Source organism: Bos mutus, chromosome 19, assembly GCF_027580195.1.
Source record: "Bos mutus isolate GX-2022 chromosome 19, NWIPB_WYAK_1.1, whole genome shotgun sequence".
Taxonomy (NCBI): domain Eukaryota; kingdom Metazoa; phylum Chordata; class Mammalia; order Artiodactyla; family Bovidae; genus Bos; species Bos mutus.
The window spans coordinates 61,567,734-61,639,822 of record NC_091635.1 but is presented as its reverse complement, the minus strand read 5'-3'; the positions used below and the strand labels follow the sequence as shown (position 1 = coordinate 61,639,822).

Sequence of the window (72,089 nt, the reverse complement as noted above, 5' to 3'; positions counted from 1 at the left end):
ATACATCATGACCAAGTGGGATTTATCCCAGGGATACAAGGATTCTTCAATATCTGCAAATTAATCAATGTAATACAACACATCAACAAATTGAAAAATAAAAACCATATGATTATCTCAATAGATGCAGAGAAAGCCTTTGACAAAATTCAACATCCATTTATGATAAAAACCCTCCAGAAAGCAGGAATAGAAGGAAGATACCTCAACATAATAAAAGCTATCTATACATGATAAACCCACAACAAACATTACCCTCAATGTTGAAAAATTGAAAGCATTTCCCCTAAAGTCAGGAACAAGACAAGGGGGCCACTGCCACCACTACTATTCAACATAGTTTTGGAAGTTTTGGCCACAGCAATCAGAGCAGAAAAAGAAATAAAAGGAATCCAGATTGGAAAATAAGAAGTAAAAATCTCACTGTTTGCAGATGACATGATCTTCTACATAGAAAACCCTAGACTCCACCAGAAAGTCACTAGAGCTAATAAACGAATATAGTAAAGTGGCAGGATATAAAATTAATACACAGAAATCCCTTGCATTCCTATACATGAACAATGAGAAAATAGAAAGAGAAATTAAGGAAACAATCCCATTCGCCATTGCAATGAAAAGAATAAAATATTTAGTAATGTATCTACCTAAAGAAACAAAAGACCTATACATAGAAAACTATAAAACACTGGTGAAAGAAATCAAAGAGTACGCTAATAGATGGAGAAATATACCATATTCATGGATTGGAAGAATCAATATAGTGAAAATGAGTAAACTACCCAAAGCAATCTATAAGTTCAATGCAATCCTTATCAAGCTTCCAACACTATTTTTCACAGAACTAGAACAAATAATTTCACAATTTGTATGGAAATACAAAAAAACCTCGAATAGCCAAAACAATCTTGAGAAAGAAGAATGGAACTGGAGGAATCAACCTGCCTGACTTCAGGCTCTACTACAAAGCCACAGTCATCAAGACAGTATGGTACTGGCACAAAGACAGAAATACAGATCAATGGAACAAAATAGAAAGCCCAGAGATAAATCCATGCACATATGGACACCTTATCTTTGACAAAGGAGGCAAGAATATACAATGGAGAAAAGACAACCTCTTTAACAAGTGGTTCTGGGAAACTGGTCAAATACTTGTAAAATAATGAAACTAGAACACTTTCTAACACCAAACACAAAAATAAACTCAAAATTGATTAAAGATCTAAATGTAAGACCAGAAACTATAAAATTCCTAGAGGAAACATAGGCAAAACACTCTCCGACATATATCTCAGCAGGATCCTCTATGACCCACCTCCCAGAATATTGAAAATAAAAGCAAAAATAAACAAATGGGACCTCATTAGATTTGAAAGCTTTTGCACAACAAAGGAAATTATAAGCAAGGTGAAAAGACAGCCTTCAGAATGGGAGAAAATCATAGCAAACAAAGCAACTGACAACGAATTAATCTCAAAAATATACAGGCAACTCCTGCAGCTCAATTCCAGAAAAACAAATGGCCCAATCAAAAAAAAAAAAAAAAAAGGCCTAAGAACTAAACAAACATTTCTCCAAAGAAGACATACAGATTGCTAATAAACACATGAAAAGATGCTCAACATCACTCATTATCAGAGAAATGCACATCAAAACCACAATGAGGTATCATCTCACACAGGTCAGAATGGCTGGTGTCCAAAAGTCTACAAACAATAAATGCTGGAGAGGGTGTGGAGAAAAGGGAACCCTCTTACACTCTTGAGGGGAATGCAAACTAATACAACCACTATGAAGAACATGGTGGAGATTCCTTAAAAAGCTGGAAATAGAACTGCCATATGACCCAGCAATCCAACTACTGGGAATACACACCAAGAAAACCAGAATAGAAAGAGACACGTGTACCCCAATGTTCATCACAGCATTGTTTATAATAGCCAGGACATGGAAGCAACCTAGTCGTCCATCAGCAGACAAAAGGATAAGAAAATGTGGTACATATATATACACAATGGAATATTACTCAGCCATTAAAAAGAATGCATTTGAATCAGTTCTAATGAGGTGGATGAAACTGGAGCCTATTATACAGAGTGAAGTAAGCCAGAAAGAAAAACAGCAATACAGTATACTAATGCATATATATGGAATTTAGAAAGATGGTAACAATAACCCTGTATGTGAGACAGCAAATGAGACACAGATGTACAGAACAGTCTTGGACTCTGTGGGAAAGGGTGAGGGTGGGATGATTTGGGAGAATGGCATTGAAACATGTGTATTATCATATGAGAAATGAACCGCCAGTCCAGGTTCTATGCATGAGACAGGGTGCTCAGGGCTGGTGAACTGGGATGACCCAGAGGGATGGGATGGGGAGAGGTGGGAGGGAGGTTCAGGATGGGGAACACATGTACACCCATGGTGGGTTCATGTCAATGTATGGCAAAATCAGTACAATATTGTAAAGTAATTAGCCTCCAATTAAAATAAATAAATTTATATTTAAAAATAAAATAAAAAATAAAACTGTTAAAGGTAGTAAAATGGAAAAAGCCTACACATAAACTTGTTTTTTCCCCATCTCTGAGTGATCATTGTAAATTGTTTCTGATATCTAGTATCTTGAAAGTAGTTATTTCATATTTTTTCTGATTTGTTTTTTTAATAACTATACGTGTGTACTTGTTGAAAATTTATGCATAATTTCAAATTGCTAACAACAAATAAAACATCTCTTACTTAAGATAATGATAAATGAACTGGGATACATCCATAAAATGGGATAATATCTACCAATCAAATAAATGAACTATTGATAGTCCCATTCATACACATAAACCTCAAATGCATGATACTAAGAGCAAGAGATCATATTTAAAGACTACATGGTAGACATGATCTTACATATAGAAAATGCCAAAAAACTGCACCTAATAAAAGAAATTCAAGAAAATTGTACGATAAAAATCAACTGACATAACTTAGTTTGATTATATGTAGAAACAAACTATACAAAAGAAAAAAATACCTCAATGGCATCAAAAAGAATAAATTCTTAGGAATAAATTTAAAAAGAAAGTTAACAATTTGTACACTGAAAAATATGACATAAGTAAAAGAAATTGAAGGTGAAAATAAATGAAAAGACACCCCATGTTCATAAATTGGAAAAAAATATTATTAAAATGGACACAGCAGACAATTCAAATCACAGATTCAATACAATCCCTGTCAAAAGTTTAATGGCTTTTTGTTTGAAATTATTTAATTGAAGTATAATTGATACCAATGCAATATTTACTAGGAATACAAAAATAATCACAAAATTCATAAGAGCCTGGGCTTCCCTGGTGACTCAGTGGTAAAGAATCCACCTACCAATACAGAAGAGATGGTTCCATCCCTAAGCCTGGAAGATCCCACATGCCATGGAGCAACCAAGCCCATGTTCTACAGTATTGAGCTTGTGGTTATGAGCCTGGGAGCTGCAAATACTGAGCCCACGTGACACAGCTACTGAAGCCTGTATGCCCTAGAGCCCGTATCCTGCAACAGGAGATGTGACTGCAATGAGAAGCCAGCACTTCAACTAGAGAGTAGCCCCAACTCACCACAAAAGAAAAACCCGCACATCAATGAAGACCAAATACAGCAAAATTAAATAAGTAAATAAAATTATACTAAAAAAAAGAGAACAGAGATGCTAGACTTGTTTAGTTTCATCAAATGATTGCTAAATCTTAAAAAAAAAAAAAAAAAATCATAAGACCTCATTCAGGAGAAAGCAGAATGAAGCTAGAGACATCACACTTCCTAATCCCAAAACTTTACCAGTCAAAACAGTAAGGGCTGAGACAAAAACATACACATAAATCAATGAACAGAATAGAAATCTCAGAAATAAACCCATCCATATATAGCTAACTTATTTTAAAATATGGGTCCAAGAATACAGTATGGGAAAAGGAAATTCTCTTCAATGTGTTGGGAAAACTGAACATAAGCAGAAGAATAAAATCAGGAACTGTGATTTATCTACATACCCATATTATTTGAAGCATCATTCAAAAAGCAAGATAGAATACAACCTAAGTAGATGGACAAAGAAATAGAGTATAATACACAACGCAGAGATATTACTTTGCCAACAAATGTCCATCTAGTCAAGGTTAAGGTTTTCCAGTACTCATTTATGGATGTAAGAGTTGGACCATAAAGAAAGCTGAGCACTGAAGAACTGATGCTTTTGAACTGTGGTGTTGGAGAAAACTCTTGAGAGTCCCTTGGACTGCAAGGAGATCCAATCAGTCCATCCTAAACGAAATGAGTCTTGAATATTAAGGACTGATGCTTAAGCTGAAACTCCAATACTTTGGCCACCTTATCTGAAGAACTGACTCATTTGAAAAGACCCTGATGCTGGGGAAGATTGAAGGCGGGAGGAGAAGACAACTGAGGACGAGATGGTTGAATGGCATCACCAACTCAATGGACATAAGTTTGAATAAACTCTGGGAGTTGGTGATTAGCAGGGAAGCCTGGTGTGCTACAGTCCATGGGGTCGCAAAGACTGAGACATGACTGAGTGACTGATCTGACTGACTGAAACAATGGAATATTACTGACTCATGAAAAATAAAGAAATTCGGTCTTTGGAGGTATGAGTGAACCTGGAAGACATAAGAAAAATAACCCAGATTCAGAAAGACAAATATTGTATTATCTCACATGTGTAATCTAAAAAAGTCAAATAATGGAAGCAGAAAGTATGCCAGGACTGAAGAGTGGTATAAATATGAAGGTGTTTCTGAAAGTTTATAAAATTGCAGTTACAAGATGAATAAGACTTGGGATTAATATATAGCATATTGGCTATAGTTAATAATATAATAATGTATACTTGTGGCTTCCCAAGTGGCACGGAGGTAAAGGAATCTGCCAATACAGGAGACCCGAGACATCAATCGGATCCTTGGGTCAGGAAGATCTTCTGGAGTAGGAAATGGCAACCCACTCCAGTATTCTTGCCTGGAAAATCCTATCGATAGAGGATCCTGATGGTCTACAGTCCATAAGGTCTCAAAGAGTTGGACAGGACTGAGCAATTGAAGATAGTATATACTTGAAATTCACTGAGAGTAGGTTTTATGGGGTCTTAACAAAAGAAAAACAAAAATGGTGATTATGTGAGATGATAGTTGTGTTAAGTAAGGTTTATTGTGGTCATTTCACAATGTATATCAAATCATCAATTGTACATATTCTATATAATATTTTAATGTATCAATTATACCTCAATAAAGCAAGGAGGGAAATTAAAAATATATAATATGTGATTCTATTTATATAAAATTCTGAATGAGATAAAAATATAGATACAGAGATGGATCATTGTCTGCCAGAACCTAGAAGTGAAGGGAGGATGTGACTCCAAAGGTGGATGAGGAAACATTTACCATGATGAAACGTTCTGTTTATTAATTATGGTGATTACACAACTGTACATATTTTGTCACTTGCAAAACATAGGCTGAAAAGAATGAATGATGTATTGGGAAGATTATGCATACTATGTAAATTGGAAAACAAAACATTTCCTGTACTGAAGCAACAGAAACTTGAAAAACACAATTAATCAAAGAAAATTACTAGATTTATATGAATACAAAAACAAGTTAAGTGGGAAGACATATCTAGTTTCTGGATAAGACCTCTTAATTCTCTAAAGACACAAAAACCTTCTGGAGAAGTCTTATGTAAAACAGCAACTACAAATATGTTTTCCCAAACTAGCTTATTGAAATTTATTTTAAAACTTTAAGCAAATATAAACAGAGATCTGATATAGAATGTTAATGAAGGTGTCTTATGTTTATCAGGCATCGGAGTGTATTTTAAATCAAATGCCATTACATTTCATGTTAAATGGCATAGGATAAAGATATCAATAGAAGATAATAGAGGAGTGAATTGGATCTAAACATGTGCTATATGTAAGAATACAAAGTTGGAAAATCAAACCCCTTGGGAAAAATAATCATGCATCCATAAAAATAACAGTCTATGAAAGTAACTAAAATTTAGTCCCCAACTAAATTCTGACATCAAAATAATGTGTAAGGGGTTTAAAAATTTAAATGTAAAATATAAAACAGCAAAACATGTAAAAATTAGGTTGAAAAAAGTAGAACAACATTTTAGTAACATTGAATTAGGAAAATTCTAAGCAAGATATAAAATTGAAAGGAAATACTGATAGATTTATTTAGACAAATGTAAAAATATTTATGCATGGCCAAAAACATTCTGCACAGCATAAATACATCAAAAACAAATCAAAAACTGAAATACTAATATTGACAATTCCACATACATGGTGAATAGGATAATTTCCATCAGTTGAGATAAGTTCAGTCGCTCAGTTGTGTCCGACTCTTTTCCATCCCACTGACTGCAGCACCCCAGGCCTCCCATCTCGCAAGCTCCATCACCACTCTCGGAGCTTGCTCAAACTCATGTCCATTGAGGCAGTGATGCCATCGAACCATCTCATCCTCTGTCATCTCCTTCTCCTGCCTTCAATCTTTCCCAGCATCAGGGCCTTTTCAAATGAGTCAGTTATTTGCATCAGGTGGCCAAAGTATTGGAGTTTCAGCTTCAGCATCAGTCCTTCTCATGAATATTCAGGACTGATTTCCTTTAGAATGGACTGGCTGGGTCTCCTTTCAATCCAAGGGATTCTCATGAGTCTTCTCCAATGCCATAATTCAAAAGCATCAATTCTTTGGCACACAGCTTTCTTTATAGTCCAACTCTCACATCCATACATGACCACTGGAAAAATGATAGCTTTGACTAGACAGACCTTTGTTGGCAAAGTAATGTCTCTGTTTTTTAATATGCTGTCTAGGCTGGGCATAGCTTTTCTTCCAAGGAGCAAGTGTCTTCTAATTGCATGGCTGCAGTCACTATCTGCAGTGATTTTGGAGCCCTAGAAAATAAAGTCTCTCACTGTTTCCACTGTTTGCTCATTTATCTGCCACAAAGTGATGGGACCAGAAGCCGTGATCTTAGATTTTTAAATATTGAGTTTTAAGCCAACTTTTTCACTCTCCTCTTTCACTTTCATCAAGAGGCTCTTTTGTTTTTCTTCACTTTCTGCCATAAGGGTGGTGTCATCCCCATATCTGAGGTTATTGATATTTCTCCTGGTACCAGGGTCTAGCCCTGTTTGGATCCAGGGATTCCCTCAGGAGGACGGCATTAGCGAAAAAGGATAGCACAGCAGAGAGATCAGAGGCTTGATATGACTGGTTTACATGGGAAACTAATAAAGTTCGTGACACCAAACTTGCTCTGACCACGGAGGCCGCAGGTGGTCTCTTGAATCACTGAAGGTGTCCTACCCTGGGCACCTTCTCGTGTGGGTCTTAGAAGCCCAGGCAAGTAAGTGATCTCAGAGAGCCCCCACACTCCAATCATTAATCCTGAAGGAAGAACAGAGAAAAAAAGGAGAGAAAAGGAAGCAAGAACGACATGGGGAGACCAAGCCTGATGAGCATGGCCCGCAACTTTATTTTCCAAAGTAGCTTTTATACCTTAAGTTGTGCATAGAGCATAATAGGGGGTGTAGAGTCATGCAAGGTTAGCAGTCCTTGACTCTTATCGAAGCCAGGCTTTCTTTCTGCAAACTTATCATATGCAAAGGCTTTAGGTGATTTACATCATCTTCTGGCCAGGAGGCCTGATAACATTTTATGACCCTTTCTTCTGAATAATGGTTAGTCGATCATTAAACTTATTTTCTCTAAAGGTGATTATTCTAAAGTTAGGTGCCACGCACTGAAAGCATTAGATAAAGTTGCATTCCTATAGGGCAAAAGTGTGGTAGGTTATAACAAGAAAAGAATTAACTCAAGGGTCCAAGGTTACAAACATTAAAGCTACTACTTACATTTCTATATACCAACTATATTAATCAATACACTCCCAGGGACACAGTAGGTAAGGGATATGGAAACTTGGCAGCAAGCATTAACTCAACAAAGAAATCCTCTACTAGTTTTATTCTAATAATTTTAACTCTCTGAGAAGCTCTGCATTATTAGAATATGTTAAACTTCCCGTGCCTTTCATGGTTGGGAGGCTGTGAACAATTGCATGCGTAGCTGCAAGAGTCCAAACAAAACTGTCAGGCAAGCTAGAAAGTCACCAGAGGGGTTTGAATTGAAACACTCCTATTATGCCCAGGAGACTTATTAACTAGAGCTCTAAGTTGATTTTCTTCAGAGAAAGGTGGTCGGGGATAGCCCCCTGTTAATGTCAGAAGAGTTGGTGAAAGTTGTGAAATAGTAAAACAGATAGATTTTGGTTTTGGTGTAGATGCTCAGGCAGATCCAGGGGGCCTCTTGAGTTCTAATTTGCCTTTGCATGTCAGATCCTCTCCGCATGACCTTTGGCATAGGTGGGAACTCCTGTGCTGGCTCCTGGCATCCTGGCAATCTTGATTCCAGCTTGTGCTTCATCCAGCCCGGCACTTTGCATGATTTACTCTTCATATAATTTAAGTAAGCAGAGTGACAATATACACTCTTGATGTACCCCTTTCCTGATTTGGAACCAGTCTGTTGTTGCTAATTTCCTTAGTATATAATTAAATCATTAAGATAAATTTGGAAAATATCAGCAATGGAAATAAAATGTGATATTCATTAATAAGCAGTACATGAAAATGAATACAAACCACTTTAAACACGTGAATAGATGTCCAAATTCAGTTACATATATTTTTATAATTAAAGTATGTAAATGAAACACATTTTTTAAAATCTGATTTTCAAATACCACAAATGTTTCGCAAGCAGTGTTTTTTAAGAATGTGGTGAAACAATTTTTCAGAATTAGAGGAGTAGTGAGTGTGATAAAAGTTCATGGATAGCATTTTAACAATAACTACCAACATAAATGATGGCGCTAGTAGTAAAGAAGCTGCCTGCCAATGCTGGAGACATAAGAGACAATGGGTTCCACCCCTGGGTACAGGAGATCCCCTGGGGAAGCGAGTGGCCACCCACTCCTGTGTTCTTGCTTGTCTTGCTCCTCCAGGCCTATGCATAGAGGAGCCTGGGGGACTACAGTCCTTAGAGTATCAAAGAGTCAGACATGACTGAGCCAACAGCCTGCATGCACAAACATAAACGTTGTAGACATGTATACCAGTTAAATCAACAATTCCACGTGTAGGAATCTTACTTACAAAATATCAGAAAGCTTGTATTGCAAAACCTGAAAAGGACTTAATACTTAATTTTAGTGTATCTTTATAAAGAAGTTGGGCTTCCCTGGTGCCTCAGCTGGTAAGGAATTTACCTACAATGTGCGAGACCTGGGTTTGATCCCTGGGTTGGGAAGATCACCTGGAGAAGGGAATTTCTACCCGCTCCAGTGTTCTGGCTTGGAGAATTCCATGGGCTGTATAGTCCAGAGGGGCACAAACAGTCGTACACAATCCAGTATAAAGAAGTTAAACAGGGTCATGAAACTAGAATGACTTAGATCTATAAAGGTTGGCATGTCTATATTGAATATCTTCCAGAGGCTGAGAAGATAATACAAAATTTATGTAGAGCTAAGTGAACACATTCATATATGAAAATATGCATGTATGTGCAAAATTATTGTTTGAAGAATCTCAGAAACAGTGTACATTGACTGAAACTGGGGGAACTGAGAGACATTGGGTGTGGAGTTGGCAAAAAGTGTATTATACACTATTACAGTTTGCTTGGCTTCTATTTTAAATACTTTTTAAAATACTCATCATATTTAAATTATTTAAAAATTAAATTATATTTAGTTATATGTGTAAAGTAAATGAAACTGAATAGATGATGATCTATATGAAATTAAATTTTTAGCAAGTACAATAAAGATAATATACGGAATTCGGATGTGAAATAAAACTAACGATGAGAAAGCAATAAAAGCAAAATCGGATATAAATTTAAAATTAGTGTAACCACATAAAAATTTAATTAGCTCATTTGCTACATAATTTTCATTGCTCTCTATTGTAAATGCAAACACTTCTATTTTAAATGTCCCACCCATTTAGACACAGTGGTACACAAGATGTTATATAGTTTACATATGAGGAAAGAAATTATCAATGAAAGCAAGAATGTGTAGTTCACTCCTTATTTATAATTAACTAATTCCTTGAGAGAGGAGGAAAAATTTAATCATATTTATGAAGACTATACCTTTCTGGAAGATTGGCCCTCTTGCTAAGTTACTGAATTCATTATGGGTAATGAACTAATTTGATTTGATCTGCTGTTTTTCTCCAGAGTTTCTTCATAGCATTAGTCATCTCAGAATTTCTTAGACTGTAGATTAATGGGTTCAGCATGGGGGTTATGACTGTATAAAACACACCCAATGATTTGTCAATCAGGAAGGTTGTAGCTGGTCTTAAATATATGAAAATACAGGGAAAAAAGAATCAGACAACCACAGTGATGTGGGAACCACAGGTTGGAGGGCTTTCTGCCTCCCTTCCTGACTCAGGTTCTTCAGAGAGTGCAGGATGACTCCATAGAAGAAAAGTAAGAGCAGAAAGATGATAAAGCAGATCAGACCTCCATTGGCCAGCACTAGGATGCCAATGACATAGGTATCAGTACAGATGAGTTTCAATAAGGGGTACATATCACATGTAAAGTGATCCATGACATTGGCCCCACAGAATGGGAGCCCATAAACAGTGCTAAGTTGAATTATTGAGTGCAGAAAACCTCCAACCCAGGACACCAGCAGCACAATACACACCTTCTGCCTCATGATCACCAAATAATGCAAGGCTTGCAGATGGCCACATAACAGTCATAGGCCATGACCAGCAGAAGGAAGACCTCTGATCCACCAAAAAAAAAAAAAAAAAGATCTATAAACATCTGAGTCATACAAGATCAAAAAGTTATGATATTTTCCCCAAAGAGTAAGTCTGAAATCAGTCTGGGGGTTATAGAAGAGGAATAAGTGGCATCCATAAATGATAAGCTGGCAAGAAAAAAATACAACGGTGAGTTCAGGGTCTTACTGACAGTTATAGTCATAATAATGAGCAGGTTCCCCACCACTGTCAAAATGTAAAAAAGCAATAACATAACAAAAAGGATTTTCTGCTCCTTTGGATTCTGTGTGAGGCCCAGGAGGACAAAGTAAGTTACTTTATTTCTTTGTTCCATCTATTCTGGACAGGAGTTGACTTCACATATTAGAAGCAGTTTACCTACAAAACAAAGTTTTAAATGTACTAAAATTCTGTCTTCTATTTATCCTTTCAATTAAAATAATGTGCATACAGAATCTGCTTGTGTCCAGGGGGTCATAGACATTGTTATGTGCTGTTGAATTACTCATAGTTCCTTAGACTCAGTGATACGACACAAAATGAGGAATCAGAAAATTGCAGACACACATAATGGGTGTCATGATACAGACACTCTCACAATGCCAAATATCACAGAGGAGAAATATATCAATCAGACTAGAACAAGAGAAGTCTTCCCAGAAGAAGCAATGACTTAGCTGAGTTTTAAAGGAAAAGTGAAATAACAAAAAAAGATGGGGAAGGAATTCCAGGAAAAGTATATAATTTATACAGTCACAAAATTATAACACTAGAAACCCACTTAAGCTAGCATATTCCTTGTGAGTAGATCAAAATATGAATATAAAGCCACTGCCCAGAATTGTCTCAAAACTTCCTGAGACTTCTTTCTTAGAGTTTCTAGCTAGATATTCCTTCTAAACAATGAGTACTGAGGCAGTCCAATTTTGTGTCTCCAGTCCCTATCTCTATCCTCATTTTTACATAAGCAGCACTTCCAATTTTGAATAGTTAGATATCAATTTAGTACATATAATGCAAAATTTTCTACAGTATAAAAGATGTCCCCCATCTTGCTAAAAGACATCAGCTTTCAGTGTAATTGTTCAGACAAAGCTTTGCACAGTGTTATCATTCTCTTTTTGCTCTCATATTATTTACTGATAACTGTATCAAATATAGTTGACTATACTTTCAAAATATGTCACAAGTGTGATCACTCCCTTCCCTTCATTTTTCCTGGTCCAGAGCAGTAACCTCCTGCTACTTTTCTCCATTTTTTTTTTTGTGTGTGTGTGGGGGTTAGAAGGATTGTCCACCAATTTGTTCTCTTGAAGCAACTCAAATTATATTCTTTAAATCTTGTTCCAGTTATATAACTCAACTGCTCGAAATTCTTATTCTATCAAATGTAATGTATAACAGTTAATATTTACAGTAACAAACCCATAATCACATTTTTCCAGTTGATAAAGCTAAGGCTAAGAATACTCCTTTAATTTTCCTAAGGGTACACATTTCCACGTAATAAAACAGGAATTGGAAACTAAGTTTGATATCTTTCAAAACAGCTTAAATGCTTGCATAATAAAGTCCATAATTGTGAATCATGTTTCCCAACATTTACTGTTTGTCTCACCTTGTTGGAGTGTATTCAAAACCAGAAGGAAAAGTTTATAAATCATTCCTAAAGACCTTGATCTTTTTCTTTAATCCAATATGACAAAAGAGGACAAAAGGTTGGAATATACCTGAGGATATGTTTGATTTCATTCAGCTGTTTGTTCATTTCTTCCATGGGTTCTTCCATTTATTCAGAGGACTTTTTATTTGCACTTTAGATTGTTTAAAAGAAGTTCCATGGTACCCAAAAAATAAAAGTTTACCATGTTAAGATAATTTGTCAGAAAGCTATGCAAATTCTAGGTTTATCTTGGAAGAACAACAAGGTATTTCCAGGAAAATGTGTTTCTAGTAAATTTTTTTTTAACTTCAAGAGAGAAAAAATCAGTAAATTGCTTAACGTTTCTCATTCTGTCACATTGGTACAGCCAAACTAGTTGACTTAAGATTTTGAGAAAAATTATTCTGCTGTCCTTCACATATTTTAGTGCAATGTTTTAAGCCTAACAAATGACCTCCTGAAACTTTTGCATCAGTTTCTAAAAGAACATCATCTATTTTCCCAAAAGAGACAAAGATCACTTTTAAGCATAGAAATTACTTTGACAACAAAGGTCCGTCTAGTCAAGGCTATGGTTTTTCCTGTGGTCATGTATGGACGTGAGTGTTGGACTGTGAAGAAGGCTGAGCCCTGAAGAATTGATGCTTTTGAACTGTGGTGTTAGAGAAGACTCTTGAGAGTCCCTTGGACTGTAAGGAGATCCAACCAGTCCATTCTGAAGGAGATCAGCCCTGGGATTTCTTTGGAGGGAATGATGCTGAAGCTGAAACTGCAGTACTTTGGCCACCTCATGTGAAGAGTTGACTCATTGGAAAAGACTCTGATGATGGGAAGGATTGGGGGCAGGAGGAGAAGGGGACAACAGAGAATGAGATGGCTGGATGGCATCACTGACTCGATGGACATGGGTCTGAGTGAACTCCGGGAGTTGGTGATGGACAGGGAGGCCTGGCGTGCTGTGATTCATGGGGTAGCAAAGAGTCAGACATGACTGAGTGACTGAATTGAACTGAACTGAACTGAAACACATTTAACACTATGTCTTAGACGTGTAATGTATCCGATATTGATTATTTCTTAATTAAATTCACTGGGACTTTCCATTAAATTTAAAAAATACTTCTGTATGTAAAGATGTGTGCTGTGCCGTTGTGTCCATCTTCTTTGTGACCCAATGGGCTCCTCTGTACCTGGGAATTCTCTGGCAAGAATACTGGAGTGGGTTGGCATGCCCTCCTCCAGGGGATCTTCCCACACCAGGGATCGAAACCAGGTCTCCCGCATTGTAAACAGATTCTTTACCGTCTGAGCCACTGGGGAAGCCCCTATGCAAATATACTACTAACAACAGAGAGATATTTAGGGTGGAGTAGCAAAGGTGGCACAATACAAAGACCCTGGGTTCATGCCCTTCCATGGGAACATTGAATTCTGGCTATTTACTGAGTGATCATTTTTGAGAATGGCCTGATGAGTGGCAGAAAATTTCCACTATTAATAAAGATATAAAAAGGCCATTGAAGGTTAGGTAGGAGTGGCAAATATAGTGTATAGGCAGCTGCCATATCTTGGTTTCAGTTCAGTTCAGATCAGTTGCTCAGTCGTGTCCGACTCTTTGTGACCCCATGAACTGCAGGACGCCAGGCCTCCCTGTCCAACACCAACTCCCGGAGTTCACTCAGACCCATGTCCATCGAGTCAGTGATGCCATCCAGCCATCTCATTCTCTGTTGTCCCCTTCTCCTCCTGCCCCCAATCCCTCCCAGCATCAGAGTCATTTCCAATGAGTCAACTCTTCGCTTGAGGTGGCCAAAGTACTGGAGTTTCAGCTATAGCATCAGTCCTTCCAAAGAAATCCCAGGGCTGATCTCCTTCAGAATGGACTGGTTGGATCTCCTTGCAGTCCAAGGGACTCTCAAGAGTCTTCTCCAACACCACAGTTCAAAAGCATCAATTCTTCGGGGCTCAGCCTTCTTCACAGTCCAAATCTCACATCCATAAATAACTACTGAAAAAACCATAGACTTGAGTAGATAGACCTCTTTTGGCAAAGTGATGTCTGTGCTTTTGAATATGCTATCTAGGTTGGTCATAACTTTCCTTCCAAAGAGTAAGGGTCTTTTAATTTCATGGCTGCAGTCACCATCTGCAGTGATCTTGGAGCCCCCAAAAATAAAGTCTGACACTGTTTCCCCATCTATTTCCCATGAAGTGATGGGATCAGATGCCATGATCTTCATTTTCTGAATGTTAAGTTTTAAGCCATCTTTTTCACTGTCCTCTTTCACTTTCACCAACAGACTTTTTAGTTACTCTTCACTTTCTGCCATAAGGGTGGTGTCATCTGCATATCTAAGGTTATTCATATTTCTCCCAGCAATCTTGATTGCAGCTTCTGCTTCTTCCAGCCCAGCGTTTCTCATGATGTACTCTGCATATAAGTTAAATTAGCAGGATGACAGTATACAGTCTTGACGTACTACTTTTCCTATTTGGAACCAGTCTGTTGTTCCATGTCCAGTTCTAATTGTTGCTTTCTGACCTGCGTATATGTTTCTCAAGAGGCAAGTCAGGTAATACAAAAATGAGAGGATAATCCAGTTGAAGAGGCTCCCCAAAGGAGCAAAGGGGTCTGAGGCCCATACTAAACTACTCATACCAGAGGTCCTGCACTAAGAATATGAGCCCCCAAAACATTTGACATTGAAAGCCAGTGGGGTTAACTTTGGTGAGAAAGAGGTCTTGAGAAATAAAGACTCCAGATTTAAAGGTCACACACAGACAAGACCTCTTTCAGAAATAGCTATTTGAATGTAGACTGTAATACCAGACCAGAAGGCAATGGCACCCCACTCCAGTACTTCTGCCTAGAAAATCGCATGGATGGAGGAGCCTGGTAGGCTGTAGTCCATGGAGTCGCTGAGGGTAGGACACGACTGAGCGACTTCACTTTCAATTTTCACTTTCATGCATTGGAGAGGGAAATGGCAACCCACTCCAGTGTTCTTGCCTGGAGAATCCCAGGGACGGGGGAGCCTGGTGAGCTGCCGTCTTTGGAGTCACACAGAGTCAGACCCAACTGAAGTGACTTAGCAGCAGCACACTGGTGTGACTGCATTTACTAAGGTGTGCTTGAGCATCTCCAGTTCAGTTAAGTTCATTCGCTCAGTTCATTCCCAGAGTTCACTCAGACTCACATCCATTGAGTCAGTGATGCCATCCAGCCATCTCATCCTCTGTCGTCCCCTTCTCCTCCTGCCCCCAATCCCTCCCAGCATCAGAATCTTTTCCAATTAGTCAACACTTTGCATTAGGTAGCCAAAGTATTGGAGTTTCAGCTTTAGCATCAGTCTTTCCAATGAACACCCAGGACTGATCTCCTTTAGAATGGACCGGTTGGATCTCCATTCAGTCCAAAAGATTCTCAAGAATTTTCTCTGACACCACAGTCCAAAAGCATCAATTCTTCGGGGCTCAGCCTTCTTCACAGTCCAACTCTCACATCCATACATGACTACTGGAAAAACCATAGACTTGACTTGACAGACCTTTTTTGGCAAATTAGTGTCTCTGCTTTTGAATAAGCTATCTAGTTTAGTCATAACTTTCCTTCCAAGGAGTAAGCGTCTTTTAATTTCTTGACTGTAGTCACCATCTGCAGTGATCTTGGAGCCCCCCAAAAAATAAAGTCTAGCCCTGTTTCCACTGTTTCCCATGAAGTGATGGAACCAGATTCCGTGATTTTAGTTTCCTGAATGTTGAGCTTTAAGCCAACTTTTTCACTCTCCTATTTAACTTTCACCAAGAAGCTTTTTAGTTCCTCTTCACTTATAGCCATAAGGGTGGTGTCATCTGCATATCTAAGGTTATCATATTTCTCCCAGCAATCTTGATTCCACCTTGTGTTTCATCCAGCCCAGCGTTTCTCATGATGTACTCTGCATAAAAGTTAAATAAGCAGGGTGACAATGTAAAGCCTTGACGTACTCCGTTTTCTATTTGGAACCAGTCTATTTTTCCATGTCAATTTCTAACTGTTGCTTCCTGACCTGCATATAGGTTTCTCAAGAGGCAGGTCAGGTGGTCTGGTATTCCCATCTCTTTCAAATTTTCCACAGTTTATTGTGATCCACACAGTCAAAAGCTTTGGCATAGTCAATAAAGCAGAAATAAATATTTTTCTGAAACACTCTTCCTTTTTCCATGATCCAGCAAATGTTGGCAATTTGATCTCTGGTTCCTCTGCCTTTTCTAAAACCATCTTGAACATCTGGAAGTTCATGACTCACGTATTGCTGAAGCCTGGCTTGGAGAATTTTGAGCATTACTTTACTAGCATGTAAGATGAGTGCAATTGTGTGGTACTTTGAGCATTCTTTGCCATTGCCTTTCTTTGGGTTTGGAATGAAACGTGGTCTTTTCCAGTCCTGTGGCCACTGCTGAGTTTTCCAAATTTGCTGGCATACTGAGTGCAGCACTTTCACAGTATCATCTTTCAGGATTTCAAATAGGTCAACTGGAATTCCATTATCTCCACTAGTTTTGTTCATAGTGATGCTTTCTAAGGCCTACTTGACTTCACATTCCAGGATGTCTGACTCTAGATGACTGATCACACCATCATGATTATCTTGGTCTTGAAGCTCTTTTTTTGTACAGTTCTTCTCCGTATTCTTGCCACCTCTTCTTAATATCTTCTGCTTCTGTTAGGTCCATACTATTTCCGTCGTTTATCGAGCCCAACTTTGCATGAAATGTTCCCTTGGTATCTCTGATTTTCTTGAAGAGATCTCTAGTCTTTCCCATTCTGTTGTTTTCCTCTATTTCTTTGCATTGCTTGCTGAGGAAGGCTTTCTTATTTCTTCTTGCTATTCTTTGGAACTCTGCCTTCAGATGTTTGTATCTTTCCTTTACTCCTTTGCTACCCCGAGAGGAGCTACCCTGCATCCGAGGTCAGGGGCGGAAGCCAAGAGGAGCTGAGCCACGTCCGAGGTCAGGGGCGGTGGCCGAGAGTGCCAAGCTGCAGACAGTGCAGGAGTAGCCAAGAGGATTTACTCCCGCCTGAGGCCAGGAGTGGCGGCTGGGAGGAGCTGTCCCAGGCCGGAGGCCAGGGGCAGTGGCCGCGAGGAGCAACCCCAACTCCAATGAGCGGTGGCTGCCTGGGCACTGGAAGGCCTAGGAGCTATTCCATGTTCAAGGTCGGAGGGGTGGCAGAGAGGAGATACCCCTTGTCCAAGGTAAGGAAGAGTGGCTGCATTTTGCTGGAGCAGCCATGAAGAGATACCCGACATCCAAGGTAAGAGAAACCTAAGTAAAACCGTAGGTGTTGCAACAGGGCATCAGAGGGCAGACACACTGAAACCATAATCACAGAAAACTAATCAATCTAATCACACTAGGACCACAGTCTTGTCTAACTCAATGAAACTAAGCCATGCCCCTGGGGCAACCTAAGATGGGTGGGTCATGGTGGAGAGATCTGACAGAATGTGGTCCACTGGAGAAGGGAATGGAAAACCACCTCAGTATTGCTGCCTTGAGAATGCCATGAACAGTATGAGAGGCAAAATGATAGGATACTGAAAGAGGAACTCCCCAGGTCAGTAGGTGCCCAATATGCTACTGGAGATCACTGGAGAAATAACTCCAGAAAGAATGAAGGGATGGAGCCAAAGCAAAAACAATACCCAGTTGTGGATGTGACTGGTGATAAAAGCAAGGTCTGATGCCATAAAGACCAATATTGCGTAGGAACCTGGAATGTCAGGTCCATGAATCAAGGCAAATTGGAAGTGGTCAAACAGGAGATTGCAAGAGTGACCGTCGACATTCTAGGAATCAGCGAACTAAAATGGACTGGAATGGGTGAATTTAACTCAGATGACCATTATATCTACTAGTGCAGGCAGGAATCCCTTAGAAGAAATGGAATAGCCATCATGGTCAACAAAAGCGTCTGAAATGCAGTACTTGGATGCAATCTCAAAAACGACAGAATGATCTCTGTTCGTTTCCAAGGTAAACCATTCAATATCACAGTAATCCAAGTCTATGCCCCAACCAGTATCGCTGAAGAAGCTGAAGTTGATCGGTTCTATGAAGACCTACAAGACCTTTTAGAACTAACACCCAAAAAAGATGTCCTTTTCATTATAGGGGACTGGAATGCAAAAGCAGGAAGTCAAGAAACACCTGGAGTAACAGGCAAATTTGGCCTTGGAATACAGAATGAAGCAGGGTGAAGGCTAATAGAGTTTTGCCAAGAGAATGCGCTGGTCATACAAACACCCTCTTCCAACAACACAAGAGAAGACTCTACACATGGATCTCACCAGATGGTCAACACTGAAATCAAGTTTATTATGTCCTTTGCAGCTAAAGATGGAGAAGCTCTATACAGTCAATAAAAACAAGACCAGGGTCTGGCTGTGGCTCAGATCATGAATTCCTTATTGCCAAATTTAGACTTAAACTGAAGAAAGTAGGGAAAACCAGTATACCATTCAAGTATGACCTAAATAAGCTCCCTTATGATTATACAGTGGAAGTGAGAAATAGATTTAGGACTAGATCTGATAGATAGAGTGCCTGATGAACTATGGATGGAGGTTCATGACATTGTACAGGAGACAGGGATCCAGACCAACCCTATGGAAAAGAAATGCAAAAAAAGGAAAATGGCTGTCTGAGGAGGCCTTACAAATAGCTGTGAAAAGAAGAGAAGCGAAAAGGAAAGAGTTATAGTTTAACTCCCTGCATATTCTTTCATTCACACTTGAAAGCATAATAAAGCTGGCTTGGATTCAGTTTCAGCACCTTCACCTTGGAGTGGTGTTGGTCCCCTGATCCTCGCTTTTCTCTGAATCGTTGTGTCTTGTTTCTCATTCTTTCGCTGTATCGCACTTTCGGAAACCCTGCTTGTCAAGCTGGTCTTGAAATGTGGCGCCCAAACGGGGATCTGAAAGTGAATCCAGCCTCAGAGGCTAGCTCCTAGCGGCAGAGAACTCAGGGAAATCTGGCCAGCTTGAGGAAAGTACTTGATAAATACACCCCTGTGGATTTGTCAATCAGGGTAACAATGATATGCAAGTGTTAAAAACTTTGTTAAAAAGTGCAGAGGTTGAGATTTCTCATTCCTCTTTTAAAGAATTGTTTTCTGCCATTGAAAAATATTTCTACTGGCTAGATCCAGATAAAGGGCTTTGAGGCATGAGGAATGGCAAGAACTTATGGGTTGCCTGTACCCTGCTTACCAAAGCAGTGAAAAGATTCCTTTGTGTGTATGATCAGTAGGGAATCTTATTAGCACAGCTTTAGTACTGCTGCGATCTGAAACCTTGGATTCAGGGAATTCTGTAGAACAAATACAAGAACAAATGGAGGAAATGAATTTATATGATAACATGTGTGGTGAGGAAGAGAAACAATCAATAAGAATGACAAATAAGAGCCAAAAGAATGATAGAAGTCAAGAACAGATCTTTCTCTCCGACCAACTGCATCTTTGGTCTAGCCCCCTCCTTTCAATCCTGAAACCCCTTGGGATGATGCATTTGCTTTTAAACCACAGATAAATGTGCCTAATAAAATGATGCCTTTACAAAAGGGAGTTCATATGGCACAGTTGCAGGGGGATGAAGACGCTTTAGTTCTTCCTGTGGTTATAACTCAAATCTCACCAGATCCTCAATTTCCACAAGGAGGAATGCATTGCGATTATAATGCCACACCATTTAAAACCATAAAGGAGATAAAACAGGCATGTACCCAATACAGAACTAGTTCTCCTTATACCATGGGACTAATTTAGAGACTTTCACAAGCTGAACGGTTAATTTCTTATGATTGGGAAATGATAGCCAGAACTTGCCTATCCACCTCAGAATTTTTATAATTTAGGACCTGGTGGCAAGATGAAGCAAATCAATATGCTCACAGATATGTGACAGCCAATCCACCAGTTGATATAACACTTGATCAATTAATGGGTAGTGGGACACATTTTGTCATTCAGGCTCAGTTACAATTTGATGATCAATTATTTGCTCAAGTGAGAATGCTATGTTTAAAAACCTAGGAGAGAATAAATCCACTTGGACAAGCCTTGATTTCATTTACCCAAATTAAACAATCAAATGGGGAACCTTATGTAGATTTTATTGCCAGGCTACATCAAAATTTAAATAAAACAGTCTCACAACCTGGTCTGAGAGATATGCTGATGCAAGTTCTTGCTTATGACAATGCTAACTCAGGATGTAAAAAGACGATTCAGCCTCTCAAAGCACAGGTTGCCCCTCTAGAAGAATATATTAAATTTTGCCAGGATATTGGGTCATAACCATATAAAATGCAACTTCTGGCTCATGCATTGTCTAAAGCTAATAAAAAGACAGATATGAGATGTCACCAATGTGGAAAATTAGGACATATTAAAATAGACTGTATAGGAAGAAGGTAGTCAGTTGATAAATTATACTATAGGCTCTGATGCCACTCCTATTTGTATTCATTTTGGAAGAATATGCATTAAAACAGGATGTCAAAAGTGGCTGTCAGTTGTAAAAAAAAAATCAAATGAGGAGACTTCCCTCTTTCTGTTAATTGCCCTTACTTTTTTAGAATAAGAGGAAACTTCCAGCATGATGAATCCACCTGACCTTCCTGGTTGCATTGCTGAAATTAGCCATGGTGTTGAAAATTGGTTAAGATGGAAATTATGTAAAGGATAAGAAGGTCACTTATTATTAAGTGTTGCAGAACGCTCCATTATTGATTGGGGACCCCGAGGAACCTCTAAACTTATAGAATCTAAAATGTCTTCCCCATGGGTATATAATGAAAAGACAATTAGTACTTATGGTAGTCAACCCCTCATATGGCATGGGGTACGATTAGCTCCCCCTGTGCCTTGTCTAGATCATTATCCTATTCATGATGAATTATGGAAAATACCCATGGCATTAAAAGAATTAATTGCTTGGAAGGGACCATATACTAAATATATTTTAAGTGACCCAAAAGCTACCTTTAATTTTACAAAAAACTCTACCCACACTATTCAGATTTGTGTAAGAATTCCTTTTGTTTTTATGATTGGACCAGCAAAATATGATCCCAATTTGGGATTAGTAACATGTATTAACTGTTCATTTTATATATATATAAATAATACCATTCCTTTTGATGAAAGTTGGCAGAGTTTTTATATTCTTAAAACCAGAACTGGCATATGGGTTCCAGTTGATTTACAACAACCTTGGCAAGAAAGCCCTACATTATATGTTATTGAAGAAATATTAAAAAATCTTAAATGTGTTAAACGTTTTGTGGAATTACTAATTGCTGCAATCTTAGGCATTATTGCAATTACCACTATGCCAGCCATAGCTGGAATGGCTCTTCATACTGTACAAACAGTTCTGTACAAAATGAACTGTACAAACAGTTCATTTTATACAAGAATGACATACAGACTGATGCCCTTTGGACCACTCAACAAAACATTGATGGAAAGTTGGCCTCCCAAGTGGCCGAACTTAACAATCTGTTATTTTATTAGGAGATCAATTAGTCAGTTTACAAAAACAGGTGAGACTAAGATTTGATTGGAACTATCCTTCCTTTTGTGTAACGACTTTCAAATGTAATAAGACATAATTCAATTTGGATAAAGTTGAACAACACCTATTGAATCAAGGTAATATTTCTGTAGATATTCAAGATCTACAACACAATATATTAAAAACTTCTAATAAACATCTTGATGCAATTTCTGGATCAGATTTTCTTGATACTGTTGCTGATAATCTTTCTTCTCTTAATCCTTTAAAACAGATCAAGACATTTGGATATGGAATTGCTCTGGTTATGGGAGTGCTATTAATTATGTGTTTGTGTTTCTGTATAGTCTGGAGAAGAACGATCAAGAGACAATGAAACCAACAATGACAATGAAACCAACAACAGCAACTAGCATTTCTCACCATTTCTCATCATGTGAAAAATCAAAAAGGGGGACATGTAGGAGACAAGAAGAATAAAAGAAAAGCAGGCCCTGGCAAGGGCCACAAAAGAAATTTATAATTATTGATAAACTGGATGCTATAAGGCATGAGACTCTTGGAACAAGTCCAGAGGGAACAGTTCATAATCTTGAAAACAAGATATGATCCTGGGGTCGGAAAACCGACCCCAGACTGTTTCTCAACTGGCGTCTCAGAGTCACGTGTTTTATGTATCTGGTGGAAAATCTACAGATAAGAATATTAGTCTTAGTTACTGATTTGTTATTAATTACTGTTTCCTAATTACTCAATGGTTAATGGTCATTTGGTTCTTTGGCTCTGAAGGCCACATGAGTTACAGTTTAACTCCCCACATATTCTTTCATTCACAGCTGAAAGTATAATAAAGCTGGCTTGGATTCAGTTTCAGCACCTTAACCTTGGAGCAGTATTGGTCCCCTGATCCTCGATTTTCTCTGCTTTCTTGTGTCTCGTTTCTCATTCTCTTGCCCTATCACGCTTTCAGAAACCTTGCTTGTTGAGCTCGTCTCGACAGATTAATAGATTCAGCATAGGGATTATGATTGTATAAAACACACAGTGTTTTGTCAGTAGAAAAGTTGGTAGAGGGTCTTGCATATATGAAAATACAGGGAACAAACAAAGCAGACAACCATAGTGATGTGGGAACCACATGTCTGGAGAGCTTTCCTCCTCCCTTCCTGACTCAGGTTCTTCAGAAATTGCAGGATGACTCCATAGGAGACGAGTAAGAGCAGAAACACAATAGAGCAGATCAGTCCTCCATTGGCCACAACTAAGATGCCAATGATGTAGGGGTCAGTACAGACGAGTTTCAATAAGGGGTACATGTCACACATAAAGTGTTCAATGACATTGGGGCCACAGAACGGGAGCCTGTAAATAGTGCTAAGTTGAATTACTGAGTGCACAAAACCAACTGTGCAGGACAGCACCAGCAGAATAACACAAACCCTCTGTCTCATGATCACCAAATAATGCAAGGGCTTACAGATGGCCACATAGCATTCGTAGGCCATTGCTAAAAGAAGAAAGACCTCTGATCCATCAAAAATGTGCTGTATAAACAGCTGAATCATGCAGTAATCAAAGGATATGATATTTTCTGCAAAGAACAAGTTTGATATCAATCTGGGTGTAATACAATAGGAATAAGTGACATCCATAAATGATAAGCAAGCAAGAAAAAAATACATTGGTGAGTTCAGGGTCTTACTGAAAGTTATAGTCACAATAATGAGCAGGTTGCCCAACACTGTCAAAATGTAGAAGAGCAAGAACATAATAAAAAGGACTTTCTGCTCCTTTGGATTCTGTGTGAGGCTCAGGAGGGCAAAGCAAGTTACATTGTTCCTTGGTTCCTTCTATTCTGGACAGGAGCTGAGTTCACATATTATGAAGCAGTTTACCTCGAAAACAAGGGGGAAAGCTTTTAGAAGAGACACAAATTTTGCTTTCTATTTATACATTCAAATGAAAGAAGATGTATGGAATATCTATTTGTGTACAGTAGTTCATAGACAACATTGTGATACCCTAGTTGATTAAGTCATAGTTCCCTACACTCAATAATAAGTATCAGAAAATACCAGATTGGTTTCTTAAGTGCTATAAGAATACTGAGACAGTGCTAAGTATCATAGTGTAAGAATATCACAATTAAACCAGAATCAGAGAGTTCTTACCAGGAATAGCAGTGCCTTACTGAGTTTTTAAGGAAAAATTAAAGGACAGGAAAAGATTGGAAGATAATTGTATGTAAATTTCTAAAATACCATTGATAAAGTCAATATGGATAATACTTGAGACTAGTTAAACTGATATACATATTCCCTGTGGGTAGATGAGTCTATGAAGAGAAGGTCACTGTCCTGGATTGCATTAGAATTTACTGAGAAGTCTTTCTGTGTGTCTGTATTTCAATGTCTCCAGTTTCCTGCCCTATAAATGCTGATGTCATCCAATGTCATGTCTCCAGCCCCTACCTCCACCCTTTTGTTGACACTTGTATGAGCAGTATCTTCAACTTTGGATATCTGGATCTGGATATCTATTTAGTATATATAACAAAACTTTTTGAAGGTTTTCCTTATTATTGGTACCTCCTTCAAAAAATCTGACAGTGCTCATCACTCCACTTTTGCAGTCATATTACAACTTTCTTTCTTTAACAAATCCTGTTGTCTCTACATTCATATTGATTCACAAATTTGATTATTTCCTATCTCCCCATTTCCTTTCTAGCCCACAGCACTAGCTTCCTGCCAAGTCTTTCCACTTTTATTCTGCCCTCCAACAACTTGGCTTTCTGAAACAGCTCAAATTACACTCTTTACATTTTGTTCTGATTATATCATTCAACTGCTCAAAATAGTTTTAGTGGATTCCAATCATGCTCTTATACTTTAATGTATCAAGATTAGTATTTATAATAACAAGTACTGTAATTACTTATTACCTTTCTATAACTGATGAAAATGAGGTCCATAATATCTCATTAATTTTCTCAAGGGCAAACATTTTTAAGTGATAAAACTAGAATCGGAAACTAACTTTGACATATTTCAATTAGTTCCTTACATTGTAAAGAAAGTCACACAATTGTGAACCCTGGTTCTCACTACTCACTACTACTCTTACCTTGTGGAAGCTTTTTCATAATCTGAGGAAAGACTTTTTAAGTTACTCATTAACTCCTGGAATTCTTGCATCCAATATGACAACATAGATTGAAAGCCTGCATTATTACATGAAGAAATATTTTCTTTTTATTCATCTGGTCATTTATTCCATGGAGTTTTCAGATTATTTGACATACTGTTTTTATCTGCATTAGAAATAGTTTAAAAGAAATTCCACAGTGCACACAAAATAAAAAAAAATTTACCATATTAAGAAAATTAATCCAAAAGACAAGCAAACCCTAGGTTTACAAAGAAAGATAGAAGCTAGCCATTTCCAGGGAAATTTGTCTTAAGTGATTACTTTTCCTCTTAACTTCAAAATTAAAAAAAAAAAAAATAAGTACCACTTAATTCTTTAGCCCCATTTGATTATACCATGTTAGTGGAGCCAGACTAGTTGACTTGCAATTTTGAGAGACTTCCTTGTGTTGCTGCAGCTGTTGTTATTTATATGTATTGCTTTAAGTCTATAAAGGATCTTCCTGAGAAATTTATATCAGTTCTTAAAAGACTATCAACTTTTTTTCCTCAGTACAATCAAAGAACACTTGACTTTTTATCCCTTCTAGCCACATTTATCATTGTCTTAGACTTGGAACGTGTCCAAGACTGATTCTTGCTTAATTAAATTGCTGGGATTTTACACTAAATTTTATTAATGCATCTGTATATAAAGATACTATTGGACTACATCCCAGAATTAATTTGGGTCAGAAACATGAAACATAGAGAGAGAAAAAAAGTTTGAGAACCATATTAAGACTATTGCCAGTCAAGAACAAAATATTGACCCAACCATTTTGTTTCAGTGAAGATTAATTCATCATGTATTTCTCCTCTTGCTATAGAAAAATTTTCCTTCTTTTTATTGAGAGCTCAATTTATACTGCCTCAATGTTTGATCAAATATATATAAAAATTTTATCACCAAATCAGGTATAATAACTAAGTTTATCCCATTATTAGCTTTCTTTTAATGTAGAATACCTATATTTTACACAAACTATGCTATGGGTAAAAACACAGCAGTTACTAAAACAGGAGAAAATAGCATGTAAATTTTTCTTCCTGCATGGATCTTAAATTCTTAAGATGAAGTAGGACAATATCAAAGAAGGCAATGGCACCCCACTCCAGTACTCTTGCATGGACAGAGGAGCCTGGTGGGCTGAAGTCCATGGGGTCGCTAAGAGTCAGATACGACTGAATGACTTCACTTTCACTTTTCACTTTCCTGCATTGGAGAAGGAAATGGCAACCCACTCCAGTGTTCTTGCCTGGAGAACCCCAGGGACAGGGGAGCCTAGTGGGCTGCCCTCTATGAGGTCGCACAGAGTCAGACATGACTGAAGCAACTTAGCAGCAGCAGCAGCAGGACAATATAAGAGACACTTTAATAAAGAAGTTGTAGTCTTATTTAGTGCATATAACAAGAAATAGAGTACTGTAACAGAAACAAGAGGGAGGATTCTACTGTGGGTAATGTAATCAGCAAAGACCTTTCCTAAAAGGTGATGTTGAAGCTGAGATTGAAAGGATAGCAATTGGCTGCCATCAGAAGCTCGTTAAAGACAGCAAAATTAAGTAAAATTATCTAACTTCAGAGATGACCTGGTCTATAAGTAGAAAAATGTAAAAATTTAACAAGAATTTTTATTTCAGTGCTATGTTACAAAAGAAGGGATTTCCCCTGTGGTTCAATGGGTAAAGATTATGTCTGCAACACAAGAGACATAGGAGACATGGGTTCACTCCCTGGGTCAGGAAGATCCCCTGGAGAAGGAAATGAACCCTCTCCAATATTTCTTGCCTGAAAAATCCCCTCGACAGAGGAGCCTGGTGGGCTACCGTCCAAAGGGTCAAAAATAATTGGACAGGACTGAGCAACTAAGCACATGTTACAAAGTAGTGGTGAGAATGTTGCACTCATGTCTTGATCCAGATTTTAAAGTAAAGGTTTTTAGTCTCTTAATGTTAATTGTAATCTGAGCTGTGGATATGTCATACACCACTTTTATTACATTCAAGTACATTCCTACCATTTTTGAGAGTTTCTTTTTACTATGAAAATATATTGATTTTCTGTGCAATCAATGAGCAACACAAAAAGGAAATTAAGAATAAAATTCTCCTTGAAATAGCGTGAAAAAGAATAACATATTTGAGTAAACTTAGGCAAGGAAGCAAAAAGAATCATACACTGAAAACTATAAAACACTGCTGATAGATATTCAAGAAAAATGCATAAATGGCAAGACATTCATGAGCTGGAATATTTAATATTATTAAGATGTCAATAATACCTAAAACAGGTTTTCCCAGGTGGTGCTAGTGGTAAAGAAATCACCTGCCAATGTAGTAGGCATAAAGGATGTGGTTTGATCCCTGGGTCTGGAAGATTCCCTGGGAGAGGGCATGGCAGCCCACTCCAGGATTCTTGCTTGGAGAATCCCATGGAGAGAGGAGCCTGGTGGGCTAGAGGGGTTGCAGAGAGTCAGACACATCTAAAATGACTTAGTACACATGCACATTACTTAAAATAATCTGCATATTCAGTTCAATCTGTATCAAAATGTGAAAAAAAAAAAAAAAAAAAAACGTTTTTTGCAAAAGTAGAAAATTCCAACTAAAATTTTATATTGAATTTCAAGTTATTCCAAATACATAAAACTCATACTTCCTCTTTCTAAAACACAATTTAAAGCTATGGTAATCAAAAGAATGTGCTTATGGAGTATAAAGGCATGGGCAGGCTACAGTCCAACGGTTTCAGAGTCAGACACAATTGAGAGACTGTGCTCACACACATACACATTGGCATATAGACAACCATAAGGAGATACAGGGTGGCGTGGCCAAAATAATACTGTAGAAGGACTGTGAGCTCATGTCTACACATGGGAACACCAAAATTACAACTATTTACAGACAGGCTATTGATGAGAATGACCTGAAGATTAATAGAAAAGATCCTCTATTACTAAAAATATAAGGAAGTAACCACAACAAACAGGGAGGAATAGTGGATACAGGGTATAGTCTAGTCCCATACTATGGGTAGACAACAATCAAACAAGAGGATCATCCAGTTATAGAGGTTCTACCAAAGGAGCAATGGGATGTGAGCTTCACATCAAGCTACTGAGACTAAGGGTTCTGTACTAAGAATATGAGCTCCCCAAATAATTGGCTTTTTTTTTTTTAATTTTCTGTTAGTAATTTATTCTATATAAAATAGAAAACTGGAATTATTTATTATAGAGGTCAGCATTTTCTTTTTTTTTTTTTTTTTTTGTTTCTACATGTCTTTTATTTATTTATTTTAATTTTATTTTATTTTTAAACTTTACAATATTGTATTGGTTTTGCCAACATCGAAATGAATCCACCACAGGTATACATGTGTTCCCCATCCTGAACCCTCCTCCCTCCTCCCTCCCCATACCATCCCTCTGGATTGGCTTTTATTTTATTTATTTATTTATTTTTTAATTTCAAATTTTACTTTTATCTTTTTTGTTTTTAAACTTTATATAATTGTATTAGTTTTGCCAAATATCAAAATGAATCCATCACAGGTATACATGTGCTCCCCATCCTGAACCCTCCTCCCTCCTCCCTCCCCATACCATCCCTCTGGGTCGTCCCAGTGCACTAGCCCCAAGCATCCAGTATCGTGCATTGAAGCTGGACTGGCATCTCGTTTCATACATGATATTTTACATGTTTCAATGCCATTCTCCCAAATCTTCCCACCCTCTCCCTCTCCCACAGAGTCCATAAGACTGTTCTATACATCAGTGTCTCTTTTGCTGTCTCGTACCCAGGGTTATTGTTATCATCTTTCTAAATTCCATATATATGCATTAGTATACTGTATTGGTGTTTTTCCTTCTGGCTTACTTCACTCTGTATAATAGGCTCCAGTTTCATCCACCTCATTAGAACTGATTCAAATGAATTCTTTTTAATGGCTGAGTAACACTCCATTGTGTATATGTACCACAGCTTGCTTATCCATTCATCTGCTGATGGACATCTAGGTTGCTTCCATGTCCTGGCTATTATAAACAGTGCTGCGATGAACACTGGGGTACACGTGTCTCTTTCCCTTCTGGTTTCCTCAGTGTGTATGCCCAGCAGTGGGATTACTGGATCATAAGGCAGTTCTATTTCCAGTTTTTTAAGGAATCTCCACACTGTTCTCCATAGTGGCTGTACTAGTTTGCATTCCCACCAACAGTGTAAGAGGGTTCCCTTTTCTCCACACCCTCTCCAACATTTATTATTTGTAGACTTTTGGATCTCAGCCATTCTGACTGGTGTGAAATGGTACCTCATAGTGGTCTTGATTTGCATTTCTCTGATAATGAGTGATGTTGAGCATATTTTCATGTGTTTGTTAGCCATCTGTATGTCTTCTTTGGAGAAATGTCTATTTAGTTCTTTGGCCCATTTTTTGATTGGGTCATTTATTTTTCTGGAGTTGAGCTGTAGGAGTTGCTTGTATATTTTTGAGATTAGTTGTTTGTCAGTTGCTTCATTTGCTATTATTTTCTCCCATTCTGAAGGCTGTCTTTTCACCTTACTGATAGTTTTCTTTGATGTGCAGAAGCTTTTAAGGTTAATTAGGTCCCATTTGTTTATTTTTGCTTTTATTTCCGATATTCTGGGAGGTGGGTCATAGAGGATCCTGCTGTGATGTATGTCAGAGAGTGTTTTGCCTATGTTCTCCTCTGGGAGTTTTATAGTTTCTGGTCTTATGTTTAGATCTTTAATCCATTTTGAGTTTAGGATTCTTCAATATCCGCAAATCAATCAATGTAATACACCACATTAACAAATTGAAAAATAAAAACCATATGATTATCTCAATAGATAAGGAGAAAGCCTTTGACAAAATTCAACACCCATTTATGATAAAAACTCTCCAGAAAGCAGGAATAGAAGAAACATACCTCAACATAATAAAATCTATATATGACAAACCCACAGCAAACATTATCCTCAATGGTGAAAAACTGAAAGCATTTCCTATAAAGTCAGGAACAAGACAAGGGTGCCCACTTTCACCATTACTATTCAACATAGTTTTGGAAGTTTTGGCCACAGCAATCAGAGCAGAAAAAGAAATAAAAGGAATCCAAATTGGAAAAGAAGAAGTAAAACTCTCACTATTTGCAGATGACATGATCCTCTACATAGAAAACCCTAAAGACTCCACCAGAAAATTACTAGAACTAATCAATGATTATAGTAAAGTTGCAGGATATAAAATCAACACACAGAAATCCCTTGCATTCCTATACACTAATAATGAGAAAACAGAAAGAGAAATTAAGGAAACAATTCCATTCACCATTGCAACGGAAAGAATAAAATACTTAGGAATATATCTACCTAAAGAAACTAAAGACCTATATATAGAAAACTATAAAACACTGGTGAAAGAAATCAAAGAGGACACTAACAGATGGAGAAATATACCATGTTCATGGATTGGAAGAATCAATATAGTGAAAATGAGTATACTACCCAAAGCAATTTATAGATTCAATGCAATCCCTATCAAGCTACCAACAGTATTCTTCACAGAGCTAGAACAAATAATTTCACAATTTGTATGGAAATACAAAAAACCTCGAATAGCCAAAGCGATCTTGAGAAAGAAGAATGGAACTGGAGGAATCAACCTACCTGACTTCAGGCTCTGCTACAAAGCCACAGTTATCAAGACAGTATGGTACTGGCACAAAGACAGAAATATAGATCAATGGAACAAAATAGAAAGCCCAGAGATAAATCCACGCACATATGGACACCTTATCTTTGACAAAGGAGACAAGAATATACAATGGATTAAAGACAATCTCTTTAACAAGTGGTGCTGGGAGAACTGGTCAACCACTTGTAAAAGAATGAAACTAGAACACTTTCTAACACCATACACAAAAATAAACTCAAAATGGATTGGCTTTTAAAGTCAGTGGGATATCTTTTGGGGTGAGCCAGAGGCCTTGAGAAATAGAGGCTCTAGGTCTAAAGGTCACACACTGTATAAGACCCATGACAGAAGAGTCATTTGAAAGAAAACTGAGTCAGATGCACCTGTTGATCTTGGAGAGCATGCCAGAGAGTTAGGAAGAAATTAGGACTCACCTTGGGAACATAGATACAGGCATCAGCCATTTCGGAAAGCTATCCCATGGCAAGGACACTGATGCTGGTAAGGACCATATTGGAATCCTCCTTCTAGCTTTTCAGTAGTGGGATTCAGCACTACCCAAGACAAGGTAGCACCAATCTTGAGTGCCTCAGGTCAAACAGCTAACTGGGCAAAGCACAGCCCCATCCACAATCATGCTGGCTACTGTAGATCACTTTAGCCTCCACCTGACCTGGGACTCAGGCCTCTCCATCAGTTGGTCAGTACCAACCCCAGGACCAGACTCCCACACCACTCCAAGAGGAGTAGTGGTACCAGTCCCAAGGCAACTTGGACCTAGTTTCCACCCAATTTTGCACCAAAACTAGCAACAAGACCCAGTTCCATGCACTAACGGGTTGGCACTAGCCCCAGGACCCATTGGTTCATAGCCCAGAACATTGCCACATGGACACCAGTCCTAGGACCAGAATGGCTTATCAGCTAGTTATGTCCCAATGCAGCCCACTCACCAGTGAGATAGTAGCATCCCCAGGATTCCCTAGGCACTAGCTGGGAGCTGACACCAGCTCTGCAATCCCTGTTCTAAAGCTAGAGACCCCAAGATGTGGTTCAGCTCAGCAGTGGACTGATAGCCACCTCGAGGCCTGGTCTGAGTAGGCCTTGGTTTCCATCCAATGGGCCACAGCCCTAATAACAATAGCAGACACTTGCTTCAGGAGCACCAAGATTCTGCAGCCAACCTTGTCAGAGCCAGTTTACCTTCCAGCATACCAGCACCACACCAGCACATCTTGGCTTAGCCTTGCTACCAGTACGATACAGGGTCCAGTCCAGTTCACACTGACGCCCTGAGCCAGCCTACCTGGAACTGGACTCTGCCCAGAAGTTGGTAAGAACAAACCTGAGTCTCCATGGCCAGTTTCCTTCCAACCCACACTACCCACCATGGGCCTGCACTAGGACTGGGATTTCTTGGTTAAGCAACCAGCAGTGCCAGTACCTGGTTCATCTACCAGCAGTGGAGAAACACTGGACAAGGTATGTCTATTCAAACAGTGGTAACTGGGACCACTCATGCAGTGTTCCCACAGTACTGAGCCCACAACAATAGTGGATCTTGAAGCCGCATAATGAACATTACGGAAGCATATATCTCTGGTGACCAGAGGGGAGTGTGTTTATGGAACATTTTCCACATAGGCCACTTCTTCAAGACTAAAAAAAATGAAAGCACTGATTATGTAGAAATAAAATTAAAATTTGGCAAAATTAGGTAACTGAATGATATGTTACAAATGAGCAAACACAATAAAAACCCCAAAAGAAGAGCTAAAGAAAGTGTAGATAAGTACTCTACCTCACAGAGTTTAAGGTAATGATCAGAAAAATTTCCAAAGAATTTGGAAGACTAGATGAACAGAGGAAAAAGTTCAAAGTTTTCACAGAATTGGCTGATATAAAGATTAACCAAACAGAGATGAAGAATACAATAATTGAAACACACACACACACACACTACAAAGAATCAACAGTAGATCATATGATACGGAGGAGTGGACCAGTGAGCTGAAACACAGAGTAATTTGAATTAGTAATACTGAATAGAAAAAATAATTCTTAAAATGAGGACAATTTAAAAGACCTCTAGGTATACACATGTATACCTGTGGCGGATTCATTTTGATATTTGGCAAAACTAATACAATTATGTAAAGTTTAAAAATAAAATAAAATTTAAAAAATAAATAAATAAAATAAAATTTAAAAAAATAAATAAATAAAAGACCTCTAGGCAGCATCAAGCATTATAATATTCACATTATAGAGGTACCACAAGGAAGAGAGAGAGAGGAAAGAGCAGAGAACATAGTTGAAGACATAGTAGCTAACCTTGTCCCTAACCTGGATAAAGAGACAGACATGAATATCTAGACAGCATAGAGAGCCCCAATCAGGATTAAACCAAAGATGATGCTAAGAAGTTTTGTAATTATAGTGAACAAAGTTAAAGAAAGGATATTTAATAAAGCATGGGAAAAGCAACAAGTGAGAGCAAAAGTTTTATATACAAAGAAAAGCTCAAGATGTTCAGCACTGCATAATTGGCTTTAAAACACACACACACAAAAAAAAAAAAAAAAAAAATATATATATATATATATATATATATATATAAAAGGAACTTCTATAAACAAAAAGGAAATGTCATAACTAGAAATATAAAAATCATGAACAGAAAGATATCATTGGAAAAGGCAAAAATAGATTACAGGTAGTAGTAAAAATAATTCTAATACTAATGATAAATCTAGTAAGAAAGTTAGCAGAAGAAAGTAGTAAAACCATATAGCAATATATACACAGTAAGTAGTTAACCAGACCACCTGACCTGCCTCTTGAGAAATCTGTATGCAGGTCAGGAAACAACAGTTAGAACTGGACATGGAACAGGCTGGTTCCAAATAGGGAAAGGAGTACCTCAAATATACTGTCACCTTGCTTATTTAACTTATATGCAGAGTACATCATGAGAAACTCTGGACAGGATGAAGCACAAGCTGAATCAAGATTGTTGGGAGAAATATCAATAACCTCAGATATGCAGATGACACCACCCTTATGGCAGACTATGAAGAAGAAATAAAGAGCCTGTTGATGAAAGTGAAAGAGGATAGTGAAAAGTTGGCTTACAGCTCAACATTCAGAAAAATAATATCATGGCATCCGGTCCCATCACTTCAGGGCAAATAGATGGGGGAAAAGTGGAAACAGTGGCTGGCTTTATATTTTTGGGGTCCAAAATCACTGCAGGTGATGACTGCAGCCATGAAATTAAAAGACTTACTCCTTGGGAGGAAAGTTATGACCAACCTAGACAGCCTATTAAAAAGCAGAGATATTATTTTGCCAGCAAAGGTCCATCTAGTCAAGGCTATGATTTTTCCAGTAGTCATGTATGAATGTGAGAGTTGGACTGTAAAGAAAGTTAAGTGCTGAAGAATTGATGCTTTTGAACTGTGGTTTTGGAGAAGACTTTTGAGAGTCTCTTGGGCTACAAGGAGATCCAACCAGTCCATCCTAAAGGAGATCATTCCTGAATATTCATTGGAAGGACTCATGTTGAAGCTGGAACTCCAATACTTTGGCCACATGATGTGAAGAACTGACTCATTTGAAAAAATCCTGATGCTGGGAAAGATTGAAAGTAGGAGGAGAAGGGGACAACAGAGGATGAAATGATTGGATCCATCACCGACTCAATGGACATGAGTTTGGATAAACTCCAGGAGCTGGTTGATGCACAGAGAGGCCTTCCATGCTGCAGTCCATGGGGTTGCAAAGAGTTGGTCACACCTGAATGACTGAACTGAACTGAACTGAAGCAGTTAAGGAATGTTGTTGTTCAGTTGCTAAGTCAGGTCCGACTTTGTTACCCCATGCACTGCAGCGTGCCAGGCTTCTCTGTCCTTCACTTTATCCCAGAATTAGCTCAGACGCATTTCCATAGAGTTAATGATGCCATCCAACCGTCTCTTCCTCTGCCATCCCCTTCTCCTCCTGCCCTCAATATTTCCCAGCATCAGGGTCTTTTCCAATAGGTCGGCTCTTCACATCAGGTGACAAAAGTATTGGAGTTTCAGTTTCAGCATCAGTCTTTCCAATGAGTATTCAGGGATGACTTCCTTTAACATGGACTGTTTTGGTCTCATTGCTCTCTAAGGGACTCTCAAGAGTCTTCTCTACCACCGCAGTCCAAAAGCATCAATTATTTGGCACTCAGCCCTCTTTAAGGTCCAACTCTCACATCCATACATGACTTTTGGAAAAACACATAGCTTTGACTCTTAAGAACCTTTGTTAGAGAAGTGATGGCTCTGCTTTTTCATACACTTGCTAGGTTTGTCACAGCTTTCCTTCCAAGGAGCAAGCTTCTTCCAGTTTCATGGCTACAGTCACCATCTGCAGTGATTTTGGAGTTCAATAATGAATGAAATGAAATGAAATATGTCATGCTTTCACTTCTTCCCTTTCTGTTTGCCATGAAGTTATGGGACTAGATGCCACGATCTTAGTTGTTGTTGTTATTGTTTTTTAATGTTGAATTTAAAGCAAGGCTTTTCACTCTCTTCTTTCCCCCTTATCAAAAGACTCCTTAGTTGAAGGATATGCAAAATAAATGATACAAATATGAAGTCAAAAGAAAAAGTAAACATGGAGAAGGAGGATGAAAACTTTTTGCTTATTAAAATGTGTTTCAACTTAAGAGATCAGCAATTTAAAGTAATCAGGTATACATATGTTACCATATATAAACTTCATGGTAACCACACCAAAACAATCTCAATAGGTATCAGTTTAGTTCAGTCGCTCAGTCATGTCCAACTCTTTGCGACCCCATGAATCACAGCACGCCAGGCCTCCCTGTCCATCACCATCTCCCAGAGTTCACTCAGACTCACGTCCATCGAGTCAGTGATGTCATCCAGCCATCTCATCCTCTGTCATCTCATTCTCCTCCTGCCCCCAATCCCTCCCAGCATCAGAGTCTTTTCCAATTAGTCAACTCTTTGCATGAGGTGGTCAAAGTACTGGAGTTTCAGCTTTAGCATCAGTCCTTCCAAAGAAATCCCAGGGCTGATCTCCTTCAGAATGGACTAGTTGGATCTCCTTGCAGTCCAAGGAACTCTAAAGAGTCTTCTCCAACACCACATTTCAAAAGCATAAGTTCTTTGGTGCTCAGTTTTCTTCATGGTCCAACTCTCACATCCATACTGACCACTGGAATAACCATAGCCTTGACTAGACTTGACTCAATAAGTATACACACTCATAAAAGAAAAGACAAAGTCACCCAAAAAGATAGTCATCAGGGACTTCCCTGGTGGTCCACTGGTTAAAAATCTACCTTGTAATGTAGGGGACATGGTTTTGTTCCCTGGTCTGTTAACTAAGATCCCACATGCCATGGAGCAAATGAGCCACAACTAGGAGAGCTGTGAACCTCACAATAAAAGATCTTGCATGAGGAGATGGAGATCCCGTGTGCCACAACTAAGACCCAACACAACCAAATAAATCAATACTTTCTTTTAAAAAATGCAGCCATCAAATCATAAGGGAAGAAAGTAAACAAAATATAAAGGAACAAGATGAACTACATAGATTAAATAATATCTACAAGTTTCTCATTCAGTGTGTTCCTATTTAAAATCCAAAACTTCCTGAGAGGGAGAAGAGCCCAGTGTCAAATAATGGTTGCTCCAGAGCTGTACTGTCTGTGTTGAAATCCAAACATCACCACTTGCTGTCTAGGGGACCTTGGGCAACTAAATAAATTTCTCAGTTTCTTCATTATTAAGATGGGGAAACCAATAGTGCCTGCCTCTTAGGGTTATTTCTGTATTGCAAGTAAATTACCTAAAATTCTCATTGACATCTCCTAAAGGTCAATAAATAATGTTGATAATTAACATTTTGGAATGCTTCACATGAACACTGCAACAAATTTTGTCATTTTGATAATTGTTATACATCTAGTCAAGGATAGAAAAGAATATTATGCCTATAACTCATGGATCCCTATTTGGGCATAGGATAAGACTGTCTGCTTTATATTTATCTGTGATATAATGTATTTTGACCTACAGCAAGCAGAATGAAAGATTTAAAAAGTACAAAATGAAAGAAAAGAAGGAAAACAGTACATTCTAATAAAGCAAACAAAATTCAGAAAAAAAAGAAAAAACAAAACATTTGTTTCCTCAGATATCCTTTGTCTGATGGTAAGAATGATGCTAAACAAAAGAAAATAATCATACCATGATAGATGCAGACCCAAACTTTCAAATCATTCACTTCTGGGGAATAACAGAATCATTAAACCTCACATGTAGCCAGGATGATTCCATCCACATAATTTTGGTGAGAGATGGGGGTTGGAAAGACAGGTACCAGAAAATCTGCACTTTTTTAGAAGCCAGATGTAATGAATATTCTGCATACTGTATTCACATTATTGCTACTGTTTGATTAAAAATCCAATCACTGTTGAAGCTACAGATTGATAAGGCCCATCTGTCAAAGACCATGAGGGCATTAGGTAGTCTGTATCCAGCTACTGGAGATGGCAAGAGTAAACATCTCAGAAAGAGGAGTGGGCAACAGAGGATGAGATAGATGGATGGCATCACCAATTCAATGGACATGAACTTGAGTAAACTCCAGGAGATTGTGAAGGGCAGGGAGTCCTGGTGTGCTGGAGTCCATGTGGTCCCAGAGAGTCGGACATGGTTTGGCAATTGAACAACAGCAACAACAACATCTAACTACTTTGTTCACACCTTATTTTCTGCAAAGATCCACTCAATAATTATCAATATTGGATTATACCAGAATAAATCACCTACTAGTTGAATATTTTACATTTAAAAAATGGGTACATAAACTATTCTCTATCTTTTAAGGCATCAAAATTTTAATACTATAAAAGTTGAAAGATTGTACAGCTAGATTTTGAACTTAATCCAGTCAGCTAACATTTCCTTATTAAAAATATATATATATATATATATATATATATATATATATATATATATATATATAATTTAAGTGTTACTTACTGTGCATGTGCTCAGTTCCTTCAGTCGTATCTGACTATGTGCGACCCTATGGGATTGTAGCCCTCCAGGCTCCTCTGTTCATGGGATTCCACAGGAAAGAATACCCAAGTGGGTTGCCATGCCCTCCTCCAGTGCATCTTCCCAACTCAGGGACTGAATCCAGTCCTGCATTTCAGGTGGACTGTTTACTGTGTGAGCCACCAGGGAAGCCCCACTTAAGAAAATGAGATTTTCCAGGTGAGACTACTGGAATTGGTTGCCATTTCTTTCTCCAAAGGATTTTCCTGACTCAGGGATTGAACCCAGGTCTCCTGCATTGCAGGTAGACTTTTTACCATCTGAACCACCAGGGTTGCAATTATACTTTTATGGTAAGCAAGGTACGTTCTTGAACATGGGTTTCTTAACGCATAGGAACAAACATGGTTGTTGTCATAATTTTAAAAGAGCCACACATAAAGGCTGTATCAAGTTACCAGAACAGAATAAGTATATATTTCTTTCTATTTTGACAAACTTGGAATGATGCATAAATTTAAATTATCTAATTTAAAAATCCAAACGTGATTTTTAAAATTAACATATCCATTAAAATATAATAGTCCACTAACCAAGATTACCAGTCCATTAGTTTATTTGTAATATATTACATGTTTTTCCTTTTTATTTGGCAAACTGGGCAGTGAACATCTTTCAAGTTTTAATCATAAGCCAAATACATTTTGTATATTTTAGTACGTTTCTGTGTTTTGTTAGTTTAATTTTATCAGCTCAGACTTCCTTCAATGAAAATGTATGCTATTTTAGACCTTAGTTATGTTTAAATATACCACATTAATTTTAAATGAGTATCCCTTGTCAAATGTCTCAAGAACTTACCTGCTGGGGTTTTTCCTTTGTCTTTAAAAAGCATTGGTTCTTTCACTGAGAGTAAATGAGGATTACCTTCACAGTGGAAACAGTGACAGACTTTACTTTCTTAGGCTCAAAATCACTGTGGATAGTGTCAGCAGCCATGAAATTAAAGACACTTGCTCCTTTGGAAGAAAGCTATGGCAAAATTGTACAGATATGAGAGCTGCCATAAAGAGAACTGAGTACCAAAGAATTGATGTTTTTGAATTGTGGTGCAATTCAAAGACTCGTGAGAGTCACTTGGACAGAAAGAGATCAAATCAAGACAGAGGAATACCCAGCAGATAAAGGAACAGGATAAATGCCCACCAAACCAAACAAAAGAGGAAGAGATAGGGAATCTACCTGATAAAGAATTCCAAATAATGATAGTGAAATTGATCCAAAATCTTGAAATCAAAATGGAATCACGGATAAATAGCCTGGAGACAAAGATTGAGAAGATGAAAGAAAGGTTTAACAAGGACCTAGAACAAATCAGTCAATCTTAAAGGAAATCAACCACAGATATTCATTGGAAACTGAAGCTCCAGTACTTTGGCTACCTTATGGGAAGAGCCGACTCATTGGAAAACACCCTGAAGCTGGGAAAGATGAAGGCAAAAGGAGACCAGGGCAGCAGAGGATGAAGTCTATAGATATCATCACTGACTCAATATACATGAAGTTGAGCAAACTCTTCTGGGATATAGTGAGGAATAGGGAAGCATGGTGGGCTGTAGTCCATGGGTTCACAGAGTAAGACATGACTTTGTGACTGAACAACATAACAACCATGGATACTTCAAGAATCTATGTGTGACCACAGAATACATAATAAAACATGGCTGAGCTGTAAATCTAGAAATAGTTTCAAGGGGCCAAACTTTCTGCATTTCCTCACAGACTATCCATCACCTCAGTCTTTCACATAAATCTGGAAGTATCTGACATGGATGGCTAGAACTTGAAGACTTAAATGCAACATAAATATTTCCTTGCAAAGATAGCTGAATATTATCATCTACTATAAAAATCCTACCTGTAAACTTAATTTTGAGCTGGACTTATGCTCTTCCATTTCACATGGGGAGCGAAATGGCCTAGTTATGGGTTTACACTGACTCATGGACAGTGAAAACAGATTTGATAAACTATTGAAGGAAAGGAAAAAGTGGAAGAACAGATGCAAGAGCAATAAAGAGAAGTGGTACATGGATGGGCCACACAGAATGGACCAAAAGCAAAGGTGTTTGTGTATCATATACAGTTTCTACCAGACAGAATCCACTCAAGAGAAAACTCTCAAAAATCTGGTTGACAAGATGACCTATCTTGTATATTTGCTAGTCTTTTTAATCCACTTTTGTGGTCCTTGTAGGAGAGATGAATGCTCTACATGGGCCCAGTGTGCAGTAAGATTTACCTTTCAGCAATCTAGATCTGGCACTATCTCGGCTGAATGTCCAAAATTCCATTAGTAAAGTCCATCATTGACCCCTTCATAGCGCACAGTTCTCTAGAGAAGTCAGTCAAAATCCTTTGGGAGCTTACTCCTTTGAAACTCCTCAACATGGAGAAGAAGAATCTTGTCATCATATACTTGCAGTAAATATACATCTTTTCTACCTGTAATGCATCAGTTGACTTTATTATTCATGGAATAGGATCTGTGGTCCTTTATCATGGTACTGCACTCATCATTATCTCTAATCAGGACACAGGTTTTTATGGTAAATAAATAAAGCAAATAACTCACCCCCATAGAATTCATGTGATGTGATCATGTTATCCATCAACTAAAAGCATTAGTTGAATAGAATAGTGGCACTACCTATTGAAGACCAAGTTACAGTGCACCTGGGAGACTCTACTCGGAAAGTTTGGAAGGTTTTTTTTATTTGTTTGTTTGTTTAGCATATATTATGTGCTCAGTAAACCAGCATTATGGGAACCATGAACTTCCAGATGTTCAAGCTGGTTTTAGAAAAGGCAGAGGAACCAGAGATCAAATTGCCAGCATCCGCTGCATCATTGAAAAAGCAAGAGAGTTCCGGAAAAAACATCTACTTCTGCTTTATTGACTACGTCAGAGCCTTTGACTGTGTGGATCACAATAAACTGGAAAATACTGAAAGAAATGGTAATACCAGACCACCTGACCTGCCACTTGAGAAACCTATATGCAGGTCAGGGGGCAACAGTTAGAACTGGACATGGAACAACAGACTGGTTCCAAATAGGAAAAGGAGTACGTCAAGGCTGTATATTGTCAACCTGCTTATTTAACTTATATGCAGAGTACATCATGAGAAACGCTGGGCTGGAAGAAGCAGAAGCTGGAATCAAGACTGCCGGGAGAAATATCAATAACCTCAGATATGCAGATGACACCACTCTTATGGCAGAAAGTGAAGAGGAACTAAAAAGCCTCTTGATGAAAGTGAAAGTGGAGAGTTAAAAAGTTGGCTTAAAGCTCAACATTCAGAAAACAAAGATTATGGCATCTGGTCCTATCACTTCATGGGAAACAGATGGGGAAACAGTGGAAACAGTGTCAGACTTTATTTTTCCGGGCTCCAAAATCACTGCAGATGGTGACTGCAGCCATGAAATTAAAAGACACTTACTCCTTGGAAGGAAACTTATGACCAACCTAGATAGCATATTCAAAAGCAGAGACATTACTATGCCAAAAAAGGTCCGTCTGGTCAAGGCTATGGTTTTTCCAGTAGTCATGTATGGATGTGAGAGTTGGACCGTGAAGAAAGCTGAGCACCAATGAATTGATGTTTTTGAACTATGGTGTTGGAGAAGACTCTTGAAAGTCCCTTGAACTGCAAGGATATCCAACCAGTCCATTGTAAAGGAGATCAGTCCTGGGTGTTCTTTGGAGGGACTGATGCTAAAGCTGAAACTCCAGTACTTTGGCCACCTCATGCGAAGAGCTGACTCATTGGAAAAGACTCTGATGCTCGGAGGGATTGGGGGCTGGAGGAGAAGGGGATGACAGAGGATGAGATGGCTGGATGGCATCACTGACTCAATGGATGTGAGTCTGGGTGAACTCTGGGAATTGGTGATGGACATGGAGGCCTGGTGTGCTGTGATTCATGGGGTTGCAAAGAGTCGGACACGACTGAGTGACTGAACTGAACTGAACTGACTGACCCTTGCCAGGAATAAATATACCTTGAAAGTCCTTGACCACTGATATATGTCAGTGCCAGGGGAATACAACACAGAAGGAGGAGATAGAGGAGGAGAAAAAAAGGAGGAGAAGGATAAAGATAAACAACACCAAAATTGAACCTTTTGGCTGGTGTGAAACCTAACATACTAAATAGACATTTTTCAAATTACTATTTAATTAAATAATAATGGTTGTGTGCATGTGTGCTCATTTGCTTCATGTCTGACACTTTGCAACCCTATGAGCTGTAGCCCACCAGGCTCTTTTGTCCATGGTATTCTCCAGGCAAGGATATTGGAGTGGGTTGCCATTTCCTTCTCCAATAATGTTGGTAGATTATTTTATCTGTTTAAGGAAAATAGGCTTAGATATTTCCTTGTTACAAGAATAAATTCTAGATAGATTAAAAAATAAAGTATTTTGACAAAATTTTTTTCATAAGATTTTAAAATTTAGAAAGTCAGTGGAAGGAAATAAAAATATCCAAGTTATCAAAGGGTAAAAGAATATCAAATTATGACATATTTATTTAAAGCACAAGAAATTGTATTAACAAAATGAATCTTTGTAGCCATGCCAAAGAAGAGTTAATATTTGTAGCAAATATATAAAAATATATATCAATTAAATTTTATCAATAAAAATTCTCACCCTGATAGATCATAAATTCAAGGATACTTATAACTGGCAAACTTTAGGTGTGGACACTACATCTCATACATATTTCAAAAAACAGAAAACACAAACACAAGTAATGCTCAGTTCACAGAGCTTATTGATCAGTGAACATGGACAATTAACAAAGATTCTAATCTCATCATTTTAAATAAATACACAAATTTGAAAATTAACTGCTGCTTTTACAGAATAACATGAAATGGGTAGTTTATACAACAAATATTTATTTTTCACAGTTTCAGAGGACCAGATCCAAGATTAAGCTGTAGCAGATTTCATACCTGGTGAGTCCCCTTCCTGGTTCATAGACAACCATCTGTTTGCTCTACCCTCACATGACAGAAAGGTCTCATGAGCTCACTGGGGTTGGTCTCTTTTCAACAACTTTAATCTCATGCATGATACCTTCACCTTCATGACCTACTCATTTCCCACAGAGCCTATTTCCAAATAACCACTGCATTGTAAAGGATTTAAAGTAGGAATCTGGAGGAAGAAAAAACATTCAGCTCTATAGGGACATTCCAAAGAGGGAGAATTAATTTTATGTTCAGCTAAACTCAAATGTTTGATATTACTTGGTGAATGGTGTTACACTGGGAAAGACATGAAGATAACAAGAAGAAGAAGTTCCATGTAATGACAGTAAGGATAAACATGAGAATATAAGGTTTCACCTATGGTACAACCTCCTATGAAAAGCCTCAATTGCCTCATAGCTTTATCCACATGAATCCAGACTAAACAAGAGAGGCAGGAAAAAAATAATTTATTTGACTACATGCTTCCAACATATTATAGGCAATAATGTTTAGTTTCAAGCCTGATCCAGAAAGAGTGAGAGGATATCATACATGATGTCTCTGTCAAATAAAACACTTTTTTCTGGCCTATTACTTCCTAATGATTTGTATTTCATTAACAAGAGACATAAAAGTGGCTTGTATTGTCAGTATCCGTCTTACCAATGATATCACCCAAATTCTGTTGTCAAATTCTATAGTGTATATTTGAAGCTCATCGATTATGGATTATGCTAACTTTACATGTGAAGGGTAGGGTCTAGATCTTAAAAGACATAATGAAACACAATAAGCAAAATTGGAGATGTGAATAATGAAAAAATAGCAGAAGTATGATAAAATATTCTGAACTATCTGGAAGGTGAATGCTTCACATTTATGAAAATATAACACCAAATGAAGCTGTTACACTTGAAAGCTGCTATGATTGCCCAAGTGGAAAAATTAGTATGATTCAGTTATTTTTCTGTGTATATATCTCATTCATTCAGATTATTTTTATATATTCATCCTCTTTATAATTAATATTGTAACTCTGAAACATTATTTTTCTTCAATGGTAACATGCTAAACATACTGGCAAAATAATATAAGTATCTGCAGATAAAAAATGAGACATATACCTCAAATATTAATATGAACAATCTTTATGTGGAGAAGAGTAATCCAAGTTTTTGTCTTATTTTATTTTTCTCAAATTTTCATTTAGTCCTACAATTCTCAAAGATTACATTATTGGAGAGAAAAACATAAGAATATCTTCCACTAAAAAAATAAATTTACAGTTTTAATTACAATTTAACTCACCATAAGAACATAAGCCTATACTCTCAATAGAGAGATTTTACACCAAAAACTAAATATATTTCCTAAGAAATTTAACAATCATAAAAATATATATTAAACAAAACAGTTTGAACCAGGAAATTATGAAAATCTTAAAAGTGTGCTTTGATCATTGGAAGCATTTATAGAATAAATACTTTCATCATGTCCAATGTATTAGAACTGTGGAGAAATTTACTATAGTTAAATAGTCACACATGACTTTCTTGGAAAGAGCAAATCTTCAGGGAAAATAGGTAATGTTTCCCTTATGCCTGTCTTATTTTCATTTTCTGATCCAGAGCTTTTTCATGGCATTTTGCATCTCTCCATTTCTCAGAGTGTAGATTAGAGGGTTCAACATAGGGGTCATACTGGTGTAAAACACAGCTAAGGATTTATCAATTGGCAAGGTGGAAGGAGGTCTCACATACATAAAAATACAGGGCACAAAAAAGAGGAGCACCACAGTAATGTGGGAGCCACAGGTGGATAAGGCTTTGCATCTTGCTTCCTGACTAAGATTCTTCAGCGAGTGCAGAATGATCCCATGCTGCTAAGTCACTTCAGTCGTGTCCGACTCTGTGCGACCCCATAGACGGCAGCCCACCAGGCTCCTCCATCCCTGGGATTCTCCAGGCAGGAACACTGGAGTGGGTTGCCATTTCCTTCTCCAATGCATGAAAGTGAAAAGTGAAAGTGAAGTCACTCAGTCATGTCTGACTCTTAGTGATGCCACGGACTGCAGCTCACCAGGCTCCTCCATCCATGGGATTTTTCAGGCAAGAGTGGGGTGCCATTGCCATCTGGAGTGGGGTGCCATTGGCTTCTCCGAATGATCCCATAGGAGATGCTGCTGCTGCTGCTAAGTCGCTTCAGTTGTGTCCGGCTCTGTGCAACACCATAGACAGAAGCCCACTAGGCGTTTCCGTCCCTGGGATTCTCTAGGCAAGAACACTGGAGTGGGTTGCCATTTCCTTCTCCAATGCATGAAAGTGAAAAGTGAAAAGTGAAAGGGAGGTTGCTCAGTCGTGTCTGACTCTTAGCGACCCCATGGACTGCAGCCTACCAGGCTCTGCCATCCATGGGATTTTCCAGGCAAGAGTACTGGAGTGGGGTGCCATTGCCTTCTCCACCATAGGAGATAAGTAAGAGAGTAAAAATGACCACACAGATCGCTCCATCATTGAAACCACAATAAGGCCAATAATGTAGGTGTCAGTGCAGGCAAGTTTTAACAAGGGGCACATGTCACACATAAAGCGGTCAATAACATTGGGGCCACAGAAGGGAAGGTTGTTGCCAGGAGCCACCATGGGAGATCCCACCCATGACAAGGTCATGTGGAAGAGACCTGACGAGCAAGGCAGATCAAGACTCGAGGGACCCCCTGGACCTGCTTGAGCATCTACCCCAAAACCAGAATCTGTCTGTCTTACTATTTTGTGTCTTTCACCAACTCTTCTGACATTAACAGGGGGCTATCCCTGACCACCTTTCTCTGGAAAAAGTCAACTTAGGGCTTTAGTTAATAAGTCTCCTGGGCATGATAGGAGTGTTTCAATTCAAACCCCTCTGATGGCTTTCTAGCTTGCCTGACAGGTTTGTCCAGACTCTTGCAGCTACACATGTGACAGCCTCCCAACTGTGAGAGACATGGGAAGCCTAAAACATTCTAAAAATATAGAGCCTTTCAAAGAGTTAAAAACTATTAGAGTATTGCTGGTGTAAGATTAAATTGTTGAGCCAATGTTTTCTGCCAAGTGCCCATATCCCTTATCCATTTGTGCACCTGGGAGTGCATTGGTTAACATAGTTGGAGTGTAAGAAAAACAAGTAGTAACCTTGAAATTAACCACATCAGATCTTTGAGCTAATTGGTTCTTTCCTTGGTGTAACTCACTGCACCTTTGCTCCGTGAGAATGTAACTCTGTTTAGCACTTTCTGAGGCTGACATAGATTAGAAATATAAAGAAAAAACACTTCAAGGGAAAATAAGTTTTCTGGTTGAGAAGACTTCATCAAAAAAGGGTCATAAAATGTCCACAGGCCTCCAAGGCCAGAAGATAATATACACAACATTGTTTATGAGAAAGGTATGCAGAAAAAATCCTGGTTTCAATAAACACAAAACAGATGTAATATTTGGGCTGACTCTGCATGACTTTGCATCTTTCATTTCCCTCTATGTACAAGTCAATGTATAAAAGTTCCTTTTGAAAATAAAGTTATGGGCCTCACTCACTGAAGCTTGGTCTCCTGATGTCATTCTTTCTTTGTCTTTCTTTCTCCCTCTCTTCTTCTTTCAGGATGACTCCTTGGAACACAGTGGCTCTTTGAGTTCACTTTTTTGCCTGGGCTTCTAAGACTGGATTGGGAAGGCGCCTTGCGTCTTCACCAGGGAGGGGGCATCCTGCGTCCTTACCCCACTGAAAGGGCGTGTGTGGCCTCTGTGAACAGAGCAAGTTCCGTGTCAGGAGCTTTATTGGCTTTCTGTGTAAAGCAAGGAATATCAAGCCTCTTTCTCTCCCCTTTTACTTTCCTTATTGCCGATGCCGTCATCCTGAGGGATTCCCTGGATCCTGCTGGGGCTGGACCCTGGCAGATTGTAAGCTAAGAGTAGTTGAACTACAGCATGTAAAACCCTGCCAACCCAGGCCAACAGCAGTAGCAGAACACGCAGCTGCTGATTCATGATTGTCAAATAATGCAAGGGTTTGCCATGACCACCAGGAGTAAAATCTCAGCACCACCAAATAAGTGCTCTGTAAAAAGCCATACAAGCTTGGAATGAAATGGGTTTTTTCTCACACAATAAGTCTAAAATCATATTTGTAGTGATCATAGTTGAATAAACAGCATCCATAAATGATAAGTAGCCAAGAAAGAATTACATAGGGGCATCCAAGGTTGGACTGGTCACCACAGTCACAACAATGAGTAGGTTGCCCACCATCGTCACAATGTAGATGAGCACGAACACCATAAAACAATATTTTCTGACCCTGGGGGCTCTAAGTGAGTCTTAAAAGGATGAGCTCAGTTACACTGTTCCTTTGTTCCATAGATTCTTCTCTATATTTTATTTCAGAGTTCAGGACAGAATTACTTGTAAATATAATTATCACTAGCAACTTTTTGAAATCTTAAGATAATTTGTTTATTCATTCAAGCAATTGTTATCATGCTCCAGTATTTTAAGACATCATAAGATGAGACTGATTAAAACATCATCCATAACCTCAACAATTTTATACACTAATTGAGAGGCAAGTCATTAAGAGACATGTGTGGGAAAAGAACACATAAATAAATTAATTAAATAATTAAATAAACACCTTAAATAAATGAATTGCCACAACTACCTTCCCATCTGGAAGCTAATAAAATTGATTGCATAATTAATACCCTACTTAAAAACAAAAAATTGATAAAAAATCTAATAAGAAAATTAAGGCACAATTTATTCCATATTTACATTCTGGTTAATAAAGGAAATAACTTTCTACATTCCCAGGATGGAGGATGCTGCTTAAGCAATCATTGAAATCCCAAATAGATAGATGTGACAATTTCAATATTTTTTATGATTTAAGAAGATACCATAATGTAGGCAGATGAAGGCAATTTGTGGAAATGATTTATATTTTAGAGTATATACACAAAGGTAATACCTAAAATAGACAAATCTCTATAATCAATTAACAAATAAAGTATATAAATAAAATATTAAAGAACATATAAACAATTGGAAAAGAATACATTTAAATGGCCAACAAACATATGATAGGATGCTGAAACTCACCTGTGAACAGAAAGAATAGGAATTGAAGTAACACTGTGCTTACTACAATATTATCTTGGAGTTGTGAACACCACTCAAGTTCTAAAGATACTACACCATCCTCTAATTTTCAAGAGATTAATAAATAATGCTTAGAGGACATATCAGTTAAACTTATCATGACACTTCAAAATAACTGCCCATTAAAATATCCTCAGGTAGATAAACTCAAAATGCATTTATAAAAATATTTGATGTTAGAGAAGGTAAATTTATTCTGAATCTTTATGATATGAAAATATCTAAATGAGTTTTACAGTATTACATCAATCTCCACATATTTTAGTAGTCACAAAGGATCCCTAAAATGGCTGATTAAGACAATTACATAGAAAACATTTTTTTGCATTTATTTATTTTTTAAAATATATATTTATTTTAATTGGAGGTTAATTACTTTACAATATTGTATTGGTTTTGCAAAAAATGACTGAATTTTCACATTGTCAGTGAACTCTTGCAAAGTGTAAAGCCTAATTCAGAGACAAGTGCATAAATACACTTCCTGGGTTACCTGCATGAGATCTTCATTTGATTTACATTCTGTTCTCAGATGTTTTCTCTCTTGTCCTTCAGGCACTGATTCCATCACCAAGGACAAAAAAAGTATGGTCAATGCAGCATTGCTTGACATTGATTGTTTCCATTAGGCAAACTTGTTCCATGCTTGTAGCAAATCCAATTCAACTCAGTAATTCAGAAAAATATTACCTTTCAAATTGTTGCAAATTTGAAAATGAATATGAATATTGTATTACATAAGTAACTCTGAATCTTGATTTTGAACAGAAAACCAAAATATTCATTGTTCACAGGATTTGTCCTGATAACAAACGAAAGTTAAATCAACATTTTGGTTTTAGAGAAAACTCCAAATTGTGTATGATTGTTTACATTAAAATGTTGCTCTTTGTGTTTTATACAATTAAATTTGAAATAGTGAAATTAACTTTACAACGCTTTGATTTTCAATCAGTTATTCTGTCCTATCTTCATATAGTATTATTAACTTATGGGTTTCCTGAAAGATAAAGAACAATTTCATATACATACTTTATTATTTGTTGAGCCCATCATTTCAATCTGTGAAGAAGTCTGTCATGTGATTAGTGGTAGAGACAAATAACCTGTGAGTAAAAGCAAAGGTCTGCAAATACTTTATCTACATTTAATTGCAGCACATATTATTGAGTCATTCATTTGGTCCATCTCTAAGGGTGATTCTTGTCTGATTACATCTTTGGAACCTTCATCATAATTTAGAGAGTAAATTATCTTCAGAGATCCCACCAGGATAGTCACCATGCAGAACGGGACTTATAGAACCCTGTTCTCTAGAGGAATATCCCTGAATAATAACTTGATGTCAAGTAACCAAAAGGGAAAAGTTCAAACTGGACAGAAATGGAATACACAAAAACTTTATTATTTAAATCATGACCTTCAAAATAGGCAAATCTATTTAAGTTTACCTCTGGTCTGATTTCCTGAGTGTTCAGTTCAGAATGAGTCATTTAAAACTTGTTTCTAATAAAGAAAAAAATTGTCACATAAATTGTGCATATTTTCAGACAGGCATGTTGATAGAATCTGTGTTAGTATGGCAATGTGGAAGGATAAAACAATTTTGTGACCAATATTCCACTCACCTCAAAATGTTCATGGGGCATTTACCAAAAGAAACAATACCTTAGGCTATGACACAATTGCAGTGCATTTCAAAGGACTTAAATCATACAGGATATGCATACTACATATACATATATCCTGTATGATTATATATATGAATGTGTGTGTATATAATGTAATTAAATAAATTTATGGCAAAGATATGATTTTTAAATTATTTACAAATTAAACAACACAAGCCTAAATTACCTGTGAAGATTTTCAAAAATAAATTTTCAATGGAAAGATAATGGTACATGTATATATAAAAAATATCTGAAAGATATATAAGTGAGTATACATTATATATATATATATATATATATATATATATATATATATGTATATGTATGTATATAGTATACAGATAATGTACACATAGTATACATATATAATGTATATTACATATTATATATTGATACATGCATGCATGTTCAGTCACTTCTGTCATTTTCAAGTCTTTACAGCCCTATGAACTGTACCCTGCCAGGTACCTCTATCCATGGGATTCTCAGGCAACAAGACTGGAGTGATTTGCCAAGCCCTCCTCCAAGAATCGTTCCAACCCAGGGATCAAACTCACATCTCCTGCATTGCAGGCAGATTCTTCACTGCTGAGCCACTGGAGAAGCCCCACATATAAGTATAAATATGCATAAATTACCTGGATGAAGCTAAAGGAGTGCTAAAAGTTACATTTATCTTGTTAAATGCAAGTTTTAGAAGACAAGACATTTTATCAGGAATGAACTACCATCTTGAGCTACTGAGAGGGTAACAGGCAGGAAAGCCAGGGGTCTCCAAACAGAGGAAATAGGCTGCAAGTGTCAGACATTTTTATCTCTCTTAAGCGGCAGGAGGAAACAAACTAGAGATTTTTTTTTTTTTTCCTTCTCTATACAAATTTTAAAGGAGGTTTCTCTTAAAATACTGTGTTGCCATAATGACACCTGGTTTCACCTGAAGTTAACTATTCTCAAACCTTGAGTTAGCCAATGCATTTTTCTTATGGAAATGTTTGTCTTGAGCTATGTTAATGTACTATGCATTTACCCCAGATTCTGTCTTTAAGTCAGTTCTACCTAATGGCTCAGAAACTACTTGACAAACCAGTATGTTATACTCAGACATTGTTCCCTTAATCTATGTAAATGAAACTATTTGTATGGTAATCTGTCCTTCTACAAGATTCAAGTCAATCATTTTATGGCCCGGGATAAATCATCTGGTGCCAAGATTATCCCAAAATGCATCTTATGGATGAGGGGCCTGGTGCCATTCTGAGTTTTAAGACATTCCTTTCTTTCATTAACAGACTGCTAGTGAATGACACTCCACTCCAGTACTTCTGCCTGGAAAATCCCATGGACAGAGGAGCCTGGTAGGCTGCAGTCCATGGGGTCGCTCAGAGTCGGACAGGACTGAGCGACTTCACTTTTACTTTTCACTTTCATACATTGGAGAAGGAAATGGCAAACCACTGCAGTGTTCTTGCCTGGAGAATTCCGGGGATGGCGGAGCCTGGTGGGCTGCTGTCTGTGGGGTCGCACAGAGTCGAACATGACTGAAGCAACTTAGCAGCAGCAGCAGCAGCAGCAGTGACTATATAACATCCAGCTGAATGAAGACTAGCAGGGGGATACTCTTTCTGTCCCCTTCTGATGCCTTTGTCAGAAGCTTTCTCTATCTCTTTTATACTTTAATAAAACTATTACACAAAAGCTCTGAGTGATCAAGCCTTGTCTCTGGCCCCTGATTGAATTCTTCTCCTCCGGAGGCCAAAAATCCTGGCATCTTTTTGTTCAGCAACAACCTTTCACTACTATCTAAAGAACCTAGAAGAAGGAAAGGAAAATAAACCCAGAGATCATTGTAGAATGAAAATTATAAATAGAAGATAGAAAGCACAGAAGTAAAAGTAACTGAAAAATTGAGAAAATATATGCAACCAAGACTTAGTTCTTTAAAAGTTTAATAAAGTTGATAACATCCTAGCAAAACATAAAAATTAAGAGAAAAGAAAATGTAAAAATTAAGAATTAAATTTTAAATAAAAAATTAAGACTTTTAATAAAGAAAATTAAAAATTAAGAAAAATTAAGAGAAAGAGCAAACTCTCACTGCCAAAAATGAAGATGGGAGACTTCCCTGGTGATATAGTGGTTAAGACTTCACCGTCCAGTGCAAGGGGTGCAGGTTCAGTCTGTGATCAGAGGGTTGAGATCCCACATGCCTCTAGGCCAAAAGAACAAAGCAAAACAGAAACAATATCACAATAAACTCAATAAAAAACTTTAAAATGGTGCACAAAAAAAAAAAGTTTTAAAAAAGGAAGATAAGATCTTCACTGCAGAGTAGACAGATCTTAAAAAAATAAATAAAGGATATTATATATTAATTTGTGGCAATACACTTGTAAACTAAAAGAAAATGGAAAGCTTCTACAGAGAAAATAATGTTCTAAACACACACAAAAAGTCATTAAAAACTGGAATAATCTAATACTTAAGTAATTTTTTAGAATCTTTCTCTTTTCAAAACAAAACAATTTTCATATAGTTTTATCAATAATTCTATATAAAATTAATCAAAAAATAGAACCAATCTTAAAAAACTTGAGAGATGGAAAATAATTAATATTACTTTCTAACTTACTTTATGCATTCTTTATGACCTTCATAAAAGACAAAGACACAGGATTCTGAACACAACATTTAGTTAGGTTCTTTTGGATAGCTTCTCTTCTGTCTCCTGCATTGGCAGGTGAGTTCTTTATTGCCAGCACCACCTGGAAAGCTAGCAATAAAATTTGAATTTTTGAAATTCTTGCTGAAAGAGTTTATGACCACATCTTGAAAGTGCTCCATCTAGGGAAAATTATGTCCCACTACTGATGCAAAATATCCCTCAATATTGAACTCAATGCACTGGACCCTTGAACTCTGAGGTTTTTCACTGCTAAGACAGGCACTATTCCTGGTCCAGTGGGTAAGTGCTTGGTGCTTACCCACTTTTCATATGGCTATGTCTTTCCCCAGGCTCAGGAAGTTACCTCAGATGCATACACCAGTCAGTACTCTGATGAGTAGTTGAAGAGTCCTCTGCAGTTCTCCATCATTTCTTCCGTCAGTCTCTCATTTTCTCTTTCCCTCTACTTCCCCATCTCCATTTCCCTATGACCTCACCACAGTCATGCCTCCCAGGTCTATACGTCTATCTTCTGCAGTACTGTACTCTGAGTATTCTGGCTCCCTTAATGATCTCAGACCCTCAACTGGACCTACACAACTCAGGAAGTCTACCAGGATCATGTGAGGGTTCCCTATCTGAACCAAAGATGGAAACTTTTAGAGGTAGTAAATGTGAACAATCCTAGGGCTCAGCCTCTCTGTGTCCTATCTCTCACTGATCACTGTTGTTTCTGATATCTAGTGTCTTAAAAATAATTATTTCATATTTTTATGCTTTGCTTGTCTTTTCAATAAGTATATGTGGATACCCACACCAGTTTATTCATAATTTCAAATAGCTGGAAACAACAAAAACATTTCTTAATTAAAAGAAGAATAAATGAACTGTGATACACCCATAAAATGGACTATTGTGTGTCTGTGCTACTTCAGTCTTGTCTGACTCTTTGTGAACCAATGAACTGTAGTATGCCAGGCTCCTCTGTCCATGAGATTCCCCAGGCAAGAACATTGGAGTGGTTTGTCATTTCCTACTCCAGGAGATCTTCCTGACACAGGGATTAAATGCCTCTCATTTCTCCGGTATTGGCAAATGAATTCTTCACCACTAGTGCCACCTGGGAAGCTGAAAATGGACTACTACTCAGAAATAAAACTAACGGGCTGCTGACAGACACATTAATATACATAAATCTCAAATGAATGCTACTAAATGCAAGAAGCCATATTTAAAGACTGCACACACAAAAATAAACTCAAAATGGATTAAAGATCTAAACGTAAGACCAGAAACTATAAAAATCTTAGAGGAGAACACAGGCAAAACACTCTCCAACATACATCACAGCAGGATCTTCTATGACCCACCTCCCAGAATATTGGAAATGAAAGCAAAAATAAACAAATGGGATCTAATTAAAATTAAAAGCTTCTGCACAAAAAATAAACTATAAGCAAGGTGAAAAGACAGCCTTCAGAATGGGAGAAAATAATAGCAAATGAAACAACTGATAAACAACTAATCTCAAAAATATACAAGCAACTCCTGCATCTCAATTTCAGAAAAATAAACAACCCAATCAAAAAATGGGCCAAAGAACTAAATAGACATTTCGCCAAAGAAGACATACAGATGGCTAACAAACACATGAAAAGATGCTCAACATCACTCATTATCAGAGAAATGCAAATCAAAACCACAATGAGGTACCATTTCGTGCCAGTCAGAATGGCTGAGATCCAAAAGTCTACAAGCAATAAAGGCTGGAGAGGATGTGGAGCAAAGGGAACCCTCTTACACTGTTGGTGGGAATGCAAACTAGTAGAGCCACTATGGAGAACAGTGTGGAGATTCCTTAAAAAACTGGAAATAGAACTGCCATACGACCCAGCAATCCCAGTTCTGGGCATACACACCAAGGAAACCAGAATTGAAAGAGATACGTGTACCCCAATGTTCATCACAGCACTGTTTATAGTAGCCAGGACATGGAAGCAACCTAGATGTCCATCAGCAGATGAATGGATAAGAAAGCAGTGGTACATATACACAATGGAGTATTACTCATCCATTAAAAAGAATACATTTGAATCAGTTCTAATGAGGTGGATGAAACTGGAGCCTATTATACAGAGTGAAGTAAACCAGAAAGAAAAACACCAATACAGTATACTAACGCATATATATGGAATTTAGGAAGATGGTAATGACAACCCTGTATGCGAGACAGCAAAAGAGACACAGATGTATAGAACAGTCTTTTGGACTCTGTGTGTGTTGGGGGGTGATTTGGGAGAATGGCGTTAAAACATGTATAATATCATTTAAGAAACGAATCACCAGTCCAGGTTTGATGCAGGATGCAAGAAGCTTGGGGCTGGTACACTGGGATGACCCAGAGGAATGGTATGGGGAGGGTGGTTGGAGGGGGGTTCAGGATGGGGAACACATGTACACCCATGGCAGATGCATGTTTATGTATGGCAATACCAATACAATATTGTAAAGTAAAATAAAATTTAAAAAAATAAATAAAGACTGCATAATAGACGTGCTCTTATGTATAGAAAATACTAAAAATTGAGACTAAAACTGCTAGAACTAATTAAAAAATTCAACAAAGTTGTAGGATACAAAATCAATACACAAAAATAGCTGAATTCACATATACTAACAATGAGTTATACAAAATAGAAATTAAGAAATTAATTTCATTTACAATAGCATCAAAAAGGATAAAACACTTAGGAATAAATTTAACCAAGAAGATGAAATATTTGTACACTAAAATATAGCTCCTTAATGAAAGAACCAAATAAACATGAGTGGTAAGATGTCTATGTTCATGAATTGTAAGAATAAGTATTGTTAAAATGAACATAATAGGAAATTCACTTCATGATTCAACACACATTCAATGACATTTTTAACAGAAATACAAAAATGATCATAAAATTCATGACTCTAATAGTCAAAGAAATTTGAGAAAGTAGAATAAAGCTGGAGACATCTCACTTTCTAATTTCAAAATATATTACAAAATACACTATTCAGAATAGTAGAGTACTGGCATAAAAACAGACACATAGATCAATGAACAGAATAGAAATTACGGGAAGAAAAAGAATATATCATTAACTTATCTTTGAAAAGGGAGCCAAGAGTAAAATATGTGGAAAAGAAAATCTCCTCGTTGAGTTGGTAAAACTGGATACCTCTGTGACAAAGTATGAAATTAGAACTTTGTTGTGTTTTGAATATTTGTGTCAAGTATGATAATATTGTGAAGCCTTTGGAAAATGATCAGATAATAAGGGCAGAGTCTGAGTGAGTGAATTTAATGAACTTACGAAAAAGGAATTTTGGTAAGGATGGTGAAAATTTTTGGAACCCTATACACTGTTGTAGGAGAAGGCAATGACACCCCACTCCACTACTCTTGCTTGGAAAATCCCATGGACAAAGGAGCCTGTTAGGCTGCAATCCATGGGGTCGCTAAGAGTCGGACACAACTGAGCGACTTCACTTTCACTTTTCACTTTCATGCATTGGAGAAGGAAATGGCAACCCACTCCAGTGTTCTTGCCTGGAGAATCCCAGGGACGGGGGAGCCTGGTGGGCTGCCGTCCACGGGGTCGCACAGAGTCAGACACGACTGAAGTGACTTAGCATACACTGTTGTAGGGAATACAAATTGGTGCAGTTCAGTTCAGTTCAGTCACTCAGTCCTGTCTGACTCTTTGCAATATCATGAGCTGCAGCATGCCAAGGCCTCCCTGTTCATCAGCAACTTCCGGAGCCAACCCAAACTCACGTCCATCGAGTCGGTGATGTCATTTAACCATCTTATCCTCTGTCCTCCCCTTCTCCTCCTGACCTCAATCTTTCCCAGAATCAGGGTCTCTTCAAAATGAGTCAGCTCTTCGTATCAGGTGGCCAAACTATTGGAATTTCAGTTTCAACATCAGTCTTACCAATGAACACTCAGGACTGATCCCCTTTAGGATGGTCTGGTTGGATCTCCTTGCAGTCCAAGGGAATTTCCAGAGTATTCTCCAACACCACAGTTCACAATCATCAATTCTTTGGTGCTCAGCTTTCTTTAAAGTCCAACTCTATTTCTCCCAAGTGTAGCAAAGGACACTGGAGTTTTTATCCTTTCTAGTTACATTTATCATTGTCTTAGAATTGGAATGTGTTCAAGGCTGATTATTGCTTAATTAAATTCACTGGGATTTTCCAATAAATGTTAATAGTGCAACTGTATGTAAAGATACTATTAAATCACATCGCAGAATTAGGGTCAGAAAGATGAAACATGAAACATGGGGTGAAAGGACAGCTTGAGAATCATGTTGAGACTATTGGCAGTCAAGAACAAAATATTAGCCAAATCATTTTGCTTCAGATCAGATCAAATATGAAATGCTCAGTCGTGTCTGATTCTTTGTGACCCCATGAATCGCAGCACGCCAGGCCTCCCTGTTCATCACCAACTCCTGGAGTGCACTCAAACTCACATCCATCGAATCAGTGATGCCATCCAGCTATCTCATCCTCTGTCTTCCCCTTCTCCTCCGGCCCCCAATCCCTCCAAGCATCAGAGTCTTTTCCAATGAGTCAACACTTTGCATAAGGTGGCCAAAGTACTGGACTTTCAGCTTTAGCATCATTCCTTCCAAAGAAATCCCAGGGCTGATCTCCTTCAGAATGGACTGGTTGGATCTCCTTGCAGTCCATGGGACTTTCAAGAGTCTTCTCCAACACCACAGTTCAAAAGCATCAATTCTTCGGTGCTCAGCCTTCTTCACAGTCCAACTCTCACATCCATACATGACCACAGGAAAAACCATAGCCTTGACTAGACGAAACTTTGTTGGCAAAGTAATGTCTCTGCTTTTGAATATGCTATTTAGGTTGGTCATAACTTTCCTTCCGAGGAGTAAGTGTCTTTTAATTTCATGGCTGCAGTCACCATCTGCAGTGATTTTGGAGCCCAGAAAAATAAAGTCTGACACTGTTTCCACTGTTTCCCCATCTATTTCCCATGAAGTGGTGGGACAGGATGCCATGATCTTCGTTTTCTGAATGTTGAGCTTTAACCCAACTTTTTCACTCTCCACTTTCACTTTCATTAAGAGACTTTTTAGTTCCTCTTCACTTTCTGCCATAAGGGTGGTGTCATCTGCATATTTGAGGTTATTGATATTTCTCCTGGCAATCTTGATTCCAGCTTGTGTTTCTTCCAGTCCAACGTTTCTCAGGATGTACTCTGCATATAAGTTAAATAAACAGGGTGACAATATACAGCCTTGACGAACTCCTTTTCCTATTTGGAACAAGTCTGATGTTCCATGTCCAGTTCTAACTGTTGCTTCCTGACCTGCATACAAATTTCTCAAGAGGCAGATCTGGTGGTCTGGTATTCCCATCTCTTTCAGAATTTTCCACAGTTTATTGTGATCCACACAGTCGAAGGCTTTGGCATAGTCAATAAAGCAGAAATAGATGTTTTTCTGGAACTCTCTTGCTTTTTCCATGATCCAGTGGATGTTGGCAATTTGATCTCTGGTTCCTCTTCCTTTTCTAAAACCAGCTTGAACATCAGGAAGTTCACAGTTCACATATTGCTGAAACCTGGCTTGGAGAATTTTGAGCATGACTTTACTGACGTGTGAGATGAGTGCAATTGTGCAGTCGTTTGAGCATTCTTTGGCATTGCCTTTCTTTGGGATTGGAATGAAAACTGACCGTTTCCAGTCCTGTGGCCACTGCTGAGTTTTCCAAATTTGCTGCAATATTGAGTGCAGCATTTTCACACCATCATCTTTCAGGATTTGAAAGAGCTCAACTGGAATTCTATCACCTCCATTAGCTTTGTTCGTAGTGATGCTTTCTAAGGCCCACTTGACTTCACATTCCAGGATGTCTGGCTCTAGGTCAGTGATCACACCATCATGCTTATCTGGGTCGTGAAGATCTTTTTTGTACAGTTCTTCTGTGTATTCTTGCCATCTTTTCTTAATATCTTCTGCTTCAGTTAGGTCCATACCATTTCTGTCCTTTATGGAGCCCATCTTTGCATGAAATGTTCCCTTGGTATCTCTGATTTTCTTGAAGAGATCTCTAGTCTTTCCCATTCTGTTGTTTTCCTCTATTTCTTTGCACTGATCGCTGAAGAAGACTTTCTTATCTCTTCTTGTTATTCTTTGGAACTCTGCATTCAGATGTTTATTTCTTTCCTTTTCTCCTTTGCTTTTCGCTTCTCTTCTTTTTACAGATATTTGTAAATCTTCCCCAGATAGCTATTTTGCTGTTTTGCATTTCTTTTCCATGGGGATGGTCTTGATCCCTGTCTCTTGTACAATATCACAAACCTCATTCCATAGTTCATCAGGCACTCTATCTATCAGATCTAGGCCCTTAAATCTATTTCTCAGTTCCACTGTATAATCATAAGGGATTTGATTTAGGTCATACCTGAATGGTCTAGTCGTTTTCCCTACTTTCTTCAATTTAAGTCTGAAGTTGGCAGTAAGGAGTTCATTATCTGAGCCACAGTCAGCTCCTGGTCTTGTTTTTGCTGACTGTATAGAGCTTCTCCATCTTTGGCTGCAAAGAATATAATCAACCTGATTTTGGTGTTGACCATCTGGTGATGTCCATGTATAGAGTCTTCTCTTGTGTTGTTGGCAGAGGGTGTTTGTATGGCCAGTGCATTTTCTTGGCAAAACTCTATTAGTCTTTGTCCTGCTTCATTGTGTATTCCAAGGCCAAATTTACCTGTTACTCCAGGTGTTTCTTGACTTCCTACTTTTGCATTCCAGTCCCCTATAATGAAAAGGACATCTTTTTTTTGGTATTAGTTCTAAAAGGTATTGTAGGTCTTCAAAGAACTGTTCAACTTCAGCTTCTTCAGCATTACTCGTTGGGGCATAGATTTGTATTACTGTGATATTGAATGGTTTGCCTTGGAAACGAACAGAGATCATTCTGTCATTTTTGAGATTGCATCCAAGTACTGCATTTCAGACTCTTTTGTTGACCATGATGGCTACTCCATTTCTTCTGAGGGATTCCTTCCCGCAGTAGTAGATATAATGGTCATCTGAGTTAAATTCACCCATTTCAGTCCATTTCAGTTCGCTGATTCCTAGAATGTCAACATTCACTCTTGCCATCTCTTGTTTGACCACTTCCAATTTGCCTTGATTCAAGGACCTGACATTCCAGGTTCCTATGCAATATTGCTCTTTACAGCATCAGACCTTGCTTCTATCACCAGTCACATCCAGAGCTGGGCAATCTTTTTGCTTTGGCTCCATCCCTTCATTCTTTCTGGAGTTATTTGTCCACTGATCTCCAGTAGCATATTGGGCACCTACTGACCTGTGGAGTTTCTCTTTCAGTATCCTATCAATTTGCATTTTCATTCTGTTCATGGGGTTCTCAAGGCAAAAATACTGAAGTGGTTTGGCATTCCCCTCTCCAGTGGATCACATTCTATCAGACAACTCCACCATGACCCACCCATCTTAGGTTGCCCCAGGGGCATGGCTTAGTTTCATTGAGTTAGACAAGGCTGTGGTCCTAGTGTGATTAGATTGACTAGTTTTCTGTGAGTATGGTTTAAGTGTGTCTGCCCTATGATGCCCTCTTGCAACACCTACCATCTTAATTGGGTTTCTCTTACCTTGGATGTGGGGTATCTCTTCACGGCTGCTCCAGCAAAGTGCAGCCGCTGCTCCTTTCCTTGGACGAGGGATATCTCCTCGCCACTGCCCTTCCTGAATTTCAACATGGGATAGCTCCTCTAGGCCCTCCTGCACCCACACAGCCACGGCTCCTTATGGTATTAAAAGGCACTGTAAAGTGAAAGTGAAGTCAATCAGTCGTGTCCGACTCTTTGCGACCCCTGAAGCAGGGAGGACCCCATGCCCAAGGGGAGGCGGCCAATAGGAGTTACCTCACGTACGAGGTCAGGGGCAGTGGCAGGGAGGACCTACCCAACGCCCAATGCCAGGGGCCGCGGCCGGGAGGAGCAACCCCACCTCCAAGTAGCAGTGTCTCCCCTGGCACAGAAGGGCCTACAGGAGCTATTCCACTTTCAAGTTAAGAAGGGGCGGTGGTGAGGAGATACCCCTCGTCCAAGGTAAGAGAAACCCAATTAAGATGGTAGGTGTTGCAAGAGGGCATCAGAGGGCAGACACACTTAAACCATACTCACAGAAAACTAGTCAATCTAATCACACTAAGACCACAGTCTTGTCTAACTCAATGAAACTAAGCCATGCTTGTGGGGCCACCCAAGACAGGCAGGTCTTGGTGGAGATTTCTGACAGAATGTGATCCACTGGAGAAGGGAATGCCAAACCACTTCAGTATTCTTGCCTTGAGAACCCCATGAACAGTATGAAAAGGAAAAATGATAGGATACTGAAAGAGGAACTCTCCAGGTCAGTAGGTGCCCAATATGCTACTGGAGATCAGTGGACAAATAACTCCAGAAAGAATGAAGGGATGGAGCCAAAGCAAAAAGAATACCCAGCTCTGGATGTGACTGGTGATAGAAGCAAGGTCCGATGTTGTAAAGAGCAAAATTGCATAGGAACCTGGAGTGTCAGGTCCTTGAATCAAGGCAAATTGGAAGTGGTCAAACAAGAGATGGCAAGAGTGAATGTTGACATTCTAGGAATCAGCGAACTGAAATGGACTGAAATGGGTGACTTTAACTCAGATGACCATTATATCTATTACTGTGGACAGAAATCCCTCAGAAGAAATGGAGTAGCCATCATGGTCAACAAAAGAGTCTGAAATGCAGTATTGGATGCAATCTCAAAAATGACAGAATGATCTCTGTTCGTTTCCAAGGCAAACCATTCAATATCACAGAAATATAAGTCTATGCCCCACCAGTAACACTGAAGAAGCTGAAGTTGAACAGTTCTATGAAGACCTACAAGACCTTTCAAAACTAACACCCAAAAAAGATGTCCTTTTCATTATAGAGGACTGGAATGCAAAAGTAGGAAGTCAAGAAACACCTGGAGTAACGGGCAAATTTGGCCTTGGAATACAGAATGAAGCAGGACAAAGACTAATAGAGTTTTACCAAGAAAATACACTGGTCTCAGCAAACACCCTCTTCCAACAACACAAAAGAAGACTCTACACATGGACATCACCCCAGATGGTCAACACCAAAATCAGATTGATTATATTCTTTGCAGCCAAAGATGGAGAAGCTCTATACAGTCAGCAAAAACAAGACCAGGAGCTGACTGTGGCTCAGATAATGAACTCCTTACTGCCAACTTCAGACTTTAATTGAAGAAAGTAGAGAAAACCACTAGACCATTCAGGTATGACCTAAATCAAATCCCCTTATGATTATACAGTGGAACTGAGAAATAGATTTAAGGGACTAGATCTGATAGATAGAGTGCCTGATGAACAATGGATTGAGATTAGTGACATTGTACAGGGGACAGGGATCAAGACCATCCCCATGGAAAATAAATGCAAAAAAGCAAAATGGCTGTCTGGGGAGGCCTTACAAATATCTGTAAAAAGAAGAGAAGCGAAAAGCAAAGGAGAAAAGGAAAGATATAAGCATCTGAATGCAGAGTTCCAAAGAATAGGAAGAAGAGATAAGAAAGTCTTCCTCAGCGATCAGTGCAAAGAAATAGAGGAAAACAACAGAATGGGAAAGACTAGAGATCTCTTCAAGAAAATTAGAGATACCAAGGGAACATTTCATGCAAAGATGGGCTCCATAAAGGACAGAAATGGTATGGACCTAACAGAAGCAGAAGATATTAAGAAGAGGTGGTAAGAATACACAGAAGAACTATAAAAAAGTGATCTTCATGACGCAGATAATCACAATGGTGTGATCACTCACCTAGAACCAGATATCATGAAATGTGAAGTCAAGTGCACCTTAGAAAGCATCACTAAGAACAAAGCTAGTGGAGGTAATGGAATTCCAGTTGAGCTCTTTCAAATCCTGAAAGATGATGCTGCAACAGTGCTGCACTCAATATTGCAGCGAATTTGGAAAACTCAGCAATGGCCACAGGACTGGGAAATGTCAGTTTGCATTCCAAATCCAAAGAAAGGCACTGCCAAAGAATGCTCAAACTACCACACAATTGCACTCATCTCACACGCTAGTAAAGTAATGTTCAAAATTTTCCAAGCCAGGCTTCAGCAATACGTGTACCGTGAACTTCCAGTTGTTCAAGCTGGTTTTAGAAAAGGCAGAGGAACCAGAGACCAAATTACCAACATCCACTGGATCATTGAAAAAGCAAGAGAGTTCCAGAAAAACATATATCTCTGCTTTATTGACTATGCCAAAGGCTTTGACTGTGTGGATCACAATAAACTGTGGAAGATTCTGAAAGAGATGGGAATACCAGACACCTGACCTACCTCTTGAGAAATTTATATGCAGGTAAGGAAGGAACAGTTAGAAATGGACATGGAACAACAGACTGGTTCCAAATAGGAAAAGGAGTATGTCAAGGCTGTATATTGTCACCCTGCTTATTTAACTTCTATGCTGAGTACATCATGAGAAACACTGGCCTGGAAGAAGCACAAGCTGGAATCAAAATTGCTGGGAGAAATATCAATCACCTCAGATTTGCAGATGACACCACCCTTATGGCAGAAAGAGAAGAGGAACTAAAAAGCCTCTTGATGAAGGTGAAAGTGGAGAGTGAAAAAGTTGTCTTAAAACTCAATATTTAGAAAACGAAGATCATGGCATCTGGTCCCATGACTTCATGGGAAATAGATGGGGAAACAGTGGAAACAGAGTCAGACTTTTATTTTTCTGGGCTCCAAAATCACTGCAGATGGTGACTGCAGCCATGAAATTAAAAGACGCTTACTCCTTTGAAGGAAAGTTATGACCAACCTAGATAGCATATTCAAAAGCAGATACATTACTTTGCCAAAGATTCATCTAGTCAAGGCTATGGTTTTTCCAGTGGTCATGTATGGATGTGAGAGTTGGACTGTGAAGAAGGCTGAGCACCGAAGAATTGATGCTTTTGAATTGTGGTGTTGGAGAAGACTCTTGCGAGTCCCTTGGACTGCAAGGAGATCCAACCAGTCCATTCTGAAGGAGATCAGCCCTGGCATTTCTTTGGAAGAAATGATGCTAAAGCTGAAACTCCAGTACTTTGGCCACCTCATGTGAAGTGTTGACTCATTTGAAAAGACTCTGATGCTGGGAGGGATTGCGGGCAGGAGGAGAAGGGGACGACAGAAGATGAGATGACTGGATGGCATCACTGACTTGATGGACGTGTGTTTGAATGAACTCTGGGAGTTGGTGATGGACAGGGAGGCCTGGCGTGCTGTGATTCATGGGGTTTCAAAGTCGGACACGACTGAGTGACCGAACTGACTGATTGATTGGACTGTAGCCCACCAGGCTTCTCTATCCATGGGATTCTCTATGCAAGAATACTGGAGTGGGTTGCCGTTTCCTTCTCCAGGGGATCTTCCAGACCCAGGGATCGAATCCAGGTCTTCCGCATTGCAGGCAGATGTGTTAACCTCTGAACCACCAGGGAAGCCCAAAAGGAACTGTATGAAGAGTATATTAGTAGACACCATGCCTTGGGTGCTGTGGATGACCCAGATGGAAGAAAAACTATGAGATGTCTTAATTCTAGTTTTCCACATAACACTACACCAAAGCAACTTTAAGAACTAAAAGTCGGATTCATGGACTTACCTGCAGTCCAGTGGTTAAGACTCTGTACTTCCACTGCAGGGGGTACGAGTTTGATCCTTTGTCAGGGAACTAAGATCCAACATGTCGAGCTGAAGGTCAAAATAATAATAATAATAATAATAAAGTCAGTAGAACTGCAAGATCATTTGTGATTCTCTACACTAATAATGAACTATTTGTAAGAAAAATTAAGAAAATAATCCCTTTTACAATTGCATCCCCCCACCCTGGTGAAAAAACTAGAAATCTAACCAAGGACTTGAAAGACCTGCAAGCTAAAAACTAAAAGATAATGATCAAAGAAACTGAATGGACACAAGTAAAAATATATCCCATGTTTATGGGTGAAAATACCATTACAATATCCATTCCAACCAAAGCAACATGCACATTCACGCAATCACTGCCAACATTTCAATGACATTTTTCACAGAAACAAAAGCAATCTTCACATCTGTGTGGAGCCTCAAAGGAACCAGAAGAGCCAAAGGGACCCCGAGAAAGCAAAACAGGCTGGTGGCATGTCTATCCCTGACTTCAGTCTAGAGTATGCGCCTAAAGTCACCACAAGACATGTGGAATTGGCACAGAAATAGGCACAGAGACAAGAGAGCTCAGAAGTAAACCTACAGGTACATGGTAATTAATTTACAAGAAAGGAACTAAGAACATACACGCAGGAAAGGAGAGCCCCCTCCCAATAAACTGTGCTGGGAAAAATGGAAACCACACACCAAGGAACAATACAGGACATGATCTTATACCACAGACAAAAACTGACTAAAATCCCACAACTTTCCACATCAAGCCCTAACAGTCCTGGGTTCTTGTAAGGCAGACTTTCAGCAACAGCCACACACACAAAGCTTCTTCCCAATTTTCCTCACATTTTCCTTCAGCAGCACCACCTCCCTGCAGGTCTTGAGAAAACTAGACTCCCATCAGACTCGAATGAACCCCACAATGTCCCAAAGCTGAAACCCTAGTGGGTCCTGAGGAGACCAGAGTCCTGTCAGCCTCAACTGAACCCACAATGTCCTGAAGCTGAAGCCCCAGCAGGTCCTGGGGAGACCAGATTCCATCAGCCTGAACTGAACCCTACAATGACCCAAAACTGAAGCCCCAGTGGGTTCTGAGGAGGCAAGACTTCCATCCACCTGAGCTGAACCCCACCATGTCCAAAGCTGAAACCACATGGGTCCTGTAGTGACCCATCTCCTGTCAGTCTGAACTGAAACTCACACTGTCCTGAAGCTGAAGCCTCAGTAGGTCCTGAGGAGGCCAGAGACCAGAGTCTTGTCAGTGGCCATCCACAGTCACTGGAAGTACTCCATCAGAGTGGGGAGTTCTACTTGTTGGGGGGAGTGTTTGGGAGGCAGACTCTGCATTATCACGGACAGGCATGATCAAGAAGGTTTTCAGGGGCCAGGACAAGGGTGAGGGAGGCAAGCTCCAGCTCCGAGTATTGTAAGTCCCCACTTTCTGAGACTGTGTGACCTACATGATGCAGACTTTGCAAGGAGCAAGGTGAGTTACAGAGGCAGAAGAAGCAGGAGGTGATGTAAAAATTTGTTTCCTCTTCAGGTTCAGGAACATGGAGGCCTCCCAGGTTCCCAATTCCTTGTGCCCCAGTGACTGTGAGCTCCTCCTCTAGGGCGTATGGCCAACCCCCATGCTAAGTCCCTCAACATCCACAGCCCTGGCCCAAGCCTAACCCCTCCATCAGGCCCTGACAAAGCTCCCTGCCCCCACGGTGCATCTCACATCCCACCCGTGGTCTTTTTGAATCCTGAACAAGGCCATGCCCCTCTTCTCCCTGTGACTTCCCTCGCCTGATGAAGCCAGGCCTTCATCTATTCCAGGTGACTCCAAGGGCCTCATTCTCTCCATACTTCATGTGTGTGGCCACTTTCTGCACCCCTCTATATGGGCCTGTGGTGATCTCCTAAAATGAGGAGTTATTTGATACACAGAGAATGGGGTGAATGGTGGCCACCAAAGATGTATCTCTGCAGAACAGGGCCGTATCTGGGAAAAGGGTCTTTGTAGATGTAGTTAAGGATATCAAGGTAAGGTCATCTAGGGTTAGGGTGACCTTCAATCCAACTGAAAGAGTCCTTCAAAGAGATGAAAGAGGACACAGAGGAGAATCCTCTTAAAGGCAGAGGCAGAGATGGGAGGGAGGGGGCCACAAGCCCAGGGGCCTCTGGAGCCCCTGAAGCTGGAAAAGGCAGGAAGGACCCTATCCTGGAGCCTCTGGAGGGACCTCAGCCCTGTGCCACCTTGATCTCAGGTGTCTGGTCTCCAGGACTGGGGGAGGATGAACTCCTATTGTTTTAACCCACCCTTCTTTTGTTAGAGAAGCCACAGAGCAGCCACACAGACCCTGCTCTGTAGGATCCTAGAAGTGTGGATATTACTAAAGGCAGATGGAGGGTGGATTATAGCACTTTAGAGTCAGCACTGGGCCCTCAGAAATGCTAAAGCAGTAGCTGGACGTCAGAATGTTGAGGGATCAAGTCTGAAGCCTGTCCCTAGTAGTACTAGCTGCACACACTTTCTCAGGTTCTTACACTGGTACATGTGGTGTAACATCTCAGTCCTGATTGAGGACATTTTTTTTTTTTTTTAATCACTGTTCACATTGCTAATTAAGAAACCACTAGTTACACAGGTGAAAACCCAATTAGGACACTTGCTCCAGGGATGAGCAATTCTGAAGATGGTCAGGGGTTGGGACTTATGCATGTGCAGCCAGCAGCCCTTCCACACTCCCTGCCCCATCCTTCCTAATGAGGGTCTTCAGTGGGTAGCTGGGAGACCCCACAGAGTCATCTCTAAGTAAATGCTGGCTGACCCCAGGCTAGCCACTCCCGAACCTCATCCACACTTCCCAGGTAAAACACTTGAATACATGCAAAGACCTCACAGGCTGGATAAAAGTGTTTGGAGCCACCCCAATGACAGCATGCTTACCGAGTTGGCTCCTGTAGGTCAGGAAGGATGGTCCTGGCCTGGGTGATCTGGAAGCTTTCCACTTTCCTACCTGAGTTACTCCTCCTGTCCTGTTCCCACTGCCTGTTTTCTTGCTTCCTCACCTCTGCCTGAAAAGATTTCCAACAGCAGGAACAGGCAACACAGCCCATTCTTAGCAAGTGACAGCCTAGCACCTCCTGAAGAAGGTCCAGCAGATCCCCACACAGACCAGATCCCCTGAAATGCCATGGCCCCTCACTCTCTCTCACCAAACCGGCCCTGCAATGTCTAAGCAGAAAAGATGACATCAAGTACAGCTGCAGGCACTTTAGGGGGTTTAAATACACCTTAACCCACACACATGTGCAAAGGGCAGGACAGCCAGGTCAGCCAATCATTGCCCATCTGGGCTTGTGATTTCAGAAAATGAGCCTCATTGTTCTGGTCAAGGTTCCAGGAGCACCTGTGGGTCCTGAGGGTGAGGATGGATATGGGGCTGCAGCTCTGACTTGTTTTCTAATCATTTTATCTGGCCCACAACTGGGAGAGAATTTCAGGAAGGACTTCTAATGAGAGGGACCCAGGAGTCAGGGAAAGGAGGGGTGGTGGATGGAGATAGGCTCAGTGCCCAGATGCAATGGAAGCCTCTGGAAAACCTGCTGGAAGGAGGCCACATACAGTGAAGCCCAGGGTCACAGACATGTCCAGAAGCTGCTGTTTGTTACCTCAGGTCCTGCTCTGAGGGGCTCAAGGTCAGATCTGTCCAACAGAGGGCCTGGGGTGCTCTGCAATGAGGGCTTTGTGAACCATTCCTGGGTGCTGAGCCCTGTGGGATAACTGCCCAGGTGAACCCCATATCCTGGGAGGTGCCTACCCATAAGAATCCTGTGTTCCTGGGAGGTGTAGTGAACAAGTATTCTCTCTGTGCAATCATCACAGAGTAGCTTAGCGACTCTCATGTGGGCAGTTCTGGGATTAGATGAGAACAAGGACATGTTGGGGGATGTCTCCTGAAACACCCCCAGGCCCATCCAGAGTGAAGAGGTCAGTAGCGGGGTACTGGTTGCTGTGCTGGTGTGAGAGACCACATGGGTACCTCTTTTTCTTCCACCTGACACCACAGAGGCCTCTCCAGGACACAGAAGACAGCCTGCCCAGGAACGGTGGGAGCTCCTGGTGACCAGGCATGGGACATGAGAGGGAAGGACCAGGCCTAGGGGGCCTTTCTGCTCTGAGCTGGGAGTGGACAACAAATGCTGAGTGTGATCCAGGAAAGTGGCCCTGGTGATGGGAGACTTGTTGAGGCAGTGTGAACATGAGTTGGAAAAGAATTTCCAGACATACAGCGTTTCAGAAGGGAGTGAGTTTTTATTAAGAACAAAGAGCAGAGATAAAGTGGGCAGTGTGAGCACATCAGGCCAACCTGCTTACAGACTAAGGAAAGTCAACAGTTTTCATGGCTTCAAGACAAAGAAAATTCCTGCTGGAAGGTTGATGTTAGGTGATTAATTGGGTCACCATAGTATGTTCATTGGAGTGGGCATCTTTGCCTGGTAGGGAGTCAGAAAGCTTGTTCGTGATGATCAGGGGCTTTTAGCAACAGTTGCAAAGGGACTCAGTCAGATTCACAGGGGATCTTGGTTCTGGACTCCACTTCTGTGGCCTTGATGTGAGGCCTCCCAGCTGTGGCCTTGGGAAAGGACTCACCTAACAAGACTCACCCTTCAGAGTAAAAGTTCCATCAAGTTATCTTTGTAGGAGAGATCCAGTGATCCTAGATCTATTTGGAAAATTCTTGGATACTGCAGGGACACATACTGAGTGTGAACCTGGTTATTGAACCTTGTTGGCAAAATTAGTATTTTCTCTCTGTTGGTGCTAAAAGGGTGTGGGGCTGACATCTGCCTGATAATCCATTCAAATGATGTTTTCCTACTTATGACATCAATAGGTTTGGTCAAACTTTTTGATTTCTTGTGCAAGCAGGCAGCATGCAACTCCTTTCTGCAGGATCATTTCCATTAGAATGTCAACTAATCAAGGTAACAACAGTATGGCACTCAGCACTCTTAGACAGTTTCCCAAGCCTGTTTCCTCAGGGATAGACCCAATATGAACTAGCAATGGATTCACAACGTTCAGAAAATGCAGGGAAATATATTGCCTATGACTCTGGAAATTAGGGCCTCTTGCAAACCTGGAGTTCTCACATAATATAATCTAGATAGTTGCTGATAGATAGATGTCTGAAAAACACTCTGTTTTCATGCCTTTCATACATCTGGGAGGTGGGGTCACCCTAAAGACTGTAGATGTGTGATTCAAAGTGCCGATTTAGGGGAGGGTGCTCTCCCTGGAGACTGTAAACATGTGATCCAAGATGCATGCTTTAGGAAAGGGTCACCATAGAAACTGTGGATGTGTAACTCCAGGTATAGGGTCTAGGAACTGGGGGTACACTGCCGACTGTGGACATATTTCCACAGGGGCAAGGTCTGGGGGATGGGGTCATCCCAGAGACTGTGCCTGTATGACCCCAGGTACAGGGTGTGGGGAGAAGTGACAACCTAGAGACTGTGGAATGTGACACCAGGTGCACTTTTGGGTGGGGGTCACCCTGGAGATAGTCGTCTTGTGATCCTGGATGCATGGTCTAGGAGGGAGTCACCATGGATACTATAGATGTGTGACCACAGATTTAGGCTTCAGGGTTACCCTGGACTGTGGATATGTACTCCTAGTTGTTCGGTCTGGGGGTGGAGTCACCCTGGAGACTGTGGACATGTGATCCCAGGTACAGTGTCTGCAGAGGGCTGTCACCCTAGACACTGGAAATGTGACCCCAGGTCCAGGGTCAAGAGGGTTCACCCTGGATACTGTGGAAATGTGACCCCAGGTGCAGGGTTTAGGAGGGGGGTCACACTGGAGACTTTGGACATGTGACCCTGGATGCAGGATCTCTGAGGTGGGGTCTCCCTGGAGACTACACATGTCCCCCAGTACAGGTTCTGGGAGGTGGGTTCATTAGGAGACTGTGGACATGTGACCCAAAGTGCAGTGTCTCAGGAAGAGGCAAACCCTGGAGACTGTGGACTTATGACAATATGTATATAGTCTTGGAGGGGGTAACCCTGAACATTATGTACTTGTGACCTTGAGACTGTAGATGTGAGAACCCAGATACAGAGTCTGAGAGCTGGGATCACCCTGGAAACTACGGACATTTGACCCCAGGTACAGGGTTGAGGAGGTGGAGTCACACTGGAGACTGTGAACATGTGATCCCAGGCCCAAGGTCTGGGGAGGGGACACTTTGGAGCTTGTAGACATACCAACCCAGGTGCAGAGTCTGGGGGTGGGGTAATCCTGGAGATTGTGGATGTGTGACCCAAGGTGCAGGTTATGGGGAGGGTCTCACCCAGGAGATTGTGGACATATGATCCCAGATACATGGTCAGTGAGATGAGGTCACCCTGGAGACTGTGAATATGTTACCTCAAGTGCAGATTCTGGGAGGGGTTTACCCTGGAGACCGTGGTCAAGAGAACCCAGGGGCATGGTCTGTAAGGTTAGATTACCTCAAGACTGTGGTCCTGATACCCCAGACCAGGGTCAGTGAGGTTGGGTCACCCTGGAAAATGTGGACGTGTGACACCAAGTATACAATCTGGGGAAGATTGTCACCTTGGAGACTGTAGACATGTGGAGATCAGGTGCAGGGTCTGGCAGGGTGGTGTCACAATGGAGACTGTGAACATATGACCCCAGGTGCAGGGTCTGGGAGGGGTCAACCTGGATACTGTGGACTGTGAACCAAGGTGCAGGTCTGAGAGGGGTGTCACCCTGGATACTGTGGACCTGTCAACCGAGGTGCAGGGTCTGGATGGGGTCACATAGGAGACTTTGAATACGTGAACTCAGGTGCAGTGTTAGGGAGTCGTCACCCTGGAGACTGGATATGTGACCCCAGGTACAGGGTCTGAAAGGTTGTTGTTGAATCATGCGAATACACCGGGATTCTTGGCCCCCGGAGGAGAAGAATTCAATCCGGGGCCAGAGACGAGGCTTGATCGCTCAGAGCTTTTGTGTAATAAAGTTTTATTAAAGTATAAAGGAGATAGAGAAAGCTTCTGACATAGGCACCAGAAGGGGGCAGAAAGAATACCCCCCTGCTAGTCTTCAGCTGGATGTTATATAGTCACTAGCAGTCTGTTAATGAAAGAAAGGAATGTCTTAAAATTCAAAATGGCACCAGGCCCCTCACCCATAAGATGCATTTTGGGATAATCTTGGCGCCAAATGGTTTATCCTGGGCCATAAAATGATTAACTTGAATCTTGAAGAAGGGCAGACCGCCATACAAATAGTTTCATTTACATAGATTAGGGGAACAATATCCATACTGGTTTGTCAAGTAGGTTCTGGGCCAAGAGGCGGAACTGACTTGGAGACAGAGTTTGGGGTAAAGGCATAGTACATTAGCATAGCTTAAGACAAACATTTCCATAAGAAAAAGGCATTGGTTATCTCTAGGCTCAAGAATAGCTAACTTCAGGTGAAACCAGGTGTCATTATGGCAACACAGTATTTTAAGAGAAACCTCCCTTTAAATTTGTATAGAGAAGGAAAAAATATTGCTAGTTTGTCTC

General features: G+C 39.4%; 3 pseudogenes; all 3 read right to left on the bottom strand.

Moving 5' to 3' along the window:
- Positions 1-10,312: 10,312 nt before the first annotated feature.
- LOC106700633 (olfactory receptor 4A47-like) lies at positions 10,313-11,258 on the bottom strand (annotated as a pseudogene).
- Positions 11,259-23,116: 11,858 nt separating this feature from the next.
- Positions 23,117-31,509, bottom strand: LOC106700634 (olfactory receptor 4A47-like; annotated as a pseudogene).
- A 13,279-nt stretch (positions 31,510-44,788) lies between these two features.
- On the bottom strand, positions 44,789-47,568 carry LOC138983952 (olfactory receptor 4A47-like; annotated as a pseudogene).
- Positions 47,569-72,089: the final 24,521 nt, after the last annotated feature.